The following is a 72,089-nucleotide window of genomic DNA, read 5'->3' as shown; positions in this document are numbered from 1 at the left end:
ATCACTTATGTTTGTCAGTTTCTCTTTCCTTACCAAATTCGAACTATTTGAACTAATCAATCATATTGTTCTAAATTAATTCCTTATGAGCAAGCAAACAAACTCAATGGACCTATAGATCATGTGAGCTCTAACGATCCAAGATTAACTGGCTAAACCTTTTTAGACTAAACTAATCAACATTCATTAACTAACGGGTCATTCCACTAAAGTCTCGTAGTTGCACTTCCCTCACTATAGATATATTTGTTTCCATCTAATATAACCATGATCGGTAAGTTAATTATTTATAAGTCATTCATAACCTCGGTTAGGTCAAATTATCGTTCTACTCCCGAAACTACACTTGCTCCTTAAGTTCCACTAAACTCACTATTGAATAATTGGTTTAAGTTCCAACCTATAAACTGAATCCCTCTTGGGTCAATTAGAGGGTAGGGCCCCTTGTTCAAGACTTGGATTCAGTAGTCCTTAAAGGAACAACCTATCTACTAACCCTAAAACAAGTAGGAGTGAGTTCTATCTTGAATCCTATGTCCCTAACTATCCAACCAATTTTACTCCTGAAATGGGAGGCTTATTAAGCCAACGTTGATGAGCTGCCCTCATCTATGCAAATTTAACGATAATCTTGTGTGAAAAGAAGTTCATAGTTAAGTTAGGAGTAAGATTAAGGTAAATGGTGTTATAACGTAAAAGTGAATATTTTATGGTTTAGTCTTATGTAAACTCTTTACATAGGATGCCCCCACTTTCATGTCCCTACATGAACAATTTAGGATCACTTTGTTTGTATAAAATACAAAGCAGGCTGCATCTATAGTGTCTCTAGAATAAGGTGTCCAACCTTTATTTAAATATTATAGATCGTTTAGGCTATATACTCGAATTTGATCCATGTTTATGTTTATACATAAAGTTCAAGTTTACTCAAGATAGCCTTGAGACCTTAGTTTATTGAATTTGAGATTATAGTAGTCAATTTTACTAACCAAAATCCCAATAACAACTTTATTGAATATAATGTGATTTTAAATTATAAACTATGAGTTTTAGGACATAAATTCTAACGACAGACGGGCTTCCTTCGGACTTATAAGAGGATGAGTGGGGAATTCCATGGGATAGAAATGAAGAGTGATATCAAGAAATATGTTAAATAGTGCGAAATTTGCCAGCAAAACATAATGGATGCGACATATCCATCGGGGTTTTGTAACCATTACCCATTCCAGAGGTGATCTTGGAAGACTGGACCATGGATTTTGTCGAAAGACTTCTGAAGGCGAGGGGTTCGATTTAATGATGGTCATAGAAGATAGGCTTAATAAATACGCTTACTTCATTTTGTGCTGAAACATCTATTTACAATTAAATAAGTCACAAAAATCTTTATTGATAAGAGTGGTAAGTAAGTATGGGGTACCAAAGTCTATCATCATGGATTGTGATAAAATATTCCAGAGCAACTTCTGAAAGGAGTTGTTTTCTTCAATGGGTACCTTTTTAGAGAGAAGCACGACTTTTCACCCCCAAACGAATGGACAAACAAATAGAGACAACCGATGTGTGGAAACTTACCTCCATTGCTTTTATAATGAACAACCTATAAAGTGGAATAATACCTTGGGTTGATTTATGGTATAATATCACATTCCACACTTCGCCCAAAGCTACACCATTTTCAAGTGTGTTTGGGAGGTCCACCTCTGCTCGTATCATATGAGAGTAGAAAATTTGCCAATAATAGTGTGGAATAGATTTTAATGGATCGGGATTTGGTGATAAACACTTTGAAACAAAACTTGACTCTAACCCAAAACCAAATGAAGAAACAAGCTAATCTTCATATGAGGGAGTTGAAGTTTGAGGTGGAGAGTGAAGTTTACTTGAAACTAAGGTTGTACTTGTTGGAATTTGTGTCCTAAAACTCGTACTTTGTTATTTGATTCAATAAAATTTATTATTGAATGCTATAATCTTAAAATCAATAAATTAAGGTCTCGGGGCTATTTTACTGAGTTTGTCAATACACTTGAACTTTATGTGAAGACATAAACATGGATTAAGTTTAAGTTAATAGCCTAAATAGTTTATAGTGTATGAATAAGGTTGGGCGCCTTATTCTGGAAAAACACTATGGATACGACCTGCTCCGTAGTTAGTACAAACGATGTAATCCTGAATAGTTCATGTAGAGACATGGGAGTGGGGGCGTCCTATGTAAATAGTTTACATAAGACTGGAACCACGAAATAAGTCACTTTTAGTTATAACACCGTAAACTATAAACTGACTATTTCAATTATGATGGCCTAGGTAACTTGATCTTAATCTTGAGCTAACTATGAACTTCTGTTCATTCGATGGTATCCTTAGATTTGCATAGATGAGGGCAACTCATCATCGCTGGCCCAATAAGCCTCCCATTTCAGGGATAAGACCGAGTAGATAGCTAGAGACATAGGGTGCAAGACGGAATTCACTCCTACCCACTTCTGGGATAGTAGATAGATTGTTCCCTTAAGGACTGAATCTAAGTGGCTTCTAATTCACAATAGGCTGCCACATTGCCCACTAACTTAGTTTTGCTTAATTAGGTTTTATTTATTGGGCGTTATTTTGAAATCAAGAATTATTTGATTTTGTGAAAGTTAGAATTAAGTATTTGTTGGATGAATAATTAATTAATTAGAGGATTTGGAATTTTGGTGTTGTTAAAATTGATTTAAGTGGTGTGTTATTGGTTTAATTAAATTTGTGGATTTTAAGGAATTTTGGTTAATTGTTTATAAGTATATATAAACTATTTATAAAAGTGAATAATTTTGTTATTTATGAAAATATGATTATTTAAGGAAAAGATAATTGCATTTTTAGAAGAAAAGATGTGTTCTGTTGGAGGAAAGAGAAGATTTAAGTATTTGTTAAGTAAAATTATGAGAAAAGATTTTATTAGGGGAGAAAAAGGAAAATAATTATCTACAATAAATTTTGCCTCTATTGACGACAAACATGCTGACGCCCCTAAATTTCGTTGATAAAAGTGATATTTCCCACGAATTTTTTAATCGTCAGTAATAAATGGAGTCACCAACAGTAGAAATTAGAGGATTAGCATGGACGAGTCTTTGCCAACAACTTATTTTTGTAGAAATTAGAGCATTGGCAAAAGTAGACATATGTCGATGGTTTATTATTACTGTCGAGTTAAGTGGACCAACGCCGATGGCTTTTAATAGACCGTCAACGATTCTTTGAAAACAAAAAACCCTAATCTCTTTTTTTCTCCATTCCCTTTTCTCCCTCCCACACAAGGACCCCCTTCCCCTTCTCGATTTCTCCTCCCTGCCACGAACGGATGCCACCGCCCCCCCAATTTTTCTTGCCACGAACGGACATCCATCGCCCCTACAATTTTTCTCATCACAGTCTCCTCCTTGTGCCTAAGACTCTGTGCCGCCTCCGTCCCTTCCCCATTTTCATATTGCTCATCACGCTATCCTCCTCCCTCCCTCTCTAGGAAGCTTGTTAAACCCCTTAGGAGCTTGCGGAACCTTTCGTTGCATCGCCCCATTCGTTGTTGTCCTCCTATAAGTAAGTTTAACTTGGTCTATTGTTTTTTTCTTCAATGAAAATATGATAGATCTAGTTCTTACATGTTTTGAGATCGAAATTATAATAGATTGTTTTAAGATCTAGTTCGTATATGTTTTGTGCTCGAAATTATAATAGATTATGTCGAAGTTTTGGTTTATATGAGATATACATAAAAAAATTAGAATATAAGGAATTGATGACAATATATTGGTGTCGAATTATAGATAACAATGACATATTTATTGCATCAAGGTAAAGGTATCAATGACACAATTTGGTGTCATCTAAGCATATTTAATGACACGTTTTCCAAAGTGTCGTTGAATAGCCTTTCTTGACAGTGGCTTCAATGACGCGAAAATTGTGTCGTTGAAAGTCTTTATGACGCAAAACTTGTGTCATAAAACCAAAATTTGTAGTAGTGAATGCATCATTGTAAATAGTTTTGAGATGTAAATGTTAGAAGGAATAAAGCAAATAATGGAATGATTGAGGACATGGTGTGACATTATTGTTTGGAATGAATTTTTATTAGTTTCATTTTTGTAATTTAAGGATATGATTATTAGATTATTAGGAATAAAGCAAATAATGGAATGATTTGAGGACAAGTATATGATTATTAGATTTTTTTTTTTTGGATGAATTGTTCCTAATTTATATAATTACAAAAAGACTCATTTGTATAATTACAGAAAGATTCGAGATGTTGGGGATGCGGTTAAAGTTTATTATTCTCATTATTTTCTATTAATACTCATCAAGAGAATGGAAAAGAAAAAGAATGTATAGAACTTAGAAACCCCAAGATAGTTACTTGTAACGCCCCAAAATTTAAGGTAATTTAATTGTAATTATTTTAAGTCTAATTTTTAAAAATTTGTAATTTTGGGTGTTATTTGGTTAATTGGTTGAATTATTTGATTTATGAAAATTGGATTTTATTGGATATTAAGAAAATATCTAATTGTTTTAGTTTTTGGAGTTTATGTTTTAATTGTTTGTATTTGAGAAAATTTGATTAATTATATATTTAAGTGTATAATTAATTCAATTTTGAAGTTAAAATAATTATATTATGTGGATAATATAATTAGGTAAGGATTTTTTTTTTTTTTTGTCCTTCTTCCCACCTACTTTGGTAAGTTGATTGGGCTTTGGCATGCCCAACGAAGATTAGTTTTGAACCCCAAACAAGTTAATTTTGGATTAAATTGAATTATCTTTCTTAAAGATTTGGAAGTGAACTGTGGAGCGTTGTCCTAAGTTAAGGTTGAGTTGGATTCGACATCAACTTTGGATAAGTTGAAACAACTGGAATTTTAATCCTTAAGCGACTGTTAAGTAATTTATTTACTTTAGTTATGGGTTCCCTTGTTGCTTAGGATTTTTCTCTTGAGAAGCTTGACCACGACTGTTAGGAAAATCTAAGTTTTAACTAATCTCCAGGTAAACTAGACCCTCAAACTGAATTTAAGAGACCGCATGTATTTATAGTTATGCATTAATGACAGCTAAAATGTATAACTAGATGCTATTAATAATGACTATCATTATATAGGTGTTTGATAATGATAGTTGTTAAGATGTTTATTACTGTTAGTATATTGATGACGACGACTATGTTATGTCTTTGATGACTATGTGTGATGAAAATGACATGATCGATACTTATGTCATGCTTATGATAATGTATGTTATGTTACATGCTATGGTTAGGTTGTGTTGTTAGCTTTAGCTATTAGAGTCGTACCTACATGGGTGTCCTTCGGGATCACCACCCTTTTATGACCGTGTAGTCCGATAGAATCACCAATTCAGTATGACATGATTATGAGCGACTCGAGGGGTCACTCACAGCTCAATTGTCTTAGTGTTTCCTTCGGGTACACTAAAAACCAATTGTCCTAAGTGTTCCTTTGGGTTCACCGAAGATCAGATATGTTCCTACGGCATCACAGATTGCATGTGTTCGGAAACGTGCTAGCTTAGTGATACCACTTTACAAGACTCTAATAGAAAGTTAACAGGCACCTAGCGGGACTAGCAGTAGGTCCCTTACTGAGTATATTTTTATACTCACTCTTTCTTGTTTAATTTTTCAGGTAGAGGTAGAGGTAATGACAGAGGGAAGCTAGTGATGACAAGAAGTGACCGTGGCGAGCCACAGGGATCTTTTTGTTTCCGCCTTATGACATTGATCGTATGCACTTTTTCTTTATTTTATTTTATTTATTTATTTATTTTAAAAACTAGATAAGACCCAAGTTAGAATATTATTTAATTTTATCTTTACGTACATTTGTATATGATTTTTAATGAGTATTTGAGGTTTTGTTTTATTTTCTATTTTTAAATTTAAGAAATTTTACTTATCTTTTAAATTAGTAATGACTTCGGCTTTGTATAAGGAGTTGGGTCATTACAGTTGGTATCAGAGCCTAAGTTTTTAGGTTCTGCAAACTGACTTATGATGTAAGTCTTTGTTTTGTTTTTACCCCTATGGCTAATACGGTCCTTCATCACTCGCCAAGTATGTTTTGTGACTAAGATGATGTTATGTTTATAACTTTGCCTGATTTAAACAAGTTAATGTATGAATGTTATGATTATTTTGTGAAAAACTTCTACTGGTGGAATTTAGGAAAAATGCCGCCACGTAGAGGTGCACGTAGAAGTGGTAGGGGAGGCAGAGGAGCTGGACGTACCTAGCCTGAAGAGCAGCTAGCCGTACAAGCTGCCAACCCTATTGTACCCATCACTTAGGTAGACCTCACTACAATGGAGAAGAGATACCAAGATATTTTTAGAGATGCTTTAGCACCGTTTCATGCTGCCCAGCCGACCCAGATCGCCCAGTGGAATCTCAGCTCATGCCAGACCAACTGTCAGTCGAGGCTAAACATCTGAGAAACTTTAGGAAGTATAATCGTAAGACATTTGATGGATCCATGGATAACCCCACAAAGGTCCAGATGTGGTTGACTTCTATGAAGACCATCTTCCGGTACATGAAGTGTCCTAATGACCAGAAGGTTCAATGCGCAGTTTTCTTCTTGGAAGATAGAGGTACCACCTGGTGGGAGACTGTGAGAGGATGCTGAGTGGTGATGTCAGCAAGATAAACTGGGAGCAGTTCAAGGAGAGCTTCTATGCCAAATTCTTCTCTGCCAACCTGAGGTACGCTAAGCAGCAAGGGTTCCTGAACCTGAAGCAAAGTGACATGACTGTAGAGCAATATGACGTAGAGTTCGATATACTATCCCGTTTTTCTCCCGATGTAGTGAAGGATGAGGCTACCAAGACCGAGAAGTTCGTTAGAGGTCTCAGACTAGATCTCCAGGGTTTTGTTTGAGCCTTCAGGCCAACCACCCATGCTGATGCATTGCGCCTGGCAGTGGATATGAGTCTGCACGAGAAAGCTAATCTGTCCAAGACTGCAGGAAGAGGGTCAACTCCAAGTTAGAAGAGGAAGGTCGAGTTGCAACTTACTATAACGCCAGAAGAACCTGAGGTCAAGAGGTCTTTTTCAGCAGCATCGTCAGGAGCTTGCTACTGTAGGAAAGACTTTAAGAGAGCTATTTACTTGTCGTAGCTGTGGGAGATCTCATGGGGGTCGTTGCTTGGCAGGAAATGGAGTGTGTTTCAAGTGCAAGTAACCAGGGCATACAGCCAAATTTTGTCCTAAAAACTGCTGGAGACCACTTCGAAGCAGACTCCCACTTCCCAATAGGGAAGAGTTTTTGCCGCTACTCATCAAAAGGTCGAGCAAGCTGATACTATGGTGACATGTACGCTCTCAATCTTGAGGGACTTCGCATTTGTATTGTTTGACTCTGGGTCATCCCATTCTTTCATATCCTCAATTTTTGTTCAGTAAATGTGTTTAGAAGTAGAACCATTGGGTAGTACACTATCTGTTTCTACTCCATTAGGAGAAGTCATGTTGTCTAAAGATAAGATAAAGGCATGTCAAGTAAAGATAGCAAACTAGGTGTTAGATGTAACTTTGCTAGTTTTAGACATGTGCGATTTTGATGTAATTTTAGGCATGGATTGGTTGTTTGCCAACCATGCAAGTATAGACTGTTCCCGCAAAGAGGTAGTTTTTAATCATCTTTCAGCAGCTATTTTCAAGTTTAAGGGGGCAAGGACTATGGTCCTACCCAAAGTCATCTCAGCTATGAAAGCTAGTAAGCTACTCAGCCAGGGTACTTGGAGTATCTTGGCTAGCGTAATGGACACTAGAGAGCCTGAAGATTCCTTGTCATCTGAGTCGGTGGTGAAAGAATACTCCGACGTTTTTCCTGAAGAGCTTTTAAGACTTTCACCTCACAGGGAGATCGATTTTTCTATTGAGCTGGAGCCAGGCACTACTCCAATATCTAGAGCTCCTTACAGAATGGCCCTAGCAGAGCTGAAAGAGTTGAATGTCCAGTTGTAGGATGAAATGTTTTTTGAAGAGATGTTCTCATTTATTATGCAAGTTTTTCTAAAATGTAGGATGAAATGTAAATGTAGATTTATTTTCTTGGATGTGGGATGAAATATAGGTTGAGACTTATGTTCTATATTCATATTTGTAGGTTTACTAGTTGACTTATTTAGTTATGTTTTGTAAGTTGTCATTGTTTTGGTTGTAGAGAAAAGTTCGTGATTGTAAGTTTAGATTTTAAGTTTAGATGTAGTATGAAATGTGAGTCTATATGTTTTTTTTATAATGTGAGATAAATTGTAGGTTGTGACTTATAGATATATATATACACACGTAAAGTGCAAAATATATATACTAGTTTATTGAATACGTTTCTATTGTTTTCTTTGTATTTGTTTTTCAGGTTCAACTTTCAATTGAGATCACTTCATGGTAAGCAAATTAGAAGTTTATGTAACGTTTATGTATTGTTTATATAATGCTTGTTACTTTGGACGAATTTATGTTAATTTTGAAAGAAACGATTATAACTTTTATTGAAACATCAAATGAATTTTAGTATTTGCTATATTTTGAATTATGTTTAAGTACAAACCAAAAGCACGTTGGTAAAAAACAATACAAATATAATTTTTTTTTTAATAAAACAGGCTTATTCCCACACCACTATTTTAAGGCGATGACATTTCATGGATATACCAATGAAAACTATAACTGTTGGTATAGTAGATCTACAACGTCGACAATAAATGTTGTCGATAATACATGGATGTGCCAACGACATTCATACACCGTCAGCAAAAAAATGTCCACAAAACATTTTCATCGTCGGTGAATATACCTTTCACCGACGGTTAATTTCTAACATTGGCAAAGTTCCATTTGTTCACTTCCGTTGGTAGTTTTAGTATATGTCGATGTTCTCTTTTTCATCGTCGGTAAATGCTCTTTCGATGGACCTACACTGACGATTTGTGTCCACGGCTAAATGTCGTCAGCATAAGAGAAGCCGACGCGTATTTAAAGATATGTCGACGAATTTTGTCATTGCAAAAGGTCAATTTCTTGTAGTATCACTACTACAAGTTTGGGTTTTAACGACGCAAAGTATGTGTCATAAAGAGTTTCAACGACACACTTTCCGCGTCATTAAAGCCACTATCAAGAAATGCTCTTTAACGACACTTTGGAAAAAGTGTCGTTAAATATGATTCAATGACACTAAAATTGTGTCATTAATACCTGTACCTTGATGCAATAAATATGTCACTGTTATCTATAAAACGACACCAATATAGTGTCATTAATATTCTTACATTGACGCTTTAATTGTGTCACCGTTATCTATACCTTGACACAAATATATTGTCATTAATACACTTACATTGACGCAAATCAGATGTCACCGTTATCTATACCTTGACACTAATATAATGTCATTAATACTTTTACATTGACGCTTTAATTGTGTCACTGTTATCTATACCTTGACACAAATATATTGTGATAAAATATAATTATTAGTAAAGAAATATTTATTTTGGGAAGAAGATAAAAAGATGACTTGATAGGGAATTAATTTAGGAGAGAGAATTTAATTTATTTAGTTGGAAAAAGAAAAGGAAAAATGTATTTATTAATAAAAGGGTTCTCGGTTCACATGCATTAAAAGAAAAAGAAAAAAAATTGAAAGGTCATCTTCTTCCTTGGCAAAACCCTATCGTCGCCACTGTTACCGTCACACTCCTCACTGCTGCAACCTCATTAGCGTCCATCTTCGCCCGCCCAGGCGAAGCCGAGTCGTCGCCATCTGTTGAAGCTGAGCATTCTAACATATCCTCCTGTTTTGCACAAGCTCCATCTTCAAACATCGCGAGCTGCATCGGTCTGTTTTGTTTTCATTGACGAAAAGCAGAACGAAGTCGATCATCCCCTCAACCTCCGTTGAAGCTAGTTGTAAAGTAGTCTGCACCCGAGCCACCTTCCTTCCAGTCGATCTCTCACTACAACAAATGTGGGTTTCAACGACGCAAAATATGTGTCATAAAGAGTTTCAACGACACACTTTTCGCGTCATTGAAGCCACTGTCAAGAAAAGCTCTTTAACGACACTTTGGATAATGTGTCGTTAAATATGATTCGATGACACTAAAATTGTGTCATTAATACCTTCACCTTGACGCAATAAATATGTCGCTGTCATCTATAAAACGACACCAATATAGTGTCATTAATACTCTTACATTGACGCAAATTATGTGTCACCGTTATCTATACCTTGACAAAAATATATTGTCATTAATACACTTACATTGACGCAAATCAAGTGTCGCCGTTATCTATACCTCAACACTAATATACTGTCATTAATACAATTACATTGACGCTGTAATTGTGTCATCGTAATCTATACATTGACACAAATATATTGTCATTAATACACTTACATTGACGTAAATCAAGTGTCACCGTTATCTATATCTCGACACTAATATACTGTCATTAATACTCTTACATTGACGCTTTAATTGTGTCACCATTATCTATACCTCGACACGAATATATTGTCATTAATACCATTTTATTGACGCTTTAAATGTGTCATCGTTATCTATACCTCGACACGAATATATTGTCATTAATACCCTTATTTCGTTGCTTCAAATGTGTCACCGTTATCTATACCTTGACCCGAATATATTATCATTAATATCTTTATAACGACACTAATATATTGTCATTGTAAATGTTTCGTTACACATAGTTCTTGCCAAGAAATGTGCTTTGACGACACTGTTGCTATTTACTAAAGGCTTATATGTCGACACATGTTTGGTGTCGTTATTATTCTTTTTCGCTGCACGTATTTCCTGTCATATATTTCTTCTTTCAAAAAAATTAATTACTACAATTTAACATTATGCACATTTGTTTGGAAAGATATTTATATTGATAATAAAAAATGTAAATTACATTGTCGGTAAAGGTTTTCCAATAATCCAAAAGATAAATTAACTGTAATATATGTACGACCCAATCTAATCAAACTAATGTAGGAATGAACTTGATCGATACCATGATCCACTATTCTTCAATTACCTACAAAGTTGAAGAAAATGAACCTTAGTCAACTTTCATTACGGAAAATGCATAAGCATAAGCATAAGCATAAGCATAAACATTAAGTACATTTCAAATAGGAACTTTTTAACATAAACGTCCAAAGTTCATACAACCAAGGTTCTTTATAAAAGACCCATAAAAAACACAAAAGATATAAGAAAAACACGGATTACATAAGCATAAGCATAAGCATAAACACAGAATCAAATAAATATGTTTCAATTCAATCTTTAAAGACCTAACAATATTCTGATTTAAATTCAATAACACATGAATACACGTATCCTTAGCCCCCCTTCAAAGTCATTTATAAACTTAAACATTAACTTAGCATCTCACTCACTCCTTCCAAGGTCATTATCAAAAATAAATGTATCACTCCCCTCCCACCCAAGTCATACAACCAAGTTTCTTAGTAAAAGATTCATAAGGGAAGCAAAAGAGAAATAAAAACACCAACTTCATAAGCATAAGCATAATATATAAGCAATGCAATAATTTGTTTTGATTCATTCTTTACAGACCCAACAATGTTTCAGTTTGCATCAAAGAACAACTTAAGCATAAACGTACCCCTAGTCCCAACCCGCCCCCCAAGTCATTTCTAATCTTAGCAACTCACTCCCTCCTTCCAAGGTCATTATTAAACATAAATGTATCTCCCCCCCCCCCCCAATTTCCCACTCCCTCACCCCTTCTAAAGTCAAAGTTGAGCTTAAACATGAACTTAGCACTCCCACCGTCCCGCTCCCCACTTCCAAGGTCATTAATAAACCTAAACTTACAACATGCCTCCTCCATTCCACAAACATCTATGCTACGAATAAAACTTTACAAGTAAACAAAGTGAAGGAGAAATTAACAAAACAAAACAATGTGAACACGGTTCCTAAAACATGTGTAAGCAGAACCAACAAAATAGCTAGCTTATCAATGACTACCATAACTGCAGGATAGTCAACACAACTATGAACAGAGATCCAGAGTACATGTCAACATGATTCCTCAAACATATGTCTAAAAATCAACAAAATAGCATTTCAATGACTACCATAACTGCAGGATAGTCGACGCAACAACACGTGTTGTAATAAAATCCACACAAAAATTCATATAAAGTTGTCTCGTTTACAAATTTTACCTTTGAGATTGGGAACAGAAAATATATTTGTTAACGAATTCAGCCCACTCCGTTCTTATGACATCTAAATCGTCCTGTGAGTATGTTGAGGTTGATCCTTCCATCTATTCATCATTTAAAAATGATTTAATATGCAACAATTGTACATAACATAAGTAGTTCAAAAAGGTAAAATGAAATACTTACTACTTCAATGATTGTTCTGTTGCTTGACAATATTATATCACGCATGAATCGCATCACATAATACCCGCACTCCACAATGCCACCTTGCTTCGAACACTATCCATCAGAGAAAAAGAACAAAATACCCATGATACAGTTGCAAAACATAAAGTATGTTTACCTATTTCTTCTACTAAATCCCCATTCCTCATACCTTGATTATCCTCCAAACAGGCTTCTTCTTGTTCGAAATGTCGAAAGCCCTAAGAATGCATATCAAACAACGTAAGTTATACAATCATTGTCTCATATGCAACATATTAACTCATTATTGTTTTATCATAGATAAAAGTTCCAACATACATCCGGACGACATCAGAGGCATCATTGTTAATTCGATTTCTCAAAGGATCCATCCAATATGCAGTGCCTCTTGAAAAATCGATGGCTATTAGACACCAATGGCTATTAGACACCAATGGTTTCTAAATCAAATAGTCTATTCACACATTCTGGAATAGCAGCTAGTTTTGGGTGTATGCATTTCTTCAACTATTAGAACAACCTTCCTTAGTGTTCGTATTAGAAACATTATGGTTATTCATTAAGTAACAACAGAATGATGAAACAATGCAATTGGATAGCCTTCATTTCTGAGATCATGATTCCATTTTCCATTACCATTCCTTCTTAAATCTATAGCTTTGCCATTGCATCTGATGTGATACAACCCAAACCTTTCCCCCACTCTAAATCTTATTTCTGATTTTTCTTTAGAGCTCTGACCAAGTAGCGATAATGGGATTTGGATACCGACCAGAAATGACTAGAGGAAATAATGTGGACCTACAACCTCAATGTTGGTGCAACACTTCCATCTAGCTATTATTGGAGATAATGTCTTCTGGCTTTTGCTTTTTTCTCTACACTGCAGGCTTGGTAAGTGAAACCATTAAAAGGGTTTAATTTCTAACCATCTCAATTGTCTCTCTGAAAGTACTAATCCAATTTCTGTCCTGTCAAGGTCAACTAGCATTTCAGGTTCAAGAAGAAGTTCCAACCAAGACATCTTTCTCTCATAAAGAGGGTTTTAATAATTACTCGAGTAAGAACAGAAAGCGAAGGTTCTTCTTAATGAAGAGTTTAATATACAATATGCTTCAAAGAGTACGGTTCTTGAAAGGTTAAAGAGAAATTATATTTTTCACAGAAAAGAACAGTACATTTATTAAAATCAAGTGTAATTATCATTCACCTTCCACATTAGATAATAAAGAAACTCAAAACTCGAGATTGAGTTTCCAAAAACAAATTCTTTGAGAGCACAATGACAAATAAAAAAAAACCTCTTTTGACTTTCAACCATCTCAAATCAATCATAAATCATAAACTTAAATTGATACCCACGTCTAAGACCCAATAACATTTTCTAAGTTACACAAAACAAGTATCAAAGAGTTTACCGGAGCTATCATTTACTCTGAAACCATCTCAAACCTCATTCTTATAATACGAACCTAAACACAACAAAAGTTTAAAAGTTGGACCGAAAACCACATCAACAATAAACTCGAAAGGGATCAAAGTCTCGATACTCACCGAGAATTTACTAATTGAACCTTAACCAGGACAATATACTAACACCATTCAAAACTCGATAACTCGAATCTTAAGACACAGTACCATATGTAAATAAAACGAGTCAAATGGACTGTAGGTAACAAGAAAATAGCGAGAATAATGCTGAAACGCCACAACACGAGCTGGACATGGAAGATCAAATGAGATTATGAAGCGCGAGGAAGTTAAAAGATAGCAATTATACATTTACATATTGCCATCTTACTTTTAAAAATGAAAGGAAAAATAAAACACGCATTTTAGAATACTATGAAAAGTTCACACTGAAGCACCAAAGTTTAGAAAAGTTTCAATAGTCTTATTCTTCATACAAAAGAGAAGATAATCTTTGCATGCATCAATCACATTAGTTTCCAAGATGGTAAGTTCAATATAACATCAAATAAAAAAATGTGTCTAATGCATGAGCTGATGCGCATGATCTTGGCAGTTACTTTCTCTTGGATGGAAAATTAGAGTTTCCTTGGATGCTGGGAAACTATAAGAAACTATAAAAAGAAAGTTCCCAAAGAAGTATAGGGTAAATTTAAAACTGAAAACAAAACCCCGTATTAGCGTAGTTCATACGGTTAATAAGTGATGGTTAAGTTAACTATACAAGTTTAAACCGAGAATATTTCAGTTTATAGCTAGGAACCAAGCTATCATATTACTATACACCCTTTTGAACACCAGATAAGCAGAAAAACTATATCCATCTCAAGATCTTTGACAAATGTAACAACCAAGTAAATTTTCGCCTTTTTGGTGATGGTAAATTCAATAACACATTAAACCAAAATACAACGAATCTGTGACAAAGCTTTAGCATAATCTTCGAACTTGGATCATAGAAAACAAAATAACAGACCCAAAGGATGAAGCCAAAATAAGAGATGACAACCACAATTGATCCACTAAATATGAGTGATGATCTAATGCAACCAAACACTCTGCATTCCAAGGAAGCCTTAACAGCTCAATGTGCAGTAAATACACACAAATCTACAAGATTTCAAAAACAACTCGAACGAGAAGAACCCCAAAGTTACAACCAAAATAAACAAACACTATCAGTCTTAAATTAAAAAAAAAACCCAACAAGTTCAACGAGAGAAAAAAGGCCACCACAAAAATGTCTTAGCTCTCAATTCCACTAGACAACTTTTTTTATGGTTCTCTTATTGCGTTCCATTAAGTTCTTTTTTCCCTCACTTGAAGAGTTTGTATTTCAAAAGTATCAATCACTTTTCAATTATACATTGAAATTTTTCTGTCTATAATTCTAAATTGTGTAGGTTCCAAGTGATTCTTCATTGTTCCATAGACATTAAGCTCACTCCTTTGTAGTTATATAACAAAATAGCTCCATGATTGAAGGGATTAAAAAAAGCTCAATAAACAGAAGAAAAACTATCAAAACAAGAAATAGAAAAAACCAAGATCAGTCACCAACTTCAGTTTACACCCAATAGTATTTTTTTGAACAAGGGGGCCAAAAAACAGCTGAATAACAACCAACAGAATTCCCAATAATCCAACAAAGGGGAAGAAGAAACCCAATAGATTAGGAAAACATCTCTATCAAATTCATGTTAGAATTCCCAAAAAATGGTATCATATCATAAGACCAAAAAGAGAGGTCAAAGAACAATACCCATATCCCAAAACACCATAAATTGAACAAAAACAAAAACACAGAATCAGTAGGCAGACGACGGAATTACCTCGCTGAACGATGGCAGAGATTGGATTGAGAGAGACGACGTCAACGGTCGAAAATCAAATGCGAGTGGTGGATAGTGGAGGGAGAAAACGACAACGATCAGTTGGTGGAGGGAGAAAATTGTATACGGCTGAGGTCGGAGGGCTGTGAGTGGTGGGTGGCAGACGGAGCGACGGCTAAGGTATGCGAGTGGTGGAGGGCGGCGGGAGACAACGGCGGAGATTGGATTGAGAGAGACGGCGTCGGAGGGCAGGGAGGCGGCGCAAATGGCGAACTAGTTAGGGATTTGTTTCGACACTTGTAATTTGTGTCAAGAAATAATAATTTTTTTTTATTTGAGTAACTTTTTAATGACACTTTAATTGTGTCGTTAATTAGCGACGCAGAATTTTTGTCAAGGAAATTTGTGTCAAGAAATAATAAAGACATTTTTTTATTTGAATAACTTTTTAATGACACAATAATTATGTCGTTAATTAGCGACGCAAAATTTTTATCAAGACACATTAAATAACGACGCAAAAAATGTGTCGTTAAAAATTCTGCATTTGTTATTTTTAACGACACATTTTACTTCTACCCCACCCTTTTTTATTTTTAACGACACAATAATTTGATTACTAGTGTCGTTGAAACCTAAATTTGTAGTAGTGTCTATCTCTGAGTAGTGAAGTTGTTCCAATTGTGTGTTAGCTAATCCCTTTCCTAGCCAAGTCACTGCTCTTTTCTTAAGTCATTTAGCCATTTGTGTCACTTTGTATTTTCCTTGGTGAGTTTTGATTGGGTTTTAGGTATGTCCATCAAATACTAAATTTTTTATCTAAGTAAATTACTTTTTTTGATCAAGTTGAATTATCTTAAAGTTAGATTATCTTTTCTTAGGTTCAATTGGCTAAATTAAGTTGGAGAAATTAAACTTTGAAATTTTCCCCAATCAAGGTTGGATTGGTTTCAACCTCAACTTTGCGTAAGTTGGCTTAAGAGGATTTTTTTGTCAAAAGCCAACTGTTGATTTTATTAATTAAGCTATGGATTTTTCCCTTACTCTTTAGGATTTATTCATTGGAAAGTTTCGACTGTCAGCTAGGAATTAAACTTTTGGCTAATCTTGAGGTATGAGATTCTACTACTAGGCCTTCAAACATGAGTTAAGAGCTCACATATATTTACGGTTATGTATTGATGATAGCTAAAATGCATAATGTGGTGTTGTAGATGATGACTGATATTATGTTAATGATGATGCATTAATGATTAAGGACGTTATGATGTATATTCTTGCCATATTTATGAAGTTTATGATGTTTCCACATGTTATGGATTGTGGTGTTCTGTTAACTTTGGCAATTAGGATTGTACCTACATGGGTGTCCCTCGGAATTACCACTTTTCACGATTTATGATTGTGTGCATCGACCACTAGGTTGTCATGCCATGTTTATAAATGGTCTGACGGGATCACTACACCCCAATATCATAGATGTTCCTTCGGGTTCACCAACAAATAAGAGTGTTCCTTCGGGATCACCAAATGCGTTTCTTTGGGATTACTAGATTTTGTGTGTTCCATCGGACACACGATAGTTTTGGGTACCTCCTCACGCTATTCTAATGGAAAGTTAACAGATGCCTAGCGGGACTAGTGGTGGGTCCTTTACTAGGTATATTTTATATACTCACTCTTTTCTATATTTGATATTTTAAGCAAGGGTAAAAAATCTGGAAGCTAGCAAGCGTCAGGAGGGCCCGTGACATACCATATGAGGACTAAGTTTTGCTTTCGCATCTATGTATCAATTTTTCAACATTTTTTTAGATATTTTAATTTAAATATTTTTATCCTATTTTTTAAAACTTTACTTTATTTAAAAAATTGTTAGAACCTACGAGTCATGTTTTCACAATATTTTACTGAATTTACAAATTTTACGTCATTCGAACATTTATTTGATATTAATTTCATAAAAATGTTAGTTCTCCTCTTTTCAAGAAATTGTCTATTGTTATTTGTATTTTGAGTAATGATCTTAACTTAGTATAAAGAGTTGGGTTGTTACAGATGTCTAGCAAGGAAGAGAAGTGAGAAATTGGCTTTAAAATTCTATGAGCCTTACAAAGTTATAAAAGTTATAGGTGAAGTGTCATATAGGTTGGAATTACCCCTAGGACTTCGATCCGTAATGTATTCCATGTTTCCCAACTAAAACATAATTTGGAACAATCTCAAAGACTACAAGATATCCCTCTGGCCTTGATTGGAGACTTCGAGTTGCAGGTAACATCGGAAACAATCTTGCTAATTTGTTGGAACAGTAAGATGCGCAAACAAGGGGTTAGTGAAATGGAAGGGTTTTGTCGACAGTAAAGCAACTTCGAAGTCCGTCTACTTGATGAATAAGCAGTTTCCTCTATTCCACCTTAAGGCCAAGGTGCAGTTTGAAGCAAGTGGTATTGTTAGGCCCCCAATCATTCATACATATAGAAGAAGAAGACGGGAGGGGGTATAGTGAGAACTACACAAAAGATAGGTGGAGGTGAAGATTTGGGTGGGGCCCACCAAAGAGAAATATATATAAAAAAATGTTTTTAGGGATTGTGGAGGCATACCATATTTAGGGAAAAGCTGTTGAGAGCTTTTTGGGAGAAGAAACCAGCCTTCTCGAAGGAGCTGGTGGCGAAGTTCATGCTATCTGCTTTCTTATTTATATTTATGCTTTTTTGTTGTTATTTGGTTTATAGTTATTTTTCTATTTGTAAACTTTGGAGTATTTTTTTCACTAATATAAAGATATAGCATAGTACCGACTCTATTTCTCTATCATTGTTGGGGATTTTCTAAGTTTCAGGGGAGGGTCCTAATAGAGTTCTGTAAATATACAACATAATAGTGAACTTATTGAAGGAAGAAAAGGGAAGTTGTTTCTCATTTGTGAGGGTGAAGATAAAACGACAATGATTTTAAAGAGATTAAGAAAGAAAGTTTGAGAAAATCAAAGGATCTCAATTCAAATAAAAAGTGACAATTTTGAAGAGATTGTAGATTTTTTTCCCTTTATTTTTTTAAGTTCAATAGTAGACGTTCCAATCTCTCTAACAGAAAACAATGGTAGACAAATCACCACTGCACTAGAAACTAGATCATGGTACTCAAATGCATGCACGAATAATATATTTCTTTTTTATATCCTTTTTTTTACACGTTGTTGCTTCTCTCTATACATAATTGAAAAGAAAATCTTTCAAAAATCATCAATTTCTCAGCAAGACTTACAATCAAACGACACAGACTTTACATACTCGATTACATAATTAAAATGTCCAAAACACTAGGCCTTTACATCAATCAAATTAATGAAAAACTGTAATCGAAGGTGTCAAAGTCAAAAACATCTATTTTGCAAACCCACATTAACAATGCAAAAAAAAAAAAAATACACCCACCTTTTCTCTAAATTTTGTTTCAAAAATTGAAAGAACAATTGCATGATTTGGCTCTGAGAGCAATTGAAGGAATGGAATTCCCATAGTGGAAGTGTATGAACACCATGCAAATGGAATTCAATTTGGAAAACCACAAAATTTAGAGATAATGAAAAAAATTAAATCTTAACATGCTTTTCTTAGGAGGAAAAAGAGAGAAAAAAAATTAACATCTGTAGATTGCTCCTAAGAACACCATCAGAGTCTTTAATGTTATTCTCAAGGTGAGAATCACACGGAAAGGTGTGGGCTTCTATGATATTGATTTAGTGAAGGAAAAATTTTCTAATTTTTTAAGGAGAGATTTTCAGAGCATAGAGATAATGAAATAACTGAAGAGGAATAAGAGTAATTTCTCTCTAATCTTAACCATTTAAGAAGAATGGAAGGGGAAGTTATCGAATAACTCCCTCTCTTCACTAACGTGGAATAACTTCCAAGGGAGTTGTTCTATTAACTAAACTTATATTAATTAAAATAAAATTAATATAAATTTAAACCACATTATATCTCATATAATATAAACTTTATATTATATCATATATAATATAACCAATGATTTATTTCTCTCATATGACTTATAGTTCTAATATGAATCAAATTCATATTAATTTTAAAATATAGTTTATTTATGAATATTATTATTATTATTATTATTTGGATCATATTCAAATATTAATTTCTCTCGTAAAAACTTTATATTATAATGTATCAAATACATTATATTAGTTATATCATATACAATTTATTCCCTTTAATCAATTTGAACAATTCAAATTAAACCAAAATAAATTTGATTCTCATTTGTCCTTATTAAGCTAACAAGGGGATCTTATGGACCTACAAATTGAAGTTCCAATGATATGAGATTAATTGATTAAATTCTTAAATTAAATTAATTAAATTAATCTCCATTGATTAACTATCAGTCACTCCACTAAAGACTAACAGTTGCACTCTTCTTAGTATCGATATATTTTTGTCTCCATTAGATATAACTAATCAACAGTGCAATGACCCTTCACAAATTGCTCGCAAGTACAAATAAGCCAAAAATTATTGTTTTGTCCCTGTAGTTACATCTAACTTATTTAAGTACCATTGATCCCTCTAATGAACAATAAGTTATAGTCTCACTATAACTGAACTTCTCTCGAGCCAAAAGAGGGTATGGCACCACACTATTCGAGCCCTAGAATCAGCCCTTAAGAGAGTAATTTCTCTACTTACTCTATCTATAGAGAATGAGTGAATTCTTTCTTGTGCAACTGTGTTTTCAGCTCCTCAATTAGACGAATCCTCAAAATGATAAGCATATTAAGTCAGCGACATAGGCGACTCTCACCAATGTAGATTAAAGGACCGTCTTCATAGGCAAGAGTTCATAACTCATTTAGGATTCAGGTCAAGTCAACTATGGTCATCATGGTGAAATGTGGTCTCAACTAGTAACAGTGTTAATAAAAGAGACTATTCATTCATGGTCCGGTCTTATACAACCTATTTTTATAGAATACCTCTGCCCTAATGTCTCGACATGAATGATCAAGATCAAATTATTTTTAGCACTTTAGAATAATTGTAACAACTACAAAATAAGTCATATTCGTAGTGTCACCAGAATAAGGTATCCAACTGTCACACTTTGCCTCAAATGCCACGTCCCGCGACTAAATGGAGGGCGTGCTGTCTAGACATTCATCGTGTACTTCTCGTGAGGTAATGCGTTGAATGCCTAGTAAGCAAAACAACTCTTTTCTCTTATCTCTTAGTGAAGCTCTTTCACTTGAGCCTTGAAACTTTCACTTTTTTTACAATGGAATCAACTTAAGAAAACAACACACATATGTAACACAGTAAAAAATTTGAACTCCTTCCTTTATTAACTTAAGACTTACAAATTACATATATAAATTACATTTTACTTTGTATAGACTAAGTCCTTTGGTCTTCTCGCATCCTTCTTCTTTCACCAAGGTGCCTCTTTTGCACCAACGTGTTCGAAGTATAAGACTTCAAATCTCAACCCTTTTGCTTGATCTAGTCCTTAATAGTTCACCCCAAGGACATTCTTCATAGTCTTCTTTCTTGCTTTTCGCCATGCTCTTTGTAAAGGGTGCCTAAAGATGTAAAGGTGACACTTCCTCCTCCGCCTAGGTTGCCCAACAACCTCTCTTAGCAAATCGCGTTAGGGCTACTTTTCCCTTGACTCAGCTCCTTAGCTCTCTGGCTCACCAGGTTAGGCCTTCACCAACTTGGGTATTTCACTTGCCTGTCTTCTAAGTCAGACCATCCACACTAAGGAGCAATCTACTTACTAACCGACTCCTTAGGTGTAATAGAAATTTCATTGGCTAACGCACCCTATAAGATTGCAGAAACACTCTGCCTTCCCTCCTTTGCTTGGTTACGGAACCTCATAACTAACATTCGCATGGTCTCATCGCTTAATAACCTAGGGAGAGGAAACACTTAAAACACAAGTCAAACGAACATAGTGAGCAACAGGATTTAAGAAAACTTTTTTGAAAAAATCACAAGGAATTTATAATAAAATAAGCAGTAAGTCATAACACATGAAGTTCGTTGCAATGGGAAGTTAACACATATTTCATAACCACCACAATTCAATAACCACACAATGAGTTACCAACTATACAACGATTACAGTTGCAAGGTCATTCTGAGACATAGGAATCTCCCCTACTGGCATGGGATTCGCTCTCGCTAGTATCACGTGAGTTACCTGGGATATCCAATAGTTTATCGCCACATTCACATTCTTAGACCTGGAAGTTACACCCCACCAGTGTCTCATCAACATCTTTCTCATAGCAAGCGCTACGATGCCATACGTTGGAATCATTTTATAATAAGCCTATCCTGAGACCTAGGAGTCTTCTCTTGCTGACTTGGGATTCGTTCTCGCATGAGTTACTGGGATATCCAATAGTGTTTCGCCACATCTTTCTCATAACTCGCCCGACCTGGGAATTCTCCCCTCACTAACCTAGGATTCACTCTCGTCAGTATCATATGAGTTACCTGGGATTCCATCCAGCATCGTGCGATAGATCAAGCCACAACCATACAACACAGTATCACTACTTACTCATAACACAGATCAACACAGTCAATAATGCATTTCATAATCATCAACACAGAGAAAGAATATTCAACATGCATCATCTATAAACATTACTTTTCAGACCAAAGGTCCACCAGTGATTTAGAAATCATATTCGAAGTTGTTTACCACTACTTATAAAACACGTTTTTCCATCTTTCAAAGAAGGTTTGTGGAAACATTTACCCCTTTCACCTTACTTTAAAAAAACAAAAAAAAAAAACGTATCTTAACAGTCGCATAAATAGGATTCATAAAATATACTTGATCATTCAAAGAAGGATAATAAACCACATTCATTTCTTTCGAAGAATGCTCGTAAAACAAAACATTATAACGTTATTCACAATACATATGTAAATCATTTTTGTCACTTACAAGCTATTGCTTGAGTAACTGGAAACTATGCTTAAGTAACAGCTTTTAAAAACAAGGTGTCACTCACATAAAATACTTAGCCTTGGTTTCTCCCTTCCCGGCTTCCAGCTTTCTCTTTTCGTCCGACGGCTGGAGGATTTGTCCATTCAACATTCGTCTCCTTTTTCACATCCAAGGGTCACTTCTGTGCCCTACACGTGTTGTCTTAGCACGCACCGTGTTATGTTACCAATTCAAACTTGACACATTGCCTGTCTGTCAGCAACGATTTGACTTTCCCTTGGATGCATACCTTATCTCATTGAGAATCCAAACTTTTAATTGTCTGACTGTTCCTTTTCTCTTCCCGAAGAAGCTACCGACGTCTCTTTTCCCATAACGAGTTGTCATGTCGCTTGACAAGACGTTTACTTTCTTGCGGGATGTCTCAACACTTACCTAACAACTTTCCAACAAGGCTTGCCCCAATAGGAACTCTTTTTCCTGATCAAGACCTTATATTTTGGTCTAATGTGACCTCCAACACCACAATTATGACATATAGGTACAAAGCTAGATTTAACATGATTAGACACATCATTAGACATATTTAGCTTAGGCACAATAGGAGATGCTTTAACAAGTAGTTTTAGAACTTGAAAGAGTAGATGATTCATCAATATAACCTAAACCTCTCTTATCACCATAAGATTTTCTCACTTCAATAATTTTGTTCAATTTTTGAGCAGTTATTGTCAACTTTTTAATAGTCTTGTTAGCTTTATCAAGATATTGTAAAACATTTAGTTCATTTTATTTAAGCACTTTAATCAAGTTATCTTTTTCACAACCATCATGCTCAAGAAATCTAACTTTATCAAGTAAAACATCTTTCTCATTACAATCACAAATATGCTTATTACAAGAGACATTTAATTCTTCAATTTCTCATTCTTTTTGCTTTCTCACCTTTTGACTCTTTTTGGGTTGATAGGTGTTTCTTGAAATATTTCTTATTTTTTATGAAATTTTTGTACTTAAGTGAAAAATAAGCAATGTCATCTTCATCAAGGCTATCCTCATCTTCGGGATCAACTTTCAAGAGATAGATGGTCTTTAATGCAATGCTCTTCTTCTTTTTGGACCTATCCTCCAAGTGCTCCTTCATAATGATCTCATGAGCCATGAGTGAGCCAATGAGCTCCTCTAGTGGAAGTTTTCTGGGATGCTTTGCTTCTTGGATTACCGTTACCTTAGCTTCCCAAGTCTTAGGTAGAGACCTTAGAATTTTTCTAACATTTTTGGAAGTCGTACAGACTTTACCAAGATCCTTCAAAGCATTTATAATGTTAGTAAATCTAGTAAACACATATTGGTGATAATCTTATTAGCATCCATCTTAAACAATTCATAATTATGCATAAGCATGCTAATATTAGGCTCTTTAACTTGATTTGTTCCTTCATGAGTAATTTCAAGAGCATTCCAAATTTCGAGCGAAAGAACACATGGTTATTCTATTAAATTTATCTTTACTCAAAACACAATATAAACAGTTAAAAGCCTTAGCATTAAAAGAACATTTTTTTTATTTCATTTTCATCATACTCTTCTTCTAATTTAGGCTTATCAACATTATCAACCTTTTTCATGGATACATAAGGACCTTTAGCAACAATTAACCACAAATTATAGTCAGTAGATTGCAAATAAATTTTCATCATAGCTTTCCAATATGTATAATTTGAACCATCAAAATAAGGAGGTCTAGAAGTAGATTGACCTTCAACAATCCCGTCTGTCAATAGGCTTGCCATAATGCTCTAACAGTAAAGTTGATCAAGAAATTAAAATTTCAAGGTGAGCAAACTCTCTCTGATACCAATTGTTGGACCAGTATGGCAACCCTAGAGGGATGAATAGGGTTTAATTAAAAATTTTAACAAATAAGTCTAAATTAAACTAATTAGGTAATTTTTAAATTAAATATGTTGGAATTTTGCCTAAAAGATATTATAAGATTATCTTTTTAAATAAAAAGATAATTAGTTTCTAAAAGATAAAAGGATTCTCATTTATTTTAGGAATCTTGCATTAATATCTTCGTGAAAATAAAAATATATATAGGGCATATATACATACATACATATATATATATAGGTGGGTGCCGAAAGAAAGTAGATTTTGAGGTTGGATCCACTGAATAAGTACTTCACTGCGGAAGACTGATCACAAAAGCTACACGTATAGAAAAGGTAGTGTGATCTTTTATCTATGACATTAGTATGTTGATCTAAGATGGTTATTATGAGGAGTAAGGCACAACTCCATAGTGATTCAAGTAGTCACAGAAAACTTTAAATGAAGATGAAGATATTGTCCAAGAGATTCACTCATGCATTCAAGGGGAGCCTGAAGTTAGACATTGTTGAGAAGGTTTACACATGTATTCAGGGAGAACCTGAAGTCTGAAGCTAATGTGCGTGTTAAATAGTCATATAGTTGAACATAAGTTATATGTTGTATCGATGTGTATTGACTAAGCGTGATTCATAATAATATTACTCATCAAGGGCTGTGTGCAGCCCCCCAGACGTAGGCTACATTAGCCGAACTAGGTTACCAAAGTTATTGTGTTATCTTCTTCTACTTTCCCTCTAGCTATTACAATAGTTGTTTACTTTAGATTTAACTAATTAAAGGATTATTTGATTATCTCACACCATTTTTTTTTAAAAAAAAAACTTTAACTAAATTATGTTAAATAACAATGATAAAAAGTATGTAATAGAGTATGCAATCAATCTCAACTACAAAAAATGTGCAACTAAAATTAAATGTGGAAAGAATTAGAGAAGAATACAGCGTAATTTTATAGTGGTTCGGTCAAACTCGACCTACATCCACTTTCCCAAGCACCTCTTGGGAATTTAATTGAAAAATCTTTCTTTTGACTCTTTCTACGGATTAGAGTCAAACCCCCACTTGCTCCTTTTTCGGGTTCAAGAGTAAACTCGATCCTTTCCATAGGTTAGGATTCAAGTCACAAAATGTTGAAGTTTTAAATCACACAAAAGAAAACTCTTTAAAAGAGTGAGTATATAATTTTAAGATCACAATAAATAATCCTCACAATACAATAAGAATTCTCTAAAAAACAAAATAAAAAGAAATAAATTGGAAGCTTTTAGAGAGAATAACAATGTTAGCTTTTGCACTTTTTGAGAATTGTAAAGGTAAAACAAAAGTTCTTCAGAACTTGGGGAAAATGAAGTATTTAAAAAGAAAAAAAATTGAAATCCAAAATCATTTTGGGTTATTGGATGTGAGTAGAATAAAATTGAATGATTGAAATTTAAACTCAATTAGCCGTTAAACACAAATAAAAATAATATAATAATATGTCCTTTTTAAAATAATTTGTTTAAGACCTAATAAACAAGTTCAACATTTTTTAAAAAAAACTAGCCGTTAGACACAAAGATAAATAATAATATTAAATTTATTTTATTTATAAATTCATTTTCTTTTTAAAAGCCAATAAAAAAAACTAAAGCAAAACAAAAGCCACATGCTTTACTCCTTGGTTGCTCCAAGTAACTTTCTCTAATAGGTTCAAATTGATTACTTGGCCGTCATGTCACCATCTTGGTATTTTTCTGTTAAGCTTCTTTCAACAATATTTTATTCGTTTGAATTCTGATTTGAGTGATTTAAGAGGCGTTAGAATCATTGTTCCAATATCTATGTTATGGATCATGTCAATAAAAAATTCAAATTTGTTATCATTAAAATATTAATTAATTAATTAATTAAATTAAATTGAGATTAAAAATAAAAAAAGCCAACACTACCAACCTTTCCGACCTCATCTTTGACTTCACCATCTCATTACTTACCCTATCACTTCGTCCTTGGTGCCAACTTCTAATGCCCCCTCTCCACTGAACGTCGTGAGTTAAGTGACCAACTTCCAACTCTTCATTCTTCCCTGCCTTTTCCCAACCTATTTTTCACTTTTTTCCAAAACCTACTCTCAACATACCTACTTCAAACGGGTGTTACAATATTTTATATCGCGCCAAAGCGCTCTAGCACTACAAGGCAATATTGCGACACTTTACCATGTGTTTCAACTTTTTGTGAAAAGCATTGAGGGTGGCGCCTACCATGACATCGTTACGCTCTTACTTGGGGGTTATTTTGTCATTTTTCTTCCATTTTAAGCAAGAGAAGCCTCAAATCACTTCTAGTAGCTCTAGATTAACCTTGAATGGCTTGTAACTTTTCAAAATGCGTGTATTATTCGACTTTGTACCAATATAATCAATTTATCACACTAAACATGCCAAACAAATGAAATTAGAGACATAATAATAGCTATTTTCGACATCTATATCACTTTGTAGAAGGCATTTGCATGGGGCAATATTAGGGAAAACACAAAAAAGTATATGTTTTACAACTTTGTTTCCCATATTGTCACACCCCACCATAAGTTATCCTACCAAACCTAGGACGTGACATGATGACAATAGATTCCATGGAAATTATGATACCCATCATCAAGTATTCAAAATGGTTTTCAAATCAAGTCACTAGCAAAACATTTTCATTGTAGATACCATCGAAAATAAAATTTACTAATTCAAATTCTACCAAAATTTCAACATAGTTTTCATGAAATTGGATAAACCAAACCTGAAAAAAAAATAGACATTCCCTGAAATATTTGTTTCAAATCAATTCACTAAACGTGTCCCACCACACTTTTTAGTAAAATCCATATTACAACACTCCCACCTCATGACAAAGATTTAATGAGAGAAAGTATGCAATTTTTAGTGTACAAAGCATATGAAACTAAGGCTAGCTACTTAAGTTACAAGCCAAAACAATGATAGAAAATACAATGCAAAAACTGGGAAATCTAAATGCTATACTTGCTTTGACTATTATATATATATATATATCAAATATTATAGGGCAAGATACATTTTTTTGTCTTAGAAGTTTGGAGTTTGCTTATTTGGTCTTTGGAGTTTGCTTATTTGGTCTTTGAAGTTTTGAAATAGACACTTGCATTTAGTACGAAGAAAACTTTTAAATGGTTCTTAAAGTTTAAAATTTCATAAGGTAGTAAACATTGACGAGGAGAGAAGGAGTTTGAGAGATTTTCAATTGGTTTTGGCAAAGCTTCCCAAACGAAGGTAGAAAAAGATGGAGAGATAATGAGAGAAAAAATTGTATAGTCACATTTCCAATCATCAGTAACTAATATAACATTGTAAACAAAAACTTAAATTAACTGACTTCAGTATGTACCGAGAACTAAGAGGTTACATGTTTTCCAAAAGCTCCAAGTTGCACTAAAAAATATAAAATCAGTACAATATGTCCAAGTCAACAAAATAGTCGTTGGTACTTAATATTTCTATTAGTCAACTAACCGTCTAATCAATTCAAGACTCAAACTATAAGTGACTATTTTAAAATTTCAGACACCAAATAACCTTTAATCCTAAAGTTTAAGGATCAAATGGGTACTTTAGTTAATATTATAGCGATATAGAACTATATTTATGTGAATACAAAATTGTGTACTCTGCATAAAATTCCCTCGAACAAGTTGAGGTTCAAAATTAACATTTTCGCTAATATTATTAAATTTTATTTGAAACAAAAATCTAAAATACATATGGTGACGGTCACATTTTGGCCACGGTGACACAATAGTTTCCAGCATCACATGGCGGGAAACGCCATAGCCAAAGATCGTCTCACTCGCCTCTTCACTCTTCTCTTTATCTCTTTTTCAATTCTCTTCCCCGCCATTTTCAACCCCTTTGATCATATCTTCATCCATTCAAATTCTTCTCGCCCCATTCAAAAAAATCAATAGATCTTCACAACTTCTTCACTTCTACGCCCATCAGGGTTTAGGGTTTCAATCCTTCAATCCCCAAATGGGAAGCAAGATCAACGACGAACTTGTATCCACTGTACGCTCCATTGTCGGTCCCGACTTCTCCTATATGGATGTTATTAGAGCCCTCCACTTGGCCAAGAACGACGTCACCGCCGCCATTAATATAATCTACGATACCCCTAGTTTTGGAACGAGGGATAAACCACGAGTTCAGGAGAATTGTGATGTTGTTCATGTTCCTTGCGTCTCGAGTTCTGAGAGCAAGGCTGTTACCTCTACTTCGAAGAGGGTTCTTGATGAAGGTGCTAATTTCCCTTCGCCTGAAGAGGAAACGTCTACTGGGAGTCCGTGTAACGTTGGTGTCATCAAGGATGTCGTTGTGGAAACCTCCAGTCCATGTTCGAGTTCGATTGGGAGTGAGTGGTGGCTTGTTGGCTGTGCTGAAGTGGCTGGGCTGTCTACGTCTAAGGGGAGGAAGGTGAAGCCTGGAGATGGAGTGGTGTTCACATTTCCTTCGAGGAATGGGTGTAAAACACCTTCACCGGCTAAGGTTTTCGGGAAGGGAAGACACATGGCCAATATTTCGGAGATTGTGAGGTTTTCTACAAAAGATTCTGGGGAGGTATTGCTTCAATTCTGCTATTTCAGTTTATGTTTTGATATTGTTTATGCAAATACATGGGATTTTCTTTTCAAATGGTCTACAATTGGAAAACTTTTTGTATAATTTTCCCTTGGTTTAGACAGATGTGTATGTGTTGTCTATCATTTGTGCCTTTTCCTCCTTTCGTTAGTGATATGTTTTGTTCTTATTATATTAAAATTTATGGATTTTTGGTAGATCGGTCGAATACCTAATGAATGGGCTCGATGCCTTCTGCCATTGGTGAGGGATAAAAAGGTTAGAATAGAGGGTTCGTGTAAATCTGCACCAGAAGTGCTGGCTTTAATGGATACGATTCTTTTAACTATAAGGTAAGCTTACCAACATCATCAGCATCACACGTTTGTGTTGTTACCAATATGATCTCTCTTTCATATGTAGTGATGTTTTTTCGGTAGTATACTTTGTTTGATGGGCCATAGTACAACACTGGCCTACAAGCCTGTGTCTTGTTTACAATGAGGTAAAAAGCTTCCCATGTATGATGTGCAGCTTCTATTAACTAATGAAGCTATATGTGACTGGAATGCAGTGTATACCTTAACAGTTCTTTGCTTCGTAAGCACCAACAAACCTCCCTTAAAGCAGCTAGCAGTGCAGCTGCAGAATCAGTTATTCATCCTCTCCCTACTTTGTTTCGGCTTCTTGGTTTAACATCTTTCAAGAAGGTGCGATCTCTTGTTCAATGCAATTACCACTTTGTTACATTCATATGTTGTTGTTGTTGTTGCTCTTCTTGTTTTTTTTCTTTTTTTTTTGTTTTTTGTTGCGCGTGATTTAAGAGCTAGGTTGATTTAGTGGATACACTCATTTTTGTTCTCTGGATATGTGTAAGTGTAATTATACAATTCTATACATGACAGTTTTAAATGATGTAATGCGAATGAATGCAATCAGGCTGAGTTTACTCCAGAGGACTTGAGTGGAAGAAAACGGCTGCTGGACTCAAAGGTCTGAGCAGATAATTTTTTTTCATATGAATCATAGCTGATTACGTAAGATAGGTTTGTACTCAAAACATTTTATATAGCAGGTTAATTGTAGTCTGCCATCCTCATTAGCACGTACCTTGAAGAATTGTTCTCAAAATGATAATGGGACTGAAAATGAAGAGTCAATCTCAGATATTGATCTGGAGAATATTGTTGGTGCTGGGGATACTTCGGAGCTGGAGGTAGCAATATTTTTGTTAAAATATCTTGGACTAGTGGTGCACAGACTTTTAATTTTTAGAAATATGTCCTTAGGAAATGGATCCACCTAGTGCCCTGCTATGTGAACTTCGGCCATACCAAAAGCAAGCTCTTCATTGGATGATCCATCTGGAGAAAGGAAAGTTCATGGATGAGGCTGCAACAACCCTTCATCCATGTTGGGAAGGTTATCGTCTTGCGGATAAGTATGCTAGTTTTTTGTTTTGTTATTGGTATTTTTTCTGGTTTCATGATCTATTGTTCTCATAGTTCTCTATGTCTTGACTTTATGTTCCTTTTGTAGGAGGGAACCTGTCATCTATTTAAATTCTTTTTCTGGTGAGGCTACGACAGAGTTCCCAAGCACTCTGCAAATAGCCAGAGGAGGGGTAAACTCTTAAATAATGAACCATAATTGTAGTTACATTCCTGCTTGTGTTGTTCGTTCTACTTTTGTGTTTACTGACACATAGGTTGATTAATGAAAGATTCTGGCTGATGCCATGGGCCTCGGGAAGACCATCATGACCATATCACTTCTTCTTGCTCATTCAGAAAGGGGTGGAGTATCCAATGGTCAGCTGAAACATTCCTCTACTGAAGGTGATGATGGAAGTATTGGCGAATCTTTGAATCCTTTGAAGAAGGCTAAAATTACAGGTTTTGAAAAGTTGTTGCAGCAGCAGAGGAACACCTTAGCAAGTGGCGGCAATCTGATAATTTGTCCCATGACCCTTTTGGGACAGTGGAAGGTATTATTCCTCTCTGTCATTCAGTAAATCATATTGCTTACTTAAACTTCCGTAACTTCAATTTGTTCCATGGATCATGCTTAGTAAGATGGCTAATCGTATTTGAGAATTCCTTTGAATGGTTTCTTTGTTTTTCAGGCAGAAATTGAAGCTCATGTGCGACCTGGATATCTGTCTCTACATGTTCATTATGGACAGACTAGATCCAAGGATGCTAGAGTTTTGGCACAAAATGATGTTGTAATCACTACCTATGGGGTTTTAGCCTCAGAATTTTCTGCAGAGGTAGTTGCAAACTTCATTCTAATTTATAAGTCAGTGATTTTAAACTCACATTTGCTGAGTTGTGTTTTCATTTATTTTTGTATTTGCTTGTAGAATACTGAAGAAGGTGGACTTTATTCAGTAAGGTGGTTCAGAGTTGTTCTGGACGAGGCTCACAATATTAAGTCCTCTAAAAGCCAAATTTCCATTGCTGCTACTGCACTAGTTGCTGATCGTCGCTGGTGTCTTACTGGTACTCCTATCCAGGTAACATCTATGTGAAGTTCTTTCTTTCTAATTTGATCACTGGATCTGTTCCTTTTGTTCTTTTTTGCATTCTTTCTTTTTGTGTGTACTTTTAGGGGGGGGGGGGGGGCTGCAGTTCATAGAGTCCCTTTATAATAAGAACCTAGACTGTGAAAAATCATTTTTAAGCAATGGAAAATATGAATTATTGTCAATCTTGTCTTTTAGGTCAAATTTAGAGCCATATTTATCAAGGTAATATTGCATGGTGTCAAAAGTATTTATTTCTTGCACTGGGATCACGATCAACAACTAAAGCTTCTCATAGAGCTTACTTGATACCTTGTATTAAACTTTGTCAACTTTGGTCGTTTGTTCTTGTATAATACCTTGTATTTGTGGATTTTGTTCTCAACTACTTTCAAGAACAGTGCTGTATTTTCATTATGGGCAACTTCTTGATGAGAATTATCAATACTAATGTCATTTATGGTTGCCTTCCATTAATTATAATTGACTCAGAACAACCTGGAGGATATCTTCAGTCTTCTTCGATTCTTGCGAATTGAACCTTGGGGAAATTGGGCATGGTCAGTTACTTTTACATATACTTGGCATTTCAAATGTTTCCACTTCATTATGCTCTATTGAATTATTTTGCCTGCATGCTTTGGCGTAGCATATCCTTTTTAGCATCGATCAATTTTACTTTCTGATTTAGGTGGAATAAAATCATTCAAAAACCATTTGAAGAAGGTGATGAGAGAGGGCTAAAATTGGTTCAATCCATCTTAAAGCCAATCATGCTGAGGAGGACTAAATATAGTAAGGATCGAGAAGGCAGGTTAGTGGTTGCCTTGACTTATTATTTGATTTATGCCAATGTACATTTTGATAATAACTTGTGGGTGCTGCAACTTGCAGGCCAATTTTAGTTCTTCCTCCAGCTGATGTTCAGGTGATTTACTGTGGACTTACAGATGCTGAAAAAGATTTCTATGAGGCACTTTTCAAGAGATCCAAGGTAACCCAGCTCTGCTTGCACAAATGTGTCTTGCTTGTTTTTGTTTGACTTATTACCTTGAGTAACAAGATATCCAAAAATAATAGGTGAAATTTGACCAATTTGTTGAGCAAGGGCGTGTCCTTCACAATTATGCATCAATATTGGAGTTACTTTTACGTCTTCGCCAATGTTGTGATCATCCCTTTCTTGTGATGAGGTGCCTTCTATTCCTCCGTCTCTTCTGTAACTTTTTTTCTTTAGGTTTTTTCCATTCCTCTACCGGAGGTGGGAATGAAATGGTTTTGAGGCATCTGGAAACTGGGAATCTTGTAAAGTCTCAATTGTTTAACGAAACTAAAAGGGAAATTACTGAAGTAATTACTGAAGTACTTAGATTTGAGAGCCCAGAAGTACAAGAAAATAAAAACATCATTCCAAATATTTTCCTTTGTCCATGTAAGACTCTTGAATTCTTCTCTAACCATATCAACAAAAGAGTTCAAGTTGTAAGACTGAACTTTGGACTATTGATGACCTTTAAAGCACAAGACTTAACTAAACTACACTGTACCTACACTTTATTAAACTCTTTCAGTAGCCTAAACTACAATAGCAGAAGAGAGGACTTGCAGTCTCCAGAGCTCTGTCTGTGTAAGAGGTCACAAATTAGGATAGAGAACTAAAGAAGGGCTGAATCTCTGGATTCTTTTCCCATGGTGTTGAGATGCCTGAAGGGTGTGCTTCAGAATGAAATGGTTTCTGGAAGATCACCACTAAAAAAGCCATTTATATAATGGTTGCTTTTTGAGAAATTATCATTGAAGAAATAGTTTATGGAGGACGTTCCATAACCCATTTTCTTTTTTTTTTTTCCCTTTAATTTTCTTACTGTTTAGTGAATACATAATCGTGAGCATCGTTTGAACACAAATATATGCATGATTCAGGGGTGTGAAAAATTAAGTGGTCTTTCTAAGAAAGTAGTAAATTAGTTCCTGGCCATGGCTTACTGTCTTGTTGCCTATTATTCTCATATTCTGAGAGAAGGCTAATTGATGGTTTTGGTTTGTACAGTCGAGGTGATACCCAAGAATACTCTGATCTAAATAAGCTAGCAAAACGTTTTCTTAAAGGCACTCCAAACACACAGGTAGGAGAAGGGAGAGATCTGCCTTCTCATGCTTATGTCCAAGAAGTTATGGAAGAGCTTCGCAGCGGCGAACATGGAGAATGTCCAATATGTCTCGAGGTATTTGAAGATGCAGTATTGACATCATGTGCTCACCGTATGTGCCGAGAGTGCCTTTTGGCGAGTTGGAAAAATTCTAGTTCTGGTTTATGTCCAGTATGCAGGTACTTATCTTATTTTTTAGTTCTTTTCTTTGTCTTTTAAAAAAGAGTAACTGGATCTCCTTGACTTGCATGTCTCCACTTCATCTCAAGTGTTAACCCTACAATTGCTTTATAGGAAAGCGATCAATAGACAGGATCTTATAACTGCTCCAACTGACAGTCGTTTCCAGATTGATATTGAGAAAAATTGGGTCGAATCATCCAAAGTTGTGGCTTTGATGAATGAACTTGAAACTATTCGTTTGTCAGGTTCAAAAAGTATTTTGTTCAGCCAGTGGACAGCCTTTCTTGATCTTTTACAAGTTCCTCTCTCTCGGTACGTCATCTTAAAGTTCCTTTTCTGTGATGAGCTGACACATGCCCATAAGTGCATTGGTTTTGATTATGTACTAATTGAAAAAAAATTGTACAAAGAGTGTTAAAGGGTGGAGCTTCCTCTTTGTAATTGATTACAAAATGGAATACCAATTACTTATGTATTGGCTCAGATTTCTTGTTATTTTAATACTTAAATCTATCTACAATTAACTCCATGCAAGTGTAAGTTTTTGGATCCGTAATGAAAGAACTGTCTAACAAAGCATGTAGGAACATCTATATATTGCCATGGGATGCAAAAAGATGTGCATATTGACAGAAGTAATGGGTTATTGAATGATATTGTGATCATTTTCTTTTGTTTCAAAGTATTTAGGTGCTGATACTCTTGGAATGTATTATACTAATCATGATCCAAAGTCCTCATCCAGTTGTTACTTGTTTCTCACATTTCTGTATCACATTCTATTGTTGTGTGTAGCGTTTCATTCTCTTTAATTTCTTGCATATAAGGTTTTTGTAATTACCTTTCTTTTCATCACAGGAGTAATATTCCTTTTCTTCGTTTGGATGGGACTTTAAGTCAACAACAGAGAGAAAAAGTTATAAAAGAGTTTTCAGAGGATAATGGAATTCTGGTATGCAATTTTATTTTCTTCAGCTTTGTGTGGGAAGCAATTTAATGGTAACATTATGGATTTGTTGTGACTTTAGGTGTTGTTGATGTCGCTCAAGGCTGGTGGAGTTGGAATAAATTTGACAGCTGCTTCAAATGCCTTCGTATTGGTATGCCTAATGGAATCAAACCATATAGCTGATTGCTTCTTGATACATGCTCTATATTTAAAAGTGCTCCTTGGTCAAAGTTTTATGAGCAATCCAAAGGTTGTTTGGATCATCTTTTATGTGCTAATGGCTTCTTTCTAGATGCTTTGGTTAAAGAGGAATACATTTTTAAGATGGGTATAGCAACAGAGGAAACAATTGATAATTATGTTTCTTGTTTCTAGCTGATCTATTCTGCCTAAATGCTTTTGGAAGTTATAACATTTCTTCATGTTTGATGCAAACCAATTGGGGAGCCTGCATGTCATTTTAATTGAGGATTCTCAAAACTCTTTGTTTTTGGATAAGACTATCCTACCTCATCAATTCACTTCTTTTGGTGCTTCAATGCACTGGTTCTTATTTTAAAAAAAAGAACATGAATTCTCTCTTGGTTAGAAGCTTCAGGAGAAATCAGCACAAATAACTCCATGGTTCTTTATTTTTAAGTAGGTGGAATATGTGATCTTTTAGGGAAAGATATTGATAGTCTCTTTGTGCATGATCCTCCTGTTATAACTTTTGTAGGGTACTTATTTAGATGCTATTTCTCGTATTGGGTTTTCCCAAAAGCCATTCACAATTTTTGTCTATTATCTATCTAGAGGCCAAGAACTCAATCAGATGTAGTTTTTCTTACTCCATCCTTTAGCCTTCCCTTTGGAAACATGTAAAGGTTGAAAGATATTTTGCCGTTGACGGTGGTATTGATCCATATTTATTGTGTAGTTTTACTAGACTTTCACTATTTAAAGCTTTTCTGAAGTTCAATCTGTTCTTAATCTTCCTCAGGGATGCCTGACAGCAACGAAAGAAAAATTTGCTAAATGTGTATACTTTGCATCTATTATTATTCTTTCTTTGTAATGCCTTTTTGTTCAGCGTTTTAATGCTTGCTAACTACTTCTCATTGTCTAAACATGAAGACCCTGCCTGGTCATTTCATTCTCTACTATTTGGAAGAGAGTTTTGTAATATTCTAGCAGTAATTCAATGGCATAATTTATGGTCTATGGTTAAATAATCGTTGTAGGACCCATGGTGGAATCCAGCAGTTGAAGAACAAGCAGTTATGCGCATTCATCGCATCGGGCAAACTAAGAGTGTAAAAATAAAACGCTTTATCGTAAAGGTGCAATCTCTTCTCCAACTAATAGCAGACAATTTGTGAAGTATGATGTACTGATAAACTAGAATTTAGTACCTGCCGTAGACATTTCAGATTATGGTTAAAGGTTAAAACTTGGAAAGGGTTTTAGCTAGTTCAAAATACTAATCTGAATTGCCAGAAGTTATTTTGAAAATTTAAAAAAATACTTGAAGTGTTTTTGAACGAAACACCAAAAAATTCATTCCAAAAGAACGTGTCAGGTTGTTTGATAGTTTCATTTAAACATGATATGGTCTGAAATGTAACATTATCTGTCAGGGTACTGTGGAGGAAAGGATGGAGGCAGTACAAGCAAGAAAACAACGATTAATTTCGGGTGCCTTGACAGATCAAGAAGTTCGAAGTGCACGAATTGAAGAATTGAAGATGCTTTTTACTTGATACAGTAAATGCATAATGGTTGTTGTTTTATAATGGGCTGTCATTTGGCCTTGAAGCTGTTGGCTAATGGAATGACCAGAGAAATGAATCAGCCTAAAGCTATTCTTATGCAGGCCAACAGATTTTGTTGTCCGACACCGTAGGGGTAGGCCTGTAAAATTTGGCTCAAGTAGTTCTTTTTGTTTCTTTCCAACATGTTTTTAGTGTAAAGGCAAAGAGCTTGCTGAAAATTAATAGATTTATTTAAACCAATTGTGTATAAATGAGGGAATTTATAGCTATAATTTGGGTTTGTTAATGTATTAGAACACAAAGAATGATATGTTTATTGGGCTGTATACTTGGAGATTTTGCAGATGGCAAGGAACAAAGTACAAATTATAATCCTTATATTATAATTCTTTCAATATATGTTATGGCTCATCAATCTTTCAATGTGTGGTTAAAGTGATGTCAAACGAATGACAAAATGAAGTTACATGGAAAACATACTTTAAATTTGGAGGTTGAAAATTAATAATCAATTTCTTAGACATTTGTGTACAGTTGGTGCTTGAGACATTGACTTGAATTGGATTCCTAACTCAAGTGGGAGTTTGATCAAAGTTGGTGTCAAATAATTTAATTCATTGTTGAAGCTCCTACACTTGTCCAAAAACTTCTTCACTAATTTATCTCTCCCTCCTTCCAATAATTTTTATGATTCCATTTGTTGGTCATCGTTAACAACCAACTCTAGCAACAAGCTTGGATGATTATTCCTAATGTCTAATTCTGGTAACCACCATCAGTGATCACATTGCTTCGTTTTGACAACCAAACTCTTATAACCTCCTTTGACATTGCCTCATTTTGACAACCAAACTCTTATAACCTCCTTTGACATTCAACTCTGCATGTCTACCACTTTTGTGCACAACTTTTATGATCACCTCTGTTGTCCAACTTAGCAATCATCTCACTTCATATTTTTAACAAAGACAAACAAACATGGTACGTGAAAGTGATTTCAAATACAACATTGAAATTATTAGTTCGTAATGTTTAATAGTTGCCTAATACCATAATTCAACATTAATGGAAAGTCTAGCCAAAACAAACAAACATGTGTACAAAAACACTTGTCAGGAAATGTAATCAAACACATTTGTATTTTTATTTTAAATATTTTTAATGTTTAACTGAAAATCATTTTTTTTTAATATCTCATTTCTCTTAATGACACTCAAGCACGTTGCAAGCTCAACCACATAGTTATCCATTTGAATAATACTTATTTGTTCAGCAAGTTTCTACCAATATGACTAGCTCTTATATCACTTATTAGGGACAACCAACATCCAAATATCTTCGTGATGATATGATATTACCTTCCTCAAGTATAAACTCTCTTGATTCTACTTTTGGTTTCACTCCAAAGGCTTGAAACTACTAGAAATAGTTGTCATCTCTTATATACCCAATGATTATCCCCTCATCTAACTAATGTGGGACTTGATTAAAATTTTAATATATGTATAATAAACCTATCACTGATGGTTCATGTTGCAAATATTGGTCTACCACTGATAGACTATAAGGGTATCATCGATAGAAGTCTATCACTAATAGACTTTGTTATATTTACAATTCTTTTAAATATTGTTATATACTTGATTATTATTTCTAAAATTGCTACCTATTATAATTACACTGTGATTTTAGGGGGTTTTATACGGATGGCTAGCAAATAGAGGCCCAAATGAAATCTGGTCCATAATTCAAATTCTAATGAGTAATGATCTTATGATGACTTTAGTTGCCTGCGAATTTACCAAAATAATCCATCTGCACATGAGATCGATCTGATACTAACTTCTCATTCCTATTTCTCGCTTCTTGTTCTGCCCAACACAATACTCAAATTTTGCACCACTTACCATTTTTTTCGCTCGTGAATAACTTCTTGTTCCTCTTTCTCATTTCTCTTTCTCGTTCCAAGTACTTATTTCTTATTTTTTATTCTCGTACCTAAATACTATTTCTCACTCGTGAACAACTTCTTGTTTCTCTTTCTCATTCCAAGTAACTATTTTTTGTTTCTCTTTGGTTTTTTCTTTCTTGGTTCAAATTCTTCGTTCTGTTTCTAGCTTCTACATAACAAAGAGGAGTTTGGAGAATGGAGAATAAGAGACACGAGAAGAAGAAATAAAGTATAAAAATGAAAGAAGAAGATGTTGACGACGACACAAAATGGAAAAACGAAAAATGAAAAGAAGAAAACAAGAAGGAAAAAAAAACAAGAAGAAAAAACGAAGAAAAAGAAGAAGAAAAAATCTGTAAAAATAATCTTTATGTAATAGATGCATCGAGAAGTCCATAAAAGATATGTTCTAAATTTCAATTGGATTGAGAGAAATTGTTTGTGTACTAAAGGTGTAAGTTATCCAGAGTTTTAATTTTGAATGAGTGTATGTTTTTTTTTTTCTTTTGAAACTCATTATAATTATTAGGATCTAATTTATTAGTAAAAAACTACCATACTTTTAAAAAAGTTAGACATTTAAGTAATTAATTAACACTGTCTATTAAAAAAACATGTATATGAAATAGTACCTGAAACTCAAAAGTTGACCATCTGAATGCTGCAGCGTTCTCTGTGGTGCTACAATGGGAAATCTATCATATGTCCATATTTGTAGCAACATTAATGGGCCAGCAATCTCTAAGGACTGTGCATGACTTGCTCGATAGAGTTCCCTATACAACCATGTGAGGGTCGCAGCGCCTCACGCATACGTACCAGCCTGGTCAAAATCAAATATGAATTGGAGAAACATACAATGGACCAGGGTGTTTGATTTATCAACAAAAAGAAAGCCCCCAATCAATTGCATGATGTATGCACGAGCGTATCTCTGAACACTCACAACGTCAGCATCTGGTGAAAATTCTTCAAACTGTTCTGCCAACCATGGAAGACTCAACCACTGACCTTTCATGTCAGGTGGTACAACTCCCAAGAAATCCTCGTAGATAACCTTCCAGTTATACTTTAGTGATCTTGTCAGAGGCTCCCCATCCATTAACAACCACAACTGCACTGCAACGTCCTGCAACGTGATTGTGTACTCCCTACAAGACATGTGAAATGTATGGGTCTCTGGTTTCCAACGCTCGACTAGTGTAGTAATCAAATGTCAATCTAATTGCATGAATCCAACCTGGAAAACCCCTAGGAATCCAACAGCCTCTAAGTATGGTGCAATACACTGATCGAAGGGGATGGTGCGCTGAGACGCTGCCTTTTTCCTTAAACAACTTAACACGATGATGGAGGAGGTATCCTATATGGTTTGTGATCTATGAGTCGCCTGTAGATATAGATGGCTATCATCAACTAGACCAGGATCCATTCTACAAATAATATAAAAAGATTTAATTAATTACATAAATAAGAAAAGTAAGCCATTATATAATTATATAATTGCACTAAGACAAAAGTATACATTAAACCCTAATTTAGTATACATGAATCCACTACAATTTTAGTCACAATGTTTACGTTTATTATCAAAGTATACTCAAACGTATATATAAAAATAAAAAAGTAGTTCAGTAAACCTTCCTGAAATTACATAAAAGCAATTACATCAAACAATTACATCATAAAATCCTATAATACATCCTAAAACAACAAATCTCCTAAAATTACATCAAATAATTTACATAGAAGCAATTAATTGATATTTTTCCTTTATATTTTCCATACAAATGGGTTCCGTCGATCTGAATTAATGGTCTACAATATTTGAACCCTTCTATTGCAGGACCAAATGCCCAGAAAACTCTTCCCAAAATGGTTATCCCTTGTACATCAGAAGGAAGAAAAAACCAATCAACTCGAGTTTCTGGATTATAATGTACAACGACACTCAACCAATACGGGAGCTCTTTAAATATGAATACCTCCATAAAAAATACGTCACCCCAATTATTATTATCATTATCATTATTATTATTATTATGTATTTTTTTATCATCATCATCATTAATATTATTATGTATTTTTTATTATCATTATTATTATGTATTTATTATTATTATTATTATTGTTGTTGTTATTATTCTTGTTACTATTATTATTATTATTTAGTACACGACCTTGTGAATAACTAAATAAAAGTTGGAAAAAATAGATATTTTATATTTGAAAATGTTCCCATCCTTCTGAAAATGTTCCTGAGTCGTTTGCTGCTTACATTTCTTCTCATGTTACATCTGTGCATTCATCCAGTAGTTCATCCAAAATTATTTTGTTCCTGCCCCTATTCAGTCTCAAACATATAATGTGAATCCTTACTGATGAACATGTAGTTCACTACCCTAATGCTTTAAACCCCTTAAACACTCATCAAGAGCCAGCTCCTGGTTTTCAAAATCAACCTGATTCTGAACCTGTTCGTCAACTTACTTATGCTAATACTGGTGATGCTAATCAACAACCTAGTCCTAATGCTAATGATCCTTGTACTGAGTCTGATCCTACTCCTACCAATACTAAAAAGAAGTAAAAACAGCTCGCGAAAGGTCCTCGTGTGGTCACCTCTAAGACTAGCCGAAGGAAACTTCCTCCAAACATTCCATCTGCCCCTATTGATGAAATTTCATTTCATCTCGAGGAGAGTGTTCAATGCTGGAAGTATGTAGTACAAAGGAGAATTGCTGATGAAGTCAACATTTCTGATAAACACTACTCATGTTTGAGTATTATGGATATGGTTGTCAAGGTTGGTTTGTCTAAGACCATTTTAAATGTTGATCCTTTTTATCCCAGATTAATTAGGGAATTCACTGTGAACTTGCCTTCAGAGTTTAATGTCCCAAATAGCCCTAATTATCAGACTATCTATATTAAAGGAGCCAAGTTTAAAATCTCCCCATCTGTCATTAATAGTTTCCTTGGAAATTTTATTTCCTTTGAATCTCATGTTTCACATTCCTCTAATGATGAATTGACTTCTGTCTTGTCTAGTAGAACTTTATCAGTCTGACCTGTTAATGGGATTCCTGCAGTATCACTAAGTGTAAAATTTACAATCCTTCATAAGATAGGCATTGTAAATTGGTTTCCTTCATCTCATGCTTCGAGTGTATTTGCTACTTTGGTTACATTTCTCTATCAAATATGTCATCATACCTCTGTGGATGTTGGGATATTTATATATATACAGTTATTAAGACATGTGGGTACCTTTGGTGTAAAGATTCCCATTGCCCTGCCTCAGTTTTTCTCCAGTTTGTTGCTTCACCTAAACCGATATTCTCACTGAACTTGATGCCCCTGGTCTTGAACCAAAGACTCTATCACTCAGCTACAGATCATTTCAGGGTATTCATGTTCTTGACTTGGATCATGACATGAGGCCTTCTAGGAATCCTCGTACCTTTGATACTGAAGATGTTAACATTTCTTCTAAAGAGCTTACTGTTCCCCATGACTTAGCCACGAGAATCGTCGATATTTTTACGGTTGAATCTTACGCTCTCTCAACATCTAGCAATCTTTTATCTGAAAGAAGACTGGAGGTACATACTCTTGTTAGTCATTTGAAGGCTCTCATTCCTTCCTCCAGCTTGGCTAATCAAGCACATAAGTAATTATTATTTTCCTTTTTTAGGTTTAAAAGGGGAGTAGAGTTGCTAAGTTAGCAGGTGTGGAAGATAATGATGAAATGAATGATAGATGATGTATTTTGTTAGTATTCAATATTTTGTGAATTCATCCATTGGTTAACTAATACCTATTAATGATGGCTTGTTAATTGGGTACCATATTTTGCCCATAACTATATTTGTTTTTAGCAGATTCTTTATAATGAAGTTCTGCTATATACATATGATGGTTTGGATTGATGAATCATGAGATCTCTTGTATTATCTTCCTCCTTTGAAGCATCTGGTTGAACATACAAATAATTCTCCTCTTTTTGACAAAAAAGAGAGTTTGTTGGTATTTTTATAAAAAATAATTAATGAAATTCTTTCTATTATTTAAAAATTAAATTAATTATTGGTATTTAAATTAAAAAAGATAGAAGATCTTCCATGTTCCTAGGGATCTTTTATTGATATCTTTTTTTAGATATTTTCGTTGAGTTTATGGATGAGGTAAGCTAGTTTATCATTCTTCAACATAAGAAAAACTGAAGCGGTGTGTAGATGGTAGTTTATCTTCTTGTTTATCGCATCTCTGTGATGATCACTTGATGAGATTACTGATAAGTAATATGAATGAAGATATTGTTTATAACGAACAGTCATTGAGCTCAGGGGAAGCATGATTCTATCTTAAAAAAGATTCACTCACGAATTCAGGGGAGCCTGAATGTGTTTAAGTTCTATAGCTTTATAAACTTAAATAGAGTCATTATATAAGAAGAAAGTTCCTTATTGTATTATTAGTTTATTGACTTCATTGAATATTAATAATATTACTTATCTAAGCTAAGAAAGCTCCCTAGACGTAGGTAGCATTCATCGAACTGGGTTACCAAAGCTTTCTGTGTTTTTTACTTCTACTATATATCTTTAGCTATTCTTTCAGTTATGTGCTTTAGAATTAGCTAAAGGATAATTTAATTATCTCATGCTTTTGCACTGCTGGTACGTTATGCATGGCAGTTGTTAAGTTGTGTCGGACTCAAGTGCTCTCAGGGAGTCTTCTCTTGTTTAGCCATCGATTGAGCCATCAATTGTATTTTTGTTTCTTCTTTATAATTCTCCTCATGTGTGTCTTCTACACATATTATTATTTTTGCTAAACTAAGTTTGTCTCTTTCATTCTCTTCTAATTTCTTACTTTCTCCCGTAATCTCATAAAAGTATATTAGACGTCCAAAATCTTCACAACTGAATCAGACATGCATCAGAAGTAATACCGATTAGTAGGCAAGAAAGCTACAAGTCCATAAAAGAAAAAGAAATCCTCCTCTGCAACAACGCCAATTTGGTCCTAGCCAAAACGAAGTGTATAATCTTGTCAGTCAAACCAAATAGAATTTTACACCCCAGAAGCTCGAGGGGTGGATATTGTCAACACTACAAGAAATCTGGCCTTTAATGTCGGGTCGAAAAAATGAAAAATGAGCTTTAATGTCGATTTTCAAAAGGCGAACGTTTAATGTCGGTTTTAAACTGACATTAAAGAAGGAGCTTTAATGTCGGTTTAAAACCGACATTAAACGACCACCTTTTGAAAACCGACATTAAAGCCCCTTTGTAATTTTTTTTTATTTTTTTAATTTGGTAAAAAATCAAGTTTTCCTCTCTCTTACTTTACTAATCTTTCCCACACATCTTTTTCTTTCTCTCTAGTTTTTCAATTTCTTTTCCTTCTCTTCTCAATTGCGCATCTCACACCCTCGGAGAAAAACAGATGCGGCCACACCAATCGTGCCCAGACCTTATGACCACCGTCCTCTTGTTCAGTCCTCACCACCACCGTGCTCAGTCTTCACCACCATCCACGAATCTCCAACTCTGAAGACCGACTACCAAGATCTGCCTAACCAAGTCGCGCGACAACCATTGCACCTCTTTCCCTAACCACACGATTTTTCTTCCACTTTTTGTCGATTTCTTTCCTTCTCTTCTTAATCTCATCTCACTTTCTTTCCTTTCTTCTTCGAACAGCCATCGCCATCACCACTAGAAGAAATCTCTCGTGCCCAACTCATGCTTAGTCGTCATTGAATCCAATACTGTCGTCCCTCGTTCTAAGCTCGTACCTTGTCATTGTTGAACAATCCTTCTTCAACCACCGTCAGGTAAGTCATTTTCTTTGAACACTACGTCTGTACCTAGTTGTTGCAACCACTGTGCCCAGTTGCGTCTGTCTCGTAAGCTCAGATTTGGTCTACTCGTGGCTAGATCTGCATTCGAAGCACCAGCCATTGAACGCCTTGAACGATTCCGAAGTTGGCAATGTGAGTTTCACTTGCTCACTATGTAACTTCAAAAATTTCTTTTATTTCTTGCTACTTTTTAAAATGCTTTTGTACAGTATAATAAATAGAAAGATTCATGCATTTGAAATGTGGAGAGTGAGAAGTTGAGTGATAAAGCAATTTTGTGGAACTTCAAAGTACATAAGCAATTCTGTGTAACGTCGCTTTCTAAAATGAAATCTGCCCCCTCTACATATTGTTCTTATATTTCTTTTTCCTTCTACGCGCACACCATCTACTCGATAAAGTTTCCCATTGTTGTAATTGCAGAAACCGAGCAAGAGATTCTCAAGGGTGTTAATCTTGTTGTTTACGAAGGAGAGGTTAGCTCAAAATTAATCTTTAGTATTGTTTTAGGAGTGGATTCTCACATTTTGAATTTTTCATTGATCTTTTGTTCATTTGGAATTATTTTTTCTGACCCTAGTAGGTTCACGCCATCATGGGAAAGAATGGTTCTGGAAAGAGCACATTTGCAAAGGTCAGTATTGTTTGTGTTCTTTTCTCTAATTCTCATTAAATAGAAAAAGGATTTCTGACGTTCTTTATCAGTAATGAACTTTGAGCTTAGAAGTTTGTTAGTTTCCTTTGCTTCAATTTGTACTTCGGATGGAATTTTTTCAGTTTTATTTAACTTTTAGTATAGTCCAAAAGCTCAATTACTATGGTCAAATGAGTTAAAGTTTTGGTAATAATGTGTTGTGTTATGTCATTTGAAGCATTCTGGATTCAAATTTGTACTTAGGCTCGACTTATGTGAAATTTGGAACATCAGTCTATTTGTGGTTGATTATGCATACTGGGTTGTGTTTTTTCTTTTGGATTTTTTCTGTTTGTGTGTGCATCCATTTTGTGGAATTGATTTATGTTTTGTTCTTTTAGCTTGTTACATTATTTTCTTGTTGAATTTTGTGGATAGTTAAATCTGGATTAATTGTATTTGAAGTAAATAGTGAGTTGTCTTTTATAAGATATTAGGTTGAATGCATTTTGTAAATGCAATACAGTTTTGCTACCTAATATCAAATCTTAGGAGCTTAATTGAAATTCCTGGAGTACAATAAGCTCAAGTTATCAGAGGAGCTAACTAATATCAAATCTTGTTTTGATGTGTCTTCCATTTTGTGTTGTGCATTTTCCATTTGGACTATTAACTTGTATATTTTAACTCATGGGAGAAAATTGCTAGTCCTTTTTCCTCCGATTGTTGGTGTACATCTACGAATTGGTAATGTATTCATTTTAACAGCTCCTTCAATTTTCGGTGAAAATTTAGTTCCAAATATGATGATTTTGGAGTCAATTTTAATGGAATGCATATAGGCATTCAGGTGAAATTTGGCATTATTTGAAATAAATCATTGGTTTGAGATTGGCATGTGTATACTGATTTAATGCTATGTTTATGAAAAATGTAGGGAATAAGAGAGGTTTTGGCAATCTCAAAGACGATGAGGACGACTTCTTTGGCTCCAAAAATGTATTTCTACCTTATATTTACCTGATTTGCTAGTTCTTTATTTTGAGGACGATTGATTTGCTAGTTTAATTCCTCGTCTTTATATACATCATGATGTCCTATAAAGTTCGATTGTTTGATAAATTTTTGAAGGTAAATATCTGGCTAGTCATTGATATTACAGTTTATTTTTTGTTAAATAGGTTTTTGACTTCTATTTGAATGTACTTGTATTTTTACAGGAAAGTGATGGTTTAGAATTAGTATTTGCAGGTCTTTTTGCTTCTACCAAGAAGAATATTGTACAATTATAAAATTATCATGCTCTTAGCCACTGCTTGCAAAAATTGCCTTCGAAGGACAAATCCAGGTATTAATTCATGATTCTACCATTCTTAAGCAAATACATTATAATCAGATTGAAATTAGAGTAATTCATTACCTTCTAGGCGATTTAATAATTCATTGGCGGATAAAATGGCAGTGCAAGTTGGCCTTGAGGTGGTCGAGTGTGCATATGTGATCGAGTTGGATGGACTAAAGGTATGCATTTGCAAAAAACTGAGACCTTATACTAGATTTTTGTCGGCTGGTTTTGTTCTTTCATTTTCATCTCAATGCAAGTTGTCATCATTATTAAAAAAAATAGACCTTAATAAAAGCTCTCAACCCAAAGGTCAGATTTCTTTCATTTTCATCTCAATGAAAGCTCTCAACCCAAAGGTTTGTTTTTGTTCTGTTTGGTCTTTGAGTAACGATCATCTGATTTACTTATCTTTCCAACTCAAAAAGTACGAAATGAAATGTTTGTTGATCCTTTTCAGATATGTTTGCCAATTTTCACAAACAAAAACAACATTTTGAAAGCTACTTTTTTTTTTTAGTTTTCAAGTTTTGGCTTGGTTTTTTAAACCATTGGTAGAGTGTAGATAACAAAGGAAGAAAGTTGGAGGTAGAATGAGTGCCTAGAGGCTTAACTTTTCAAAAACAAAAACAAAAAACAAAATGTTTACCAAACGGGGCCTGAGAGAAAGCATCTTTCGGTTCCTCACTCCATATTTTATATCATTTATTTTCAATCAGAGGTGAAAATTTGTGGATTATGAATGACTTCTGGTTGAGCTTTCAGCAAATATATTTTGCTACAGTGGGCAGAAGCAATCGAAAGTTTGGATGATGGAGTCCCAGGATCGGATAAGAGCTTTGGCATGAAGCAAAGGCCAGATGGTGATATTGAAATCGATGAAAAATATTGGGAGCATGATTTCTGTATTCCAATCTGCCAAAAGTGCAACGGAGTGCTCAAACCTGATGTAAGATTATTTCTTCTACTATTTGATAATATTTCTTGTCACATAAGTCAAATAACAGTTTTAGGAAACAAATCTGTCCCATGATTATTCGTTGAATCTGAAGATTAATGTAGAGAAAAAAAAAATAGAATCCACATTGTATGGCAAACATAATGTAAGATGAAGAGACTTGAATCTCCTGAATTAAAATCCATATAAGCTATATCATCCATGAGAAAAGGAAACCACATCAGCTATGTCGCATTAAATCATACTGCCTCATTATTCGAGAGTATATTGTGTAGATTATTATGAGAAAATAAAACTCTTTCACAACATAGTTTAAGTAAACGGTTAAAGATGTGTTATGTTGTCAGAAACTAGAACTTAACGGATCAATCTCAAGGTAGCATTGTTGGTTCTGCACAATCGTATATATTTCAAATTTATATGTTATTTTGTGCTCTCCTCTCTAATTACCATGATCTCTAGTTCTCTCCTCTCCAATCGTAGTTACCTTTACACTATGTTGTTTTGTTGAATGTATGAGTATTTTTTCGTTGTAAGGATTATTTGAAAACGTGTTCGGATAATGACATTTATGTCTTGGCCTGGCGAGATTTGAAATTCACATTTTTCTATCCCCATGTATTTCAATTTGGGCAAGCTTAGTATTCTATGTGAAAATGTCTCCATGTCACACGATCCAACTGTATACAATATCTCCGATGGAAACTTAATCGTACATTTTCCATTGTGAAAGCAAGCTAGTCTTGGTAAGGCATATATTTCGATTTCTTCCAGGTTTTTGAAAACAATTTCACCATTTTCTTCTTCTCCTTCTTCGGGTGCAACTATACATCTCATTTCTCTAAAACTTGATATTTTGCACCATATATAAAGTTTTTCTCAATTCTCAATGTTCAAACAGTGAAGTTAACCAAATTGCACAGGTGTTTGTTTAGTATCCAACATTTCACTTGGCATTTGATGAAGGTTTCACGTTTTCTTGTTAATGATACAAGCCCATTTTCTAATTCAGCTTTGCATTATTATACACACCATCAAAATATTTAGTTTAAAAACATTTGATTACTCATCAGTTTTAGTGTGGTTGCATGTTTAGTTATTGCTTTGTTATTTATTTGTCAAATGAATTTTTGATGGTTGCTCTAAGAGAGTCATCCATGATTCACAAATGCAGTCAATCCTATTAGGGGGGCTTGACTTTACTCAACAACAATGGTTTTGTGTGTTGTAAGTTGATACCTTTAAGTATGTATGCAGTATGTTTAGTTTCTAGGACATTTCTTAACAATTTTATGGTGCAGGCTACAATATAGTACACAAAGTCTTTTAAAGTGAGGTCTTTCTACTTAGCTCTGAGATATTTTACAGCATGGCCAATCACTTCAGACTTTCACTAGTAAAGATGATCTTATTTGTGCTTTTCTGATATTAGTATCGAGATCAGGTATTGGAGCATTAAAAGTGGTAGTTGTGTTGGCATTTTTAAGGTATAAACTCAAACTCATGCTTTAATTTTGATTTCTTCATATTAAACTGCACCTGGTATTATTTATAAAACATCACCTCTGCATCGTAATGTACTAATATGTTTAACAACTAAATTAGGGTGGTGCGACAAAGTCCAAATAATGGAAGAATGCTTGTTGCAGCAGCAGAAAAAGTTGTTTCCATAATTGTTATAGAAACCCAAGTTTGTAGTCTTAAATTACAAGTTTGTTTATGTATAGTTTACTCTTTTGTGATTTGAGTTCCCTTATAAACTTGGAAAATCAAATTTGAGTTCCCTTATAAACTTGCTTGATATTAGACTTGCTCGTGATGTTGGATCTCAAGATGATGTGTTTTTTAGAGAGGCTGCTTGAGAATTAGGTACTAGTTTAGCTGCTTTGTTATTCTATATAAATGGTTTATTTGGATATTGTTTGTAGATAATTGAAGTCATATGGGGTTGAAAGCTAAGCGATTGTGCAGAGATGGCCAAGCGACCGTTGAAAATTGAAGATTGAGAAGGCATTTAGGATTTTTAATTATTTAATTCTTGTATTAGAATCTTTTTTCATGTACTATTGTAGAATGTATATATAAACATAATATTAAGATTTTATTTTGTGTATTCAAATGTAAAAGACGAATATTATAGTTTCTAACATAATATGAATTTCATTGATTTGTTGGCGTGTGAAAAACATATTTATCTACATTGACCCATTGTCGGTCTATAGGACAATAATGTAACAATTAAATAAAAATAAATTTGTAAAAATGAATCCAAAAACTAGGCTTTAATGTCGGTTTTAAACCGACATCAGAGTTCAACCGACATTAAAGGGCTTCAATAACACTATCAAAGATGTTTGTTGAAAACTGACAAACCGACATTAAAGAGGCCTTTAATGTCGTTTTTAAACCGACATTAAAGCCCAACCGACATTAAAGGACTTCAATAACACCATCAAATATGTCGGTTGAAAACTGACATTAAAGGCCTTTAATGTCGTTTTTAACCCGACATTAAAGAGGCCTTTAATGTCGTTTTTAAACCGACATTAAAGCCCAACCGACATTAAAGGCCTTTAATAACGCTCACAAAGATGTCGGTTGCCAAGTGACATTAAAGGCCTTTAATGTCAGTTTTAAACCGACATTAAAGGCCAAAATTCTTCTAGTCCAAATATTTTCCATTTTAAATTATATGTTTTAATTAATGTGAGAATGGTTTATTTAAAAAAAATATTAACATTTAGTTGATATTAGAATTACAAGTTCGATATGAAAAATTATTATTATACATGGTTTCAAGATTTATGATACGATTTTTATGTGATTTTCATGATTTTGACTATAAGTTTTCTTTTGTACATGTAGAATTTTTAAGTTCGTTGTGAAATATTGACTGATGATTTTCGTTTTTTTTTTCAAAAGTGTTGCAGGCATGTTACAAGATTTTATTTTTAATTCACTTAAGTTTTGTGTGTGTCCATGTTGATTGCCCACTTCACTCACGTTTCTATTAAAAGATTATGTAATCATACAGCGGGATTAATTGGATCTAACATTATCCTTGAATTTAAAAGGTTAAACATGCTTATACTTAAATTTAAAACAATTTAAAAAATACATAATTTACTTAACTCAAATCTCCATGAATTTGATGTTAAATTTGATCATAAAGTCAATTAAGAACCACTGTCAAGTCTTCTCTACCATCCTCTATACTTAAAACTTGGTTGCAGAACCAAATTAGTGGTCAATTTAGGGTGTTTTTTTTATGAACACCAAGCATTTTCCAGCAAACACACAAAGTATTCATCAAGTCTTTATCATACTAAAACTCAAGTTTAAATACTCAATTTACATGCAAACTCCCTTTGCATATTAATTTGACACTTAATCAATTCGAAATTAGTAGATTTTGTGGCAATCTGTCTTTATCATAGTCAAGGTTTCACTAAAAATGAGATAATCCCAACCTAGTTTGAGATTTTCCACCGAAGAATAGTCTCGGTCAAATTTTCACTTTCTTAAGTAAAAAGTTTAACATTTGACTTTTTTTGGCAACTTTTTGATAAAATGTTATTTTAACATTTTAAAATCAAAATTAATTCAAATAATTAATTAAAAATTTTAATTAATTATTATTTTAAAATCCAATATTAGACTCCACTAACTTTCGTCAATCCAATTGACCAATTTAGAATATCTATACGAGTTCTACGATATTTAAATCTATTTAAATATCATTTTTCTCACTAAAGAAATCGAGGGTCTCCTGACTCCGTTAAGCATCAACATATATACCTAAAAGCATCTGAAAGGATTTCCCGATGTACATAGCGACGTCGGAAGAAAATCTGGAGTAGTGCGTCGCGAGAGGAATTCTCGACGCGCAAATGAAAAGGCATCAGAATGACTTATGCCGACAGATAGAGCACATCGACAATAGGTGACTATCGACGTCCCCATCCTACGTCGAGAGAAATGTACTCTAAACGCTTTGTTTACGACATAGGGGAAAGGGTATCATTCTCGACACACTAAAGGTGTTAGGAGATAATTTTAATATATATTCAATTATTATGTTTTGTTAGAAGAAAAGATGAAAATGATGAAGCATCCACATCATCAAATAACTGCCATGCTGGAAGATGATTCAAATGGAAAATGAAATTCTCAAATTATCTCTAGTTCATTACTCTTTCTTTGTAGAAGTTATATTTTGGTTAGGCTCATGCAAATCATTCCTTGACATGTGTCCATTATAGAAATTAAATTTCTTATTTCTATTTGTTTATTGATTTATTTTTATCCCATAAATGGAGGGATTTTAAGTGTATATATGTGTCTCATCAACACCTAATAAAAAGCAAAAAAATCAATGAATTTATTTTTCTCAAATTTAGATTTCTTCAACCTTATCTTCTCTCCATCGTGATTTGGTATCAGAGCCATTAAATGGCAAATGTCGTTCTCAGCTCCTCTATTCTCGGCATAACCTCCACATTCCTCCAATCCTCTGCTAAATCAAATCTTGAATCAACTAATGACAACAAAATTAGAACAAAGCAATTTTTTGCTATGGCAGACGCTGGCTTTCCCTATTTTAAGAGGGTACAAACACTTAACGAGTGAGAAACCCTGTACTCCCAAGTTCATAACCACATCTCATGGATCTGGTGCTTCAAGCGCGGAAGAAAGAAATGACGCTCAACAGAGAGATAGTGCACAACAAAGAGCTTTATCAAGTTCTTCGGCACCTGTAGTCGTGAATTCTGAGTTTGAAAAATGGCTAACTATTGATTTACTTTTACTTGATTGGTTGTAAAAATCGATGATGCTTGAAGTAACCATTTAGTTGATAGGGTTCATAAACACCAAAGACATATAGGAAGCTATGTAGGATTTCTATGGTGTTCAATCTAGAGCTACAGAGGATTTCCTTCGCCAAATGTTCCAAACTACCAGAAAAGGTAATTCCAAAATGGAAGATTGTCTAAAATTATGAAAACTAACGCTGAAAACTTGGCCAAGCCATAAGTCCTATTCCGAGACATGCCCATATTTCTCAGGTTCTACTAGGATTGGATGAAGTCTACAATCTTGTCATAGTTGTTATTCAAGGGAAGCCAAAGATTTCATGGATTGATATGCAATCAGAGCTTCTTACATTTGAAAAGAGGTTGGAACATCAAAATACGCAGAAGAAAACCAAAAATATCATCCAAAATGCTATTGTAAATGTAGCACAAAATCGAAACAACAATGATTTCAGAAATTATGGCAACCATCAATTTCATGGTAATAACAGAAATAATTCTCAAGGGCAACGGGATGGTTTTAACAATGGTGGAGGATGTGGTAGGGGTCGTGGCAATAAACCAACTTGTTAGGTATGTGAAAAATACGGTCATTCTGCTCTTGTTTGTTATAATAGGTTCAATAAGGAGTTCTTAAGTCCCCTTGCCCAAGACCGTGGAGGACAATCATCAAATTTCTCAAGACCTTCAAATCTTTATAGATCTTGTTACTGGGCAGAGTGTGAATCAATTTGCTACAGCAGATACGGTGATAAAACTGAATTGGTATATTGACAGTAGAGCAATTAACCACATCACTATCAAATACTCAAATATCCATCAGAATACTCAGGTATTGAAAAGATTATGGTTGGAAATGGAGATAGTTTAAGTCTAAAAATGTTCTGTGTGTGTCTGATATCACTAAAAATCTTGTGAGTGTTTCTAAACTTGAACAAGATAATAATGTCAATATTGAGTTTCATGGGTGTTACTATTTTATTAAGGAAAAAGCCACAGGACGAACTCTGCTGAACGAAACAATTAAGGATGGGTTGTCTCATTTGGACACAGTCAAGAAAGAAAAAAGAGTAGAAGATCTAGATTACAATAGCAGTAAAAAGAAACAGTCAATGCACAAAAATAAAGGTTCATCTACATTTGTATTATCAGGAGGAACAAATCTTGTCAATTCTTGTGTGGTTGTGCCTAAGACTGTTTGGCACAAACGTTTAGGACATCCTTCATAAAAAATTTTGAACTCAGTTATAAAGAGTTGTAACTTGTTTGTTAATGACAATTTTGATATTGAATTTTGTGATTCCTATAAATTGGGGAAAACTCATAACCTTTCTTTTCCTAATTCTCAGTCTCATGCTACTGCTCCATTTAATCTTGTTTATTATGATTTGTGGGGGCCAGCCCCAATGTGCTCTACTTATGGGTTTCGTTATTATATATTGTTTGTTAATGACTACAGCAGGTATTCATGGATTTATCCTCTCAAATAGAAGAGTACTGCTATTGAAGCTTTTAAGCACTTCGTTAGATACATCAAAAATCAATTTAACAAATCTATTAAGGAATTCCAATCAAATAACGGTGGTGAGTATAAAAAGATACATCAAATGCTCAAATATGGGAATCAGTAGTAGATTATCTCTTCTTTATACTTTGGCTCAAACTGGAAGGGTAGAAAGAAAACATAAACACTTGGTTGAAACTGGACTCACACTACTTGCTCAAGCAAATATTACATTAAATTACTGGTGAGATGCTTTTCTAATTACCATTATTCTTATTAATGGTATGCCTACAAACACCCTAAAAGGTAAATCGCACATTGAATTGTTGTTTCACAAAAAGTTGAATTTTTCTACCTTAAAAGTATTTGGGTGTGCTTGTTTTCCTTGTCTAAGGCCCTATCAAACAAATAAGTTCCAATACCACACCCCAAAATGTGTGTACCTAGGCCCAAGCCATCTTCACAAAGGTTTTAAATGTCTATCAAATACTGGAAAAATATTCATCTCTTGTCACTTGAAATTCAATGAGAATGAATTTCCTTTTGCCCAAATTTTTAGCCCAGCCCAAACCATGACTTAGCCTACTTTTCGACCCACATCCATTCAACCCCCTCCAGTTTTTATCCCTTGGCTCAATACTTCTTCTTTAGCCCAACCAAGCCTCACATATAGCCCACTTAATCCTAGCCATAATTCAACTACTCCAAATGACCAATCCCATCAACAACCACTTGTCCCATCAATTACTCCAAATGTCCCTTGCAATCAACTTACCAATACCTCTCTACCTTCACCGTCTCTTCCTTCTTCCCCCATTACTTCTCTCTCATATGAAAATCAATCTTCATCTTCTAGCCAAAATAACCCACCCCTTTCTGATGGCACCTCTCTGACGATCCCACCATCTCAACCAAAAGCGATTGTTGCTTTCCATCCCATGGTTACTAGAGCCAAGCCTGGCATCTTCAAACCAAAAGCCTGAGTACACTCTTTTTCTTTCAATTAGGCTATTATTGAACCAACCAAGGTTCAAGATGCCATAGCCACACCTTAATGGAAACAAGTAATGGATGTTGAATACACAACACTCCTTCAGAACAAAACATGGTCGTTAGTGCCATCGACCTCATCCTCTAACGTAATCAACTGCAAATCGGTGTTTCGACTAAAAAAAAATTCAGATGGGTCTATTTAACGATATAAAGTGCATCTAGTTGTGAAGCTATTTCATCAAAATCTCGAAACGGGTTTCTTTGAGACTTTCAGACCGGTGGTAAAAGCTTCAACAATCATTTTGTATTAAGGGTTACACTTGCCAAAAATTGGTCTATTCAGCAACTAGACTTCAACAATGCATTCTAGATGAAACAGTATACATGACCCAACCTCCCTGGTATGAAAATTCTTCCTATCGTGATTACATTTGCAAGTCGAATATGGCTATATATGATTTGAAACAAGCTCCAAGAGCCTAGAATGCAACTTTATGTCAAGCATTACTAAAATGGAGATTTGTAAATTCACGTTCAGACTAATCTTTATTTATTTTTCGACAACAAACTTCTGTAATTTTACTATTGGTCTATGTTGATGATGTGATCCTTACTGGTAATGACAACTAGCTGATTCAAGACTTAATTACCTCATTGAACAAATAATTTGCATTGAAGGATTTGGGGTGTCTTAGTTATTTTCTTAGGTTCCAAGTCAACTATTTAGATTCTGGTTTTGTTTTGAATCAAGAAAAATATGTTATTGATCTACTTCATAAACTTAAACTTAATGATTTAAAACATGCTCCCTCACCCAGTGTTGTCGGCAAATAACTCTCAACCTTTGATGGAATTTCTCTTACTGATCCCTTTATAAATCTGAGTACCATTGAAGCCCTACAATATCTCACTCACACCCGCCTAGACATTGTTTATATAGTTAACATCTCAGTCAATTCCTTTAGTGTCCTACTAATATTCACTGGCAAGCAGTAAAATGAGTCCTTCATTATCTTAGTGGCACGATGTCATTTGGTCTTCTGTTCCAGCCTAGTAATGATCTCTCTCACTCTTATTCTGCTGTTGATTGGGCAGCCAATATTGATGACGTAAAATCTGTTGTCGCTTACTATATATTTCTTGGAGCTAACTTAGTTTTATAGTCTTCAAAGAAACAAACTGTTGTTGCTTGTTCTAGCACGGAATCTGAGTACCATGCACTTGCCTAAGCTGCATCTAAAATAATTTGGTTGAAACAACTTCTCAAGGAATTACATATCACTCAGTCTCGGAAACCAGTCTTATGGTATGATAATCTTAGTGTCGGGGATCTTTCTACAAATCCCATGTTCCATGCTAGAACTAAACATATAGAAATTGATGTTCATTTCGTACGAGATCAAGTTCTTCGTGGAGTTTTATCACTACAAGAATTTCCATCTTCGTCGATGTAGAAAAATGTTGGCAGAGCTTTTGCCGACAGTTTTTTTGCACAAACATGTTTTATGGTCGAAACCCCGTCGTCTTTTTCTTAGCCGACGTTGTTGATGTTGCATCGGCAGAACTGCCCACGCCAATTAAAATCGTGGTAAAAAAAGACATTTCTGGCCACGAAAAAACGTCGATCGAGAAGGGATTAAAGCCCTACGCAGCGAAAAAATAACAGAGACCTTAACTCAATTTAATTAGAAACCTAAAAATACCAGTACATTGGCAAAATCTAATTTATTAATTAGGTTAAGCATGCTTCTAAAAATAAAATACAGAGAAATACAAAGAAAAGGAAACTTACAATCGTGGATGACTCTGAATCTACAAACCACCAAATTTGGAGACACCACCACTTGAAAACTTTTCTATTCTCAGGGTTATTTGGTTTGTGGGAACCAATTGGAAGGGAAGAAAATTCTTTTAGGAGAGCGAGAGAGTTTTTTTTTTTTCAGAGAGAAAATTGGAAGCATCTACAGAATCTCAGAACTCTCCTTCTCTTTTGTTACATATAAACTTCCCTCTTCTTCAGACTAAAGAAGTGGGAAGCTGAGAAAAAAATGGGAACGTGGAAAAACCACCCATGTTCCTTATTAATTTAATAAATTAATATTAAATTAAATAATTAATTAAGTTAATAATTAATTAATATTTCATTTAAATCATATTTAAACTAAACTCTACTATTAATTAATTCTCCAAATAATTAATTTTTAAATTAAATATCTTATATTTAATTTAAGCCAAACTTTAATCATATTGAAATATAAATTTTTCTCGCAACTTATAATTTTAATATGCATCATATACACATTAAATTTTAACCTATAGTTTTAATATGAATCTAATTCACATTAATTAATATTTGAACTCATTCAAATATTTTATTCTCTCATAATTTAATTTTGAATCATATCCAAAATTAAATTTATATAATAAAGTATAATTAAAATATAAACTTTATATTATAATGTATCAACATACATTATATTAATTCCCAAAGTAAATTTGAACATTTCAAATTACAACCAATACAATTAAATCTCATTACCCTTTACAAGCTATGAAGGAGATCTAATGGACCTACAAATCAGAAGCTACAACGATATGAGATTAATTGGCTAAACTCATTAACCACATTAATCAATATTCGTTAACTATGTGTACATTATACTAAAGACTCACAACTAAACTCTTCTCACTATAGATATATTTCTATGTCAACGGATATAGACTAATACCAGTAAGTTAGTCTTTCACAAGTGTTCGTAACATCAACTAGGACAAATTACCGTTTTACCCCTAGTTTACTTCTAGTCCTTAAATACTAGTGTTCCTCCAATGAACAACCTGTTTATGGTCCAACCACTAAACAGAAACCCCTCTCGTACCATAGAGAGGGTAGAACCCTTTGTTCAAGTTTTGAAGACACCATTTAAGGGAACATTTATCTACTTACCTTAAAGTCGAGAAGGAGTGAATTCCATCTTGTGTGATTATGTTTCCAGCTTCCCACTCGGTCTTGTCCCTCAAATGATAACCATATTGAGTCGACAATCTGACCACTCTCACCCGTACAAATTAAAGGACAATCTCTCGTGAACAAGAGTTCATAATACACTCAGAATTAAGACTAAGTTACCTAGGTCATTCTAATGAAATAGAAACTCAACTAGTTAACGGAGTTACATCTAGTGGTTACTATTTCATAGTTCGATCTTATGCAAACTCGTTGCATAGGATACCCACATTCGCATGTCGCCTACATGAACGCATTGGATCTCTGCATTTGTATCAAATACAAAGTGAGTCGTATCCATAGTGTTACCAAGATAAGGTACCCAACCTTAACCCTATACTATAGACCCTTTAAGCTAATCTTGAACATTGATCACTGTATGTCTGTACATACTGTTCAAGGCTCATCAAACAGCTTAGAATATTAGTTTATTGGATTTAGGTTATTTAGACAAAGCTAATAATATAATCAATAACACTTATTGAAATTATAATAATAACACTTTATTAATAACGATCAATGGATTATATTTATTATCTATGAATTTTAGAAGTTAAAACCTAACAGGTCGAAAGGTACTTGTGCTCACGATCATCATCATGTCGGCAAAAATAGATTTTCTGGCCACAAAAAAAGTCAGTAGAAAGGTCTTTTTACCAACGATCATCATCACGTCGGTAAAAATAGACTTTATGGCCACGTTTGTTTTGTGGGCCAAAAGAAAATTTCTCCCTACGCTACATTTGTCGGCAGATATGTGTCAAATACATTTTTTAGATAAAAGTTTTGATTGTTGGCCTCAAATGATGCGTCAATATATAATTTTGTTTCTTTTTTTGCCCACGCACAAAACGTCGCTATAGTTTTTTAACTGCTAAGATATTTTTAGCCACACAATAAAGACCGTGGCAAAAATGATTTTAAATTTTTTTTACATTTATTATTAATGTTGTATGCTTCTAAATTAATTTTCAAATATGGAATGAATTTTCTTGCTATAACAAAATATATCGAACATTGGAACAAAAGATTTTAAAATGAAAATATTTCCAGCCATTAATACTTTATCAAAATATGACAAACCATAATTCTTTAGTTACAATAGCAAAATATATAAACCTAAGCTATATTAAATTTCATTTTGGCATACCAAAATGAACAAAAAAATATATTAAATACACAAAAAATAGTTAACTCAGTTAGAAAGTTTTCAAAAAAAATAGCCATTCCCACTCCTTCAAACAACATAAACCTAAAAAGGTACATTGAAATGAATAAGAACATGTTAAATCTTAACTACTTGTTTCAAATGAATCAAGTATAAAAACATCCAAAAAAAAATGACATACGTACTTTAAGACAAAAAAATCCTCGTATATTTCAAACCATCCAAAAACCCAAAAGAATGTCCTAAAAATGTTATAACAAAATTCAAATGGCCTAAGTGTGACTTTCAAACCCAAGATCAACCTAAATGTGACTTTGAAACTAAAGTCTAACTAAAAAATGTGCTAAAAAGTGTCTTAACTTTCAAATGCCTAAGTGTAATCACAAAACACAAAACCAAACTACAATAAATTTAAAATTTTCTAAGTGATACTTCTACAAACCAATAAAAAAACTAAAAAAATGTAATATACTTTCAAATGCCATATATGTTTCAAAGAATCCAAAGACCTAAAAATATCATATACTTTTAAATGCCTAAGTCTGATCACAAAACACAAAACCAACTACAATAAATCTTAAAATTGTCTAAGTGATACTTCTACAAACCATATAAAAACCTAATTGTGAAATACCACTAGGCTACCGTAACTGCATGATAGTCACATATAATATTGCGACATGCTTTTGCAATATAATTTTTTAATTTTTAGTTTAGAAAAATACTTAAGTGTTTGAAGGTGCATTCTCTTCCTCTTCCTCTCCTAGATCCAACTTTTTTTTTTATATTAGCCCACCTTTGTTCCCATTTTTCAAGTTCATTGGTTAACTTTTCATTTGCTTCTTTAAGGTATATCATCTCAATCTTCTCTTTCTCACGTGCAAATGACACATTACTACCTAATGATTCACCACTTTTCGGCTGATAGTTTGCATTGAGCGACTCCCTAATACAATTTTGCATGCCTTTGCACTAGAGATCGTCTGTACACCAGCTTCAATTGACTCTGCAATGATTTATTGCATGTATAACTATATGAAAGATCTAATTAGATTAAATATCTTTAATAACACATTAATTTACTTAGTCATGATAAAAACAAACTTACGTATGCATCTTTTGCCTTATCATTGATCCATCCTTCTTCTCACAAAACTGCATTTCATGAAATACCTCTACCTCATCAACAATCACAACTTTTTTTTTTCTTTTCCTATAAAAAGAATGCAATTAATATTACTAAAAAAAGACTAATACAATAGTATAAAAGATAATTACAATGCATCATACCAATTCATGTTAAACTTAGAGGAATGACTTCACCACAGTGAGATGGTTGAACTTCATAGTAGAGCGACTTCTTTTGTTTGTCTCTCATTTTTTTCTAATTGAAGTAGTGATAAGAACAAGTACACAATATGTAACGCCCCAAAAAATTAGGATAATTTTGGAGTTAATTATCTTAATTTTGTTTAATTAGATTTAATTTATTGGGTGTTCTCTTGAATTCATTTAATGAGAATTATTTGATTTTTGTGGGAATTGAAATTAATTAAATATTTATTGGATAAATATTTAATTAATTAAAGGTTTTAACATGTGGTGTTTGTTGAGTTTTTGATTAAATTGTAGGTTAAGAGGATTAAGTAAAGTTGTAGATTTTTAGTGTTTTTGAAGTTGAATTAAATTAAATAATTATGGATGTTATTTAATTAAATTGTAGAGCAGAAAGTTTGTTGGAGATTTGATAATTATATGTATATGTGGAAATATATATAAAATTGTTATGTTAAAGGAAAAGATAATTATATTTGTTGAAATATAATTATTTAAGGAAAAGATAAATAATAATTAATTGTTGTGGAAGATAATTAATTATTTTGGAAAAAGACAAATAACAATTAATTATTGTGGAAGATAATTAATTATTTTGGAGAAAGATAAATAATAATTAATTATTGTGGAAGATAATTAATTATTAATAATTAATTACTTTGGAGAAAGATAAATAATAATTAATTATTGTGGAAGATAATTAATTATTTTGGAAAAAGATAAATAATAATTAATTATTGTGGAAGATAAATAATTATTTTAGATAAAGATAAATATTGATTCAGGAGAGAAGTTGTTATGATTGGGTAAATAAGGAAAGAGAAGAAATTGGATTTATATAAAAGAAAATTAATAATTATATATTGAAATATAATTATTGGGAAAAAGGAATGTAACATCCCAAATCTTTAAGGAGTTTTATTAATTATGTTAAATTATTTGGGTGTTATATTAAGGATTGGAGTCAGAATTTAATGGTTGGGTTAAGATAATTCATATTGGAATTTTATGAGTGATTTATTGGAACAGATTTGATTGATTAAAAGAATTGAGGATTTAAGTTAGTTTGAGATTTTGGAGGGAAAAGTTGGTTTTGGTGGAATTGAATTTAATTGAGTATATATGTATGGATATATATATTTATTTAATAATTTAAATTTTTGGTGAAATATGATTGTTCACACGAGATTTTTGGAGAAATTTGGTTCGTGGAGATTTCCGATGTGGTTTGATCTCTAGAATTTGATCCTCTGATTTTCTCTCGATAGATGCTTACGCTTGATTTGAGGAAGTGAAGCACGTGATGTTCTTGGAGTTGGAGTGTTGGAAGAAAGCTTGTATCTTCAAAGGAGCTTCAATCTTCGAGGGTGTTCTTGAAGTTGGAGTGTTGGAAGAAAGCTTGTATCTTCAAAGGACCTTCAATCTTCGAGGATATTCGACTTCAGGAGTTGAAGAGTCTTCTATGTCTTGTGAAAATTCTCTCTAGACCTTCTGAAGTTAAAAATTTTCCTCCCCAAAACTCCTCTATTTATAGAGTTCCCCTATTGGTTTTTATGGATTTGGGTCTGGTCTAATCCATGGACCATACCTTTATATAACATATATGTTTATGGAGTGTGTACCTGCGATCACTCGCACGACTAGGGTGTTCCCACGGGATCACTCGCATGATTTAAGGGTATTCGTACGGTCTCACTCACTCAGCTGTGCTCCATTGGACACACGACGTTATGATTATGTTTCTAATGGAAAGTTAATAGAACACCTAGCGGGACTAGTAGTGGGTCTCTTACTGAGTATATTTATATACTCACTCTTTTCTATGTTTAACATTTCAGGCGAAGGTAAAGAACTTGAGAAGCTGGCGAATGACTGAACGGGATTCGTGACATGTCATATGGGGACACAATTAGCTTCCGCGTCTATTTATATGTTTTTCAGTATTTTTAAATGTTAAACATTTTACCTAAGATTTTGTCCTATTTATTTGATTTTATTTAAAATTGTTGGAGCATGCAGGTCACATTTTCAAATTATTTTTATTGGTTTTGATAACCTTATATTTTGTGAAAATCTTGATTTTATAAAATTTCAGTCGTTTGTCTCTTCAAGAAAGTGTAATTTGTTATTCGTCTTTTTAGTAATGACCTTAACATAGTTTTAAAGTTTAGGTCGTTACACTTGGTAACTGCAAATATATCTTTTATATTTTTCATTTTCTTTTAGTTGATATACTTTTCTTCTTGCTACAATAATAATAAATAATGTGAAGTAGTTCTTTATTTTATGATATATTTTAAAATCAATGTAACCTACTTTTAAAGAAAAATATTTGTTATAATTTAAGAAATTTTGTATTAATTACAACCTCTCTTTTCTTAAACATTATGTTTTACATAACTCATTAAACTTGAATATTTTAGCTTTCAAATACAAAAATCTTAACATTTTCATACTTCCCCTTTTTCCTTTTAGGTTAATTTTTTTATTTAAATGTTTATTAATTTGTGGTAGAAAATTTTTAGTTTGTAATAAGAAGTTTTTGAAAACTAATTAAAATTCTAACTCTTACAATTAATTACTATATATATATATGACAACTATGTTTTGTTTATTTTTCTTTATTTTGAATTTTATGTTTCTTTTTCCTCTTTGTATTTTTTCTTCTATATTTATTGATATAGAAATAAATCTTTAATAATTAATCTACGATTCCTATGCTCATTCTATTAGTTTAGCAAATTTTTTTTTATTTTCTTCAATTATTTTTTGCCTAAATTTTTAAAGAGAATCTAAAAAGAAAAAAATAATTCAAAGATTAGTGTGATAGATCATGATAGAGAAAAAAGTTTGAAATATCATGGAGCATCGCACGTGTTAAGTACTAGTATTATTAAAAGTTACAATTAACTTAATTTTTAAGACATAGAAAATAGACTTAATTTTAAAAAATAGAATTGTTACCAAATGTGGTCGTGGAAATAGAACTCTAAAACCTTATCTTTTGCTGACTTTTCTTCGATAATCTACACTCACCATGCAAACACCGTTTCTAGGGTTCTCGAGTTATGCAATTGGATTTTTATTTTTCACACAAAATGTTGTTTTTCCACCTGGGTTTTGATTGTATGTTTTTTTCATTACTTTCTAACGGATCTTAATTTTAGTCTCCAATACTAATTTATTGTTATTTAATATCATCAAACAAGGGGGAGTAGTATGAGCAACATAATTCTTGATTACACATTAAGTGAAAAATTACTACACGAGCTAAGTAATATTACGAGAGAGAGTCAAGATGGGCAAACAAGAGCACAAAGTGAGATCGGAATAGTTTTTAATTGCAATGAACGAAAATTGGCTCAACAAGTTAATGAACATAATGAAAGCTAGAATCGAGATCATCGAACAAGAGCAAGTATTCGAGAGCAAGAATTTTACATGAAGCTTTAAATTCATTAAATACCTTGGCTATTGTACTTGGGTTTGTTACAAATTTGTCAGTTGTGCCGTGTGTGATCGCATCAACTAACAATGGACCGACCGAATAACCCTTCTCGGTGGAAGGATCTTTATCTCTACACTTGATATAAAGCCAGAAAGAGTGAATGAGTTGATGCTCCTCCTCTTCTTGCTTGCAACTATAGTGTACAAACAATTTACTTCAAACTTGATTCGAAGAGATGCAGTTTGACGACTTTGACAAATTAAACTTTGATCAGTTTAGTCTATGATCTACGAACTTAATTTTAAATTCTTTAGGATTTGAGAGCTTTGTCAGCTTTCTTTTGTTACGGTGAAACCTATAAAGTTAGAGTTAAAATTTAATAAGCATTGGAAGGCAATGGATTTTCAGACCTTCGCTAGATTATCAGGTGGATATAGGTTCTAGGGACATAAACTGAAAAGATGAAAGTGATTAAAAAAAACTGTTTTGGAAAAAATAATAATAAATTGAATAGATGGATAGTTGAGGGCAAAATGAAAATTCAAATCATTTAAAGGGTAAAATAGACATTTCATTAAATAATTAAGAGTTATAATAAAACTAAAAAGAAAAAGAGATGAAATTAGAAGAAACTATGAGAATAAGAATATGCAATATATAAAAGTCTAATATATGAGTTTAGTCTATTTTCAGTCCTTTACTCCTCAGGTATTGCTACTTACATGATCAGCAATCTCAAAGTCTATTAATTTCCTCATAGTACCGCTGGTATAGACTTCGGGTCATATGGAACAATTTGTCCGTTTATAAAGGCACCTTATCAAACACCAAATAAATGGTAAGTGATCTTTTCATTCTCCAACTTTTATATTAATATTTCGTAAGTTGTGAAAAACAAGTTTAAATCTAATTGTCAATTCTTTAAGGGTGATTTGTTTTAGTAACGAAATTGAAACAAATTTAGTATGGAATAATACTTGGAAATGTGAATGTTGAAAGAATGAAACTAAGGGCAAAAAGGTAAGTTTATTTTAAAGTGAGGGACAGTATGGTCATTTTTATATTATTAGTTTTATAAAAAAAGAAAAAGAAGATATTTCTTCTTCTCCTTTCTAAACAACGCATAGCTTCTCTCTCGAATTTTCTCACACCCGAACCTCTCTCCTCTCCTTCCTGCCAATCCTGACGTCTTTTTTGACGCCGATCGTCGAGTCGCCACCATTCGTCTCGCCTTGGCTGTCAAACTCAACCACGTCGGTTGTTCGTCGCATGCGCAGCCCCGCCCTCTCTCTCGATTTTCTGAACGTGAGCCATCTCTCTCTCTGGTGCGCTGGCTAGTTACTACCTCCCTCGACGAAGCATGCCACCTGCGACGTAACTCACCGACGATCACGACCCTCCTCCAGTGCTCCACCCCACGAATGTTGCCATTGTCCGACCCATCTTCACCGCTGCTCTAGCCAATTGTTGAACGTGGGCATCATCGCGTCGTTGCAGTTTGCAATCATGCAACTGCATTTTATTTGAATTTGGAGTATTAGGAGATTTTAGCCACTGTCCAACCGCGACAAGACTCGAAATTGGGTGTTGGCACAAATTTGGGATTCGAAAGTTGAAGGTTGTTATAGGATTGTCTATTGGGGTTAGGCTACTTTGCTAAGTTCTTGGTAAGATTTAAATTGATTTTGTTGAGTTTTCCTAGAGTTCTTGAATGCCCATTAAGTTTAAGCATCAAAATTGAATTACCTATTATACTTGGGTCCTTGAGTTGAATGTTAAAGGTTGAAAATGGACTTTCCATTAACTTTGGAGTTTGCTTGGGTGTTACATATATAACCTTCGAATCATTCAATGATTTTAGGTACTATATTAGAATTTACAAAGCCGTTAATGTGCTATCAAGGTGATTTTGACAAGGTATCAATAGGGTTTTGGATAAATTTATTGGGTTCTCCCATATTTCGTAAATATCCATTTAGTTTTAGCGTAAACTTAATTTTACGCATATTATTTTGTATGAGGAATTGAAGATTTAGAGAACTCTGAAGCATTGACCAACACGGTTGAGGTTGTTTTAGATGAGTTGGGGTAGGTTTCTAAGTTATTGACCTGTTAGACTGATGTTGAAGTTGTTAATCGATCTAAAACTTCCAAGTTATGGATATTAGATATAAGAGTGATGGATTTAAAAAACGACTTAAGTTTGGGTGCTTGTGGCGTTAAGAGTTTAAGTTGAAGTTTAAGGGTCCTAATAACCTAAATTAAACCATTTTGGGATAGTTCAATCTAAATCTTAGGAAGTGCTTAAGGTTGTTGGTCCATGTTGATATAATGGATATAAATCCTAAAACATCATTAATAATAGGGATAAAAGCGTATTGAAGCGAAAGACCCAGTAAGTTTGACACAAGTTTGGACATGTATTTCACTAAGGATCTAAATTTGAGGTTTAAAGGTTTGGAAGTGGATTTTTAGTCTAGCCTAAGGAGATTCGAGAATATAAGGACTCTAGAAATGTAAAATAGCTCGAAGAGATTTTAGAGATTATTATGTTGTCTTGCTAAGTAAAGATAACTGAGAGACCTTAAACTCTGTGTCAGGCCAACTTGAAATGGGGAAGGTGTATAGTCCCAGGGGATCGAGTATTGATAGTGCGTGGCTCATTTTGAAGCATTCTTTATACTTATACATGTTATTTAATTTTATGATATCGTTTGGAAATTACCATGACTTAAACTTGTTATGACTACGTTTTCATTTATGTTTAAGTAATGTGTTTACACATCGTGATTTTAAGAATGTGTATGACTTGGGTTTTATAAAAACGGGTTTCAAGTTCCTATTTTCATTTATAATTAAATGATTTGTGTATTCATTACGATTTTAAGAATGCATATGGCTTGAACTCTATAAAATCGCGTTTCAAGTTTTGGATTATACTTGGTTTTAAAATATGATTAACCGATGTTTATGGTGAATGAGAAGGTGATTTCCCTAAGGTTACATGAATGTGTTTCTGTAGCGCCACCTATGGTTGTCAAGGGCTTTCGAGGCTGAAAGAGGTCGTGACCGAAGATCTGAGAACCTAGCCCTAGGTGAGGATGTGGATGGAGGATTGTGATATGACTTCGGGCCTAGCTTAACCCATGGTGGGTGGCTCTATGTGCACATAAGAGCGGTATGGATGTTGTTACTATAGTAGGTGCTAAGTATGCATGAGCTTCATTTGATCGCGTGTTTCCTTGTGGATATAGATCACGTGTGAGCTATTCCGGGACGTATATTTAGTATGCTATCATGGTTGGATTGGATGGAGGTTGCTATCGTGGCAAGTACTAAATATGTTTGAGTTAGTTTTGGTCGCATGATTCCTTGGTCATGTGCGAGCTATCTTTGGCGTATAATTAGACGTCTTGCCATGGTTGGATTGAATACATGTTTGTTGGCCTTACTTGCGGTTTATGGTAATATATGATGTTAACGTTTTAATTACTATTTCGTTATTGATGTCTTATTTAAACAATTCGAAAGTGTAACGACCCAACTTTCCGGACTAAGCTGAGGTCACTACCAAATACCAAAACTCGACCATTCAACATAAAATTTAAAACGGACCAGTTACGATTCATTAAAAGCATTAGAAACATTACAAAAAGAAAGTTTCGGGCCCTATTTTAAATTAAATCATAAAAAGTCTCAAACAAAAACTCAAGTCATCAGTTCCAAAAGCACAAGTCAAATATTCTGACAAAATACATAGCGGAAGCGATAAGAAAACAGACGCGTCCATATGGCCTTCACGCGTCCTTCCTGCCTCTCGTCGGTCTGCCCCTCGCGGTGCCCTTACCTGAAAAGTTTAAAAAGAGAAAAGGGTGAGTATAAACATACCCAGTAAGGGACCCACTACTGGGCCCGTTAGGGGACAACAGCTAACTTCCTATTCGGGGGTACCCTACATAACAGTCTAGTGGTCCCGTAGGACGCACATATCAGTCTAGTGCTCCCGAAGGATGCACATCTCAGTCTAGTGCTCCCGAAGGATGCACACATCAGTCTAGTGCTCCCGAAGGACGCACATATCAGTCTAGTGCTCCCGAAGGATGCACATATCAGTCTAGTGCTCCCGAAGGATGCACATATCAGTCTAGTGCTCCCGGAGGATGCACACATTAGTCTAGTGCTCCCGAAGGATGCACATATAAGTAAGGCACACTACCCCATAGATGAAGCTAACCGTTACCCCTCGGTCTATACTCAATCGTCTACCACAGTCATACCACAATCATCAATCATTTACATTTCCCCTAAGGGCTTTACTGGCCAGGTAGTATAAGCTTAAACCATTACACCCTCAGTTGCTATACGCGTCAACTATTCGTATACCATTATGGAAGAGCCCCAAGTCTCGAACAGCTAAATAACCAACTGAACTCACTGTCCTTCCCCGTCTAATCCCATGATCAACATCCATCAATCTAAAATTTCAATCTACAATTGGCGGTTGCGGTTCAGTTACATCAGACAGAAACATAATAACAGTGCTTAACAGTCAACATAGATACACTTATCCAGTATAATCACTAACGTGTAATCCCCTGTGGATTACTACGTTTCCGGCCTCGACCCGAGGTCCAGTAGTAGGAAAACCCTTACCTGAAACTTGGTTATGCCCCTCGATCGAATCCACGCTCAACAGCTCAACCTAAAACGAAAACACGAAGGTTTTACTTGATGACTTTAGTAGGAGTCGTTTTAAAAAGGTCAGAAGCGACATCCGTTGACTTACCCAAGGAAAGGAAAACTACCTCCAAACAAGCCTACTGCGAGACCCGAGAACTCAAACGTCAACCCTGTACTACCTTCAAGGGAGAAAAGTAGGGCCACAACTCATTCCAATATTCAAACTCTAATCGGATGTAGCAACATTAGGGAATTCATCGAAAACAATCCTTACCGAAGACTCACCGTGACCCGGAGCGGAGGAAGGAAGGCTTAGGTGGCTTGGTGAAACAAGGAGCTCGGCTCGGCTTGAAGGCGTTCGGCTCGGCTCGGCTCGGCTCGGCTTGGCCTCGGCTCGGCTCGGCTTGCGGCTCGGCTCACTCGGCTCGCGGCTCGGCTCACTCGGCTCGCGGCTCGGCTCACTCGGCTCGCGGCTCGGCTCACTCGGCTCGCGGCTCGGCTCACTCGGCTCGCGGCTCGGCTCACTCGGCTCGCGGCTCGGCTCGCGGCTCGGCTCGCGGTTCGGCTCACTCGGCTCGCGGCTTGGCTCGGCTTAGCTCGCGGCTCGGTTCAACTCGCGGCTCGGCTCAGTTTTTGGCTCGCGGTTTGACTCGGCTTGCGGCTCACGCCTTGCTCGAAGTACCCGGCGCACACGCGAACGGCTAGTCTTGGCTGCTCGCGACGACAGATGAAAACTCACACGGCGACGGCGGCGACTATCTGCGATTTAGCCTGAATCTTTTGGGCTGCACCGGACGGCATATAAAAGAAGGAATGTAACTTACGGTAGAGACAGAGACGGCCGACAGATCTGTGGTTGCGTGAGACAGGGAGGTGGATCGGAAAGGGGGCGGTCGCGATGGCTGTTCTATGCCGTTGAGAGATGGATACCAACGGAGATGGAGACGGTCGTGCTAGTGCCGTCGGAAAAGAAGAAGAAGATTAAGGAGAATGGTGGTGGTGCTGTCGGATGGAGGAGAGGATGTTGGAGATGGGCGGCGGCGTGAAGGCTGGGAGCAGAGGAAGAAGAAGAAGAAGCCGAGGGGGGGTAGGCGCGCGACAACCTTAGGGTTTCTTTCTCTCTTTTTTTTTTTTAAATTTATTATTATATATATATATATATATAACCTTTTAATAATAATAATAAATAGAATATTATTATATATATTTATATATATATATATTAATTTTTAAATTTTAATTAATAATAATAATATATAAAATATTATTATATACATATATATATATATATATTAACTTTTAAAAATAAATAAATAATAATAAATACTAATAATAATAATAATATAATTACTATTATATTATTATTATATAAATTTACAAATATAAATTCAGAATTTCAGAAATTAATCCAAAATTTAACATTCCCGAACAATTATATAAAACGTAAGAAAAGTTTACCTCGAAAATTCGAGGCGTTACATTCTTCCCTCCTTAGGGGACTTTCGTCCTCGAAAGTTTTATTCCTCGAACAGTTCGGGATATCGGGACCTCATGTCATCTTCTCGCTCCCACGTAGCCTCTTCTATCCGGTGATTCCGCCATAAGACTTTAACCAGAGGGATTTCCTTATTCCTCAACGTCTTCACCTCTCTAGCAAGCACCTCGACGGGCTGTTCAGTATAGCTCAAGTTTTCATCGATCTCTAGTGGCTCATAATCCACTACATGGGATGGATCTGGCACGTACTTCCTCAACATAGAAACATGAAACACATCATGAACTGTCGAGAGTGATGGTGGCAACGCCAAACGATAAGCTACAGGGCCAATCCGCTCCAGAATCTCAAACGGCCCAACAAAACGGGGACTCAGCTTTCCCCTCCTTTCAAAACGCACGACGCCTCTCATAGGTGCTACCTTTAAGAACACCTTGTCCCCTACCTCAAACTCAAGATCCTTCCGCCTCACATCTGCATAACTCTTCTGCCTACTCTGAGCAGTATGCATGCGTGATCTAATCTTCTGCATCGCTTCGTTAGTAGACTGAACTAACTCAGGACCCATCAATCTTTGCTCACCCACTTCACCCCAGCAAACCGGGGATCTACAACATTTGCCATACAAGGCCTCAAATGGTGCCATGCCGATGGTAGCCTGATAGCTGTTATTATAGGCAAATTCCATCAAATGTAAGTGGGAGTCCCAGCTACCTGGAAATTCCAATGCACACGCTCGCAACATATCCTCTAAAACCTGGTTCAGACGCTCAGTCTGACCGTCAGTCTGTGGATGGAAAGCCGTACTAAAGTCCAACCTCGTGCCCATAGCAGTCTGCAAACCCTTCCAGAATTTGGAAGTGAAACGGGCATCTCTATCAGAAACAATCGACACTGGCACCCCATGCAACCTCACTATCTCGGACATGTACAACTGTGCCCACTTACTAGCAGTATAGGTGGATTTACCCGGAACAAAGTGTGCTGACTTGGTAAGCCTATCCACCACAACCCAAATCACTGTAAAACCCCTCAGAGTCCTCGGCAGTCCCGTAATGAAATCCATGGACACGTTTTCCCATTTCCATTCCGGTATACTCAAGGGTTGTAACAAACCCGCTGGTTTCTGCCTTGGTGCCTTAACATGCTGACACACCAAGCATCTACTAACAAATTCTGCTACCTCCCTCTTCATGTTACGCCACCAATAAACCCGCTTCAGGTCCTGATACATCTTCGTACTACCTGGGTGCATGGAAAATGGGGAACTGTGAGCCTCAGATAATAATTCTGTCTTAATCGCACTATCTGACGGCACACAGAGGCGTCTCTCAAACAAAAGTCCACCATCCGAGGATAATGAGAACTCAACCGCTTGCCCTGCTTCTGCTAGGCCACGTTTCTCAACCAGATAAGGATCGTTACTCTGAGCATCAATGATCCTTTGCCTCAAAGTTGGCTGTACTGTCAACTGGGCTAACTGCATAGTAACTGCACCCACTGACACTGCAATCTCAGCCCGCTCAAGATCCCGATGCAATGGGGCCTGTCGGGTAATAAGTGCTGTCGAATGTGATACCTTTCTACTAAGAGCATCAGCTACCACATTCGCCTTGCCTGGATGATACAGTATCTCACAATCGTAATCCTTCACTAACTCAAGCCACCTTCGCTGTCTCATATTCAATTCCTTCTGAGTAAAGAAGTATTTCAAGCTCTTATGATCCGTGAATATCTGTATCTTTTCACCATATAAGTAATGCCTCCATATTTTCAAAGCAAAAACCACTGCTGCCAATTCTAGATCATGTGTAGGGTAGTTCTGCTCATGACTCTTCAACTGACGAGACGCATAAGCAACCACCTTACCCTGCTGCATCAAAACACAACCCAAACCCTTCTTGGAAGCATCACTATAAATCACAAAACTGCCAGAACCATCAGGTACAGTAAGAACCGGTGCGGTAACTAGCTTCTGTTTAAGGTTCTGGAAACTGTCC

At 34.7% G+C, this 72,089-nt stretch overlaps 2 protein-coding genes across 2 annotated transcripts; one reads left to right on the top strand and one right to left on the bottom strand.

The window, feature by feature from the left end:
* Nucleotides 1–28,485: 28,485 nt before the first annotated feature.
* Nucleotides 28,486–37,285, top strand: LOC103500507 (DNA repair protein RAD5A). Its single transcript, XM_008463839.3, has 20 exons — nucleotides 28,486–29,325; nucleotides 29,545–29,678; nucleotides 29,900–30,035; nucleotides 30,265–30,318; nucleotides 30,401–30,541; nucleotides 30,615–30,766; nucleotides 30,865–30,949; nucleotides 31,049–31,312; nucleotides 31,451–31,597; nucleotides 31,691–31,843; nucleotides 32,345–32,412; nucleotides 32,544–32,666; nucleotides 32,747–32,846; nucleotides 32,933–33,045; nucleotides 33,903–34,181; nucleotides 34,297–34,497; nucleotides 35,044–35,137; nucleotides 35,214–35,285; nucleotides 36,358–36,456; nucleotides 36,754–37,285. Exons 1-20 carry the CDS (start codon nucleotides 28,741–28,743, stop codon nucleotides 36,874–36,876), a joined length of 3,123 nt encoding a protein of 1,040 aa, XP_008462061.2. The 5' UTR covers nucleotides 28,486–28,740; the 3' UTR covers nucleotides 36,877–37,285.
* A 2,359-nt stretch (nucleotides 37,286–39,644) lies between these two features.
* Nucleotides 39,645–40,001, bottom strand: LOC103502147 (serine/threonine-protein phosphatase 7 long form homolog). Its single transcript, XM_008465994.2, has one exon. The coding sequence runs from the start codon at nucleotides 39,999–40,001 to the stop codon at nucleotides 39,645–39,647; it is 357 nt and encodes a 118-aa protein (XP_008464216.2).
* Nucleotides 40,002–72,089: the final 32,088 nt, after the last annotated feature.

Source organism: Cucumis melo, chromosome 12, assembly GCF_025177605.1.
Source record: "Cucumis melo cultivar AY chromosome 12, USDA_Cmelo_AY_1.0, whole genome shotgun sequence".
Lineage (NCBI taxonomy): Eukaryota > Viridiplantae > Streptophyta > Magnoliopsida > Cucurbitales > Cucurbitaceae > Cucumis > Cucumis melo.
This window is presented reverse-complemented; position numbering and strand designations above follow the sequence as displayed.

Excerpts from the sequence above, each read along its gene's own strand:
- LOC103500507 (XM_008463839.3), top strand. The coding sequence starts at position 28,741 with ATGGGAAGCAAGATCAACGACGAACTTGTATCCACTGTACGCTCCATT. Across the intron at positions 30,542-30,614 it reads GGGATACTTCGGAGCTGGAG|GAAATGGATCCACCTAGTGC; the intron begins GTAGCAATATTT and ends ATATGTCCTTAG. Across the intron at positions 36,457-36,753 it reads TAAAACGCTTTATCGTAAAG|GGTACTGTGGAGGAAAGGAT; the intron begins GTGCAATCTCTT and ends ATTATCTGTCAG.
- LOC103502147 (XM_008465994.2), bottom strand. The coding sequence starts at position 40,001 with ATGTCTTGTAGGGAGTACACAATCACGTTGCAGGACGTTGCAGTGCAG.